Source organism: Thalia democratica, chromosome 7 (assembly GCF_965202585.1).
Source record: "Thalia democratica chromosome 7, ktThaDemo2.hap1.1, whole genome shotgun sequence".
NCBI classification, from domain to species: Eukaryota; Metazoa; Chordata; class Thaliacea; order Salpida; family Salpidae; genus Thalia; species Thalia democratica.
Genome location: NC_139171.1, coordinates 7,977,084 through 8,049,172, shown reverse-complemented (window position 1 = coordinate 8,049,172; position 72,089 = coordinate 7,977,084). Strand labels below are relative to the sequence as shown.

General features: G+C 23.8%; 2 protein-coding genes across 3 annotated transcripts; one reads left to right on the top strand and one right to left on the bottom strand.

Annotated features, from left to right (window-relative positions):
* Positions 1–7,314: 7,314 nt before the first annotated feature.
* Positions 7,315–17,150, bottom strand: LOC145841067 (protein lin-7 homolog C-like). The gene is made up of 6 exons (XM_082948433.1): positions 17,038–17,150; positions 14,867–15,019; positions 10,889–11,049; positions 10,413–10,461; positions 9,977–10,053; positions 7,315–8,222 (listed from the first exon to the last, which is right to left on the bottom strand). The coding sequence occupies exons 1-6, from the start codon at positions 17,122–17,124 to the stop codon at positions 8,138–8,140; spliced, it is 612 nt and encodes a 203-aa protein (XP_082804559.1). The 5' UTR covers positions 17,125–17,150; the 3' UTR covers positions 7,315–8,137.
* Positions 17,151–26,623: 9,473 nt separating this feature from the next.
* Positions 26,624–55,670, top strand: LOC145841758 (WD repeat-containing protein 82-like). 2 transcript variants are annotated; one of them, XM_082949112.1, is made up of 9 exons: positions 26,624–26,760; positions 27,864–28,053; positions 28,522–28,646; positions 31,318–31,434; positions 50,306–50,407; positions 50,722–50,844; positions 52,423–52,519; positions 52,816–52,887; positions 55,184–55,670. In XM_082949112.1, the coding sequence occupies exons 1-9, from the start codon at positions 26,646–26,648 to the stop codon at positions 55,200–55,202; spliced, it is 960 nt and encodes a 319-aa protein (XP_082805238.1). In that variant the 5' UTR covers positions 26,624–26,645; the 3' UTR covers positions 55,203–55,670. The 2 variants fall into 2 exon arrangements, with proteins under 2 accessions (XP_082805238.1, XP_082805239.1); XM_082949113.1 differs by having other exon boundaries at positions 52,816–52,892.
* The last annotated feature ends 16,419 nt before the right edge of the window (positions 55,671–72,089 follow it).

The following is a 72,089-nucleotide window of genomic DNA, read 5'->3' as shown; positions in this document are numbered from 1 at the left end:
ACCATCAAGTTAGTTTAAAACTGCTGCTTAACTTGGCAAAAAGTACAACATAAAACATTTTAACTTTGATCTTTTTAAACTGTAGACCTTGTCAAGTAGATGGAACGTTTTTATATCAAACTAATCAGACATAAAAAAGAAAAGTTTATTATTTATTTGTCATGGTAATTAACACTCTACATCTACTTTTAATGCCATTATAAATAGAAGCTGGTTAATTAATTGTAAATATCAATTAGTAATGCAATTTATGTATTACATAATTTAATTTTATGCAGAAACCTGACATTTACAATTTTTACTTAAATGAAGAACAATTAATTATAATTTAATAATTAATAATATTTGGATGGTTTGAATGCCTATTATAACCTAATCATTGTGTAAATTTAACTAAATTAAATTTTTTATTTTAATTTTAGATAGAAGTTTTCAAAACTAAGGCATAAGTTATTTAACTCATTTAAAACTTTAAAAAGTTTTTAGTTCATTAATAACATATGCTGTTGTTTTCAGTAACTTCTTAAAATATTAACATATTAAACGAAGTTGACCACCTGCAGTAATAAATCAAACATTTGCCATTAAATTAATAATAATTAATTAGTTAGAAAAATGTTAGTTTATCAAATTCCTAAAGATAATATAAAAATAAACGTATAGAACAAATATAAAAACAAATCACAACTAGTAATTAATTATTTACCAACTAATCAATTACTATGACAGAATTTTTAATTACAATCATAACAATTAATCAAGTAGTTGAACATTTCTCACAAAACCAAAATAAAAGCAAAAGTTTAATTTCCAGTGCAAAGGTGCAGTTTAATTGCTTCACAGCAAATTCCACTTGGCAAGAGAGGAATTCTCTTTCGAGCGCAGCCAATTTATACTGGCGTCACACCTCGATGGATAAGCCAATCAGCGACTAGTGTTTCTCACTGATGTAATTTTGCATGAGCTGTTTTCTCCTCTCACTAAAGTGCTACTTTTTTCCGTTACATAACAAGTTAAATTTTTGTACCAGGGAGTAATTTTCAATGTTAAGTTTTATCAGTATGTTAAAATATTGTTCTGATAAAAACAGATGCTTGCTTAAGGTTTAAAGTAATTTCGAAAAACTTTAATGAATTTCAATTACTTTTAAATGTTATGACTTTTTTTGTTATATAACTAAAATCGTAACTTTGCGAATTTTTTAGTTTATAAACAAGATAAATATAATTAAAGAAAAAAAAATTAAACAATTTTAAATTAAATTATGTAAGTTGCATTTACTTGTAATTTTTCGATGCTTTTAACTTATTCTCGTTTGATAGCAACATTCACAACTATTTTGGACTATCTTATTAATTAAAAAGATAGGATAGCTAAAAAAATTAATTGAATTTGTTTCTTTATAAAATAGAAACTTAATTTAATTGATACTAAAGCAAAATAAGCTATTGTTACTTCAATTTTATTAATGATAAAACAAAATCATTTGACTTTATAAATCCCAAAAGCTAATAAAAACAAAAAAATATATGTAACAAACATAACAAACTTCTAGGGTTATTTAATAATAATTTTTTATTAAAGTTACTAGTTTTTAAACAGTTTAAATTTAAAATTAGTATAACTATTTTAATTAATTATAAGCAGTATTTATTACCACAAAAATGAACTTTTACGTTAATATTTTATAAACATAGTTACAAAATCAGTAGTAAACTATTCTTTTTAAAGTTTAGTAAGTTTAAGTTTATTAAACAAAACCACAAAAAGTTTTTAAAGTTGCTTAAAAGTTTTTAGTCTAGAGACATGAGTATACAAAAAGACCTCTTGGACATTTAAATAATTTAATTGTTTACAAAATAGGAATTTTGCATTAAGCTTGAAAAAAACCTTATAAGTGCTGTTTGTGAGTTTTTTAACCTAAATTCAGTTATACCAACGGTTGTATATTGTATGGACTGGTTCGTTCACTTGTAAGTCAACTTGAGCACCTTTAAAATTCCAAGTATTTGTTAGCAAAAGTTTTCTTTTATTCTTGCTTTAGTGAAGATACTCTATCAATAAAAGAAACACATCGTTATCAAGTAGACGAAAACTTTATCATATGAAATAATGTTTTGGTTGAAACTTATATTTCTCCACTATAGAAAAGACTTAAATATTGACTTTATTTTTACACAAAAAGTGTCTGTTTACTTATAATAAACACTGTTTGTTTTGAGAAAGTTGTATAAACAGTTGTATGGTACTTATTTTTTTCAGAAAATTCATAAAACCAAACAAAAATAATCTACAGTTGTTATAGTTAGTAACATAAAGGTTTGATCAAGCGACTTTGACCAATAGGTCAAACTAGAGACTGAGCCACTTCGGTAGACCGAGATATTACAAAACTAATATTACTTTTTGTACTATAAAAGCCATAGTAAGTCATAAACATGGATTGCAGTAAATTTTCACTGGCAGTCAAGTAATTATATTAAAAATATTTCCTACTTGAATGACAAAAATTTATTTTATATTATTTTAAATTATATAATTATATATTATATAATTATTATGTCAAAATATCCTGGAAACAGTTTGACATGTTTAGTTGGTAACGAACGCTTTTTCTAAATAAGTCGGTCTTTTTATTTGCAACTTTAATCGCTTTTATAGGTATCCATCGTATATAAAATTAAATGGATCTCGTTTTAAATTTTTAAAACATTCAGTGTTATGTTTAGAACTAAGAATTTTTTTACTCTTTTTAGAATATCTTGAGTATGATTTCATAGTTCATATCTTTAAAGTTTTACAAAAAAAACAAAAACATTTACAGATTATTTGTCCTAGACAAGACGTTAAAATAACCAAAAGGTTTTTTCATGCACCAGGTCCTATAACCAAACATTTTAAGCGTTTTTAATTATCGTTCAATACACTATATTGTACTTAACTTGATGATTAAAAGTTGATGTAATATTTTTACTCTGTTTTAGCTTAAAAGCGATATATTCAGTGACTTTCATAGAAATGATCCTTTTATATATAATAATATCAACAATTATACAATACAATACTGAGTTAAAAACGATTGATTTAACATAAACATCTTTAAGCAGCTAAAAATGCTACAATCACAAAAGTTAGTTATAATTTAAATTTTGTCGTTTTAAGTAGTTTTTAAGAAAAAAACTTAAATTTTTATAATCAGTTCATTTTAACTTGTTTTTTTTTTTTGTTTTTTTAGAACAATTTAAATTTTGTTTAAAACCAAGTTTATTAGTCAAGCTATTGCATCTTTAATATTACGAATTACAGACATTTCAATGCATTAAAGTATAAGTAAAACTTTTCAAACTCAATGCATTTATTCACATCAAATAAATGTGCTCATTTACTAAATATTTTTTAGTAAATCTAAAAGTTACATTTTTTTAGAATTTAATCATCGTTAGGTCTAAATTATATTCTATTGTTTTTTATTGGGGGCACAACTGTCAAAGGTGCAATTTTTGTTACACAAAATGTTCAAATTGTGAAGTTACAGCTAAAAAATTTTAAACCAGGTGTTTTTTAAGTCTTTAACTTTTGTAGATGTATCACGGTTTTTACTTAAAATAGACAACAAAGCTCTGTTTGTTCTTTAATTTTTATAAATCATTTAGTCTAATTTAAAGAAATTATTTTTTACACTTATAGTATTTATTTTAAATAAATCCTTTTTTCATTTTTACCAAAAAACTCTAAAACTTTAATACATTCCCTAAAAAACGTTGATACAGTTTGAATGTTTTTATTAGTCCTACAATTATTGCTAGTTAAATTATTAAAGCTAAATATACAAAACAGCACGAAACTTTGTTTTATTAACAAGTATCATGTTAAAAAAACAGATTACTAGGTAAAAACTGAGTTTAACAACAGTAGGCAAAAACGCTTAATTTTGTAAACAGTAAGCCTACTTTGAACATTGCTTGAAAAAGACTTGTTCTATCGACTAAAAATGCTTATCATAACTCTTTATGGGTATATTTTAGTGTGAGATTTAAAACGTCAGAGTTTATACAATAATAAGTTTTATCCAAAAGAATTTGTCACTTACAAAACAAAATGTTTTTCAAAGAACTTAATACACTCATAGGATTGAAGTATTTAGTAAATTTAACTTGATCTAGTATTAGAGATTTGATGAAAAGTTTTGGTTGGTTAGTTGGTCTAGTCCAGTGGATTTAACATTTTATTGAGAGCTTTGAACAAAATAGATCGAAAAAAACCAGTTCACAATTTAGTTTAGTACGGGTATGGTCTGACATTCTGCAAAGTATTTTTCAATTATAAACCAATAACTTTGTATTAGGGAAATTAATTAGAAACAGAATCCTAAACAAAGTGTAAAAAACAGTAAAATTTTTGAAAGTATTATTAAAGAAAATTGTAAACTCGAAACTAGAAATGTTTGTAAATCCTAATCTTTGGTGGAAAGTATTGTAGATAAAAAGTTCCAGATAAATAAAAACTTAGCATTTACAACATTTATATTTTTTCATTGGTGTAAACTAGTAATTTGAAGCTTTCATTTCAATAAAAACTTAATAACTGTACTTATCTTAATAATTAAAAAAATAAAAACTAGGTTTCCTTAAATTGTCTTACTCTTTTCGCAGATGTTCACTCAGGATTTTATAGACTATACAAGATTAGCTCTAGCTAAAATCTTTATCACAGACTAAAAGTACTATTATAAAAAATCTAAATGTTCTGAATTTATTTAACATTTCTGGTAACAGTGCTGACAGGCTCGTCAAGTAGGTCCTGGTAAAGGATCTAGAATTACACTTAAAATATTTAAATAGTCCATTTTTGTTTTAATTATCTGTTTTAGTTTTTATGATTAATTTGATTAGTTTTATATTGATTGTTTCTTAGGTTTACTTGTATTTCGTTTGATAAACTAATTTTTGTGAGTATTTATATTGTTTTTAAAAGGAAGTTAGTTAAATTTTGAAAGCATTGCTTAATTAAACTGTATAAATTAAAAAGAATATATATTAGCAATAAATTGAAAGAATTAAGTTTTCTAAACTTATTTTTAATTCTATTTGGTAAGAAAATTAGTCTGAATTTACTTATTTATGTTTCAATTTTTTTTATCAAAAACAAACTGTACAGAGGTTATTAGTCTCGGTTGTATACAAAACAAAAGTTGTTTAACAGAATAAATAATATTTAGTTTATCTACAAATTGAAAATGGAAATTAGACAAGTAAAAAGATGAAAGAAAACAACACTCTACTGAAGATATTTTTTAAAACTTTAGTTTCTTTTATTTTGCAGAATCAAATCTAATTTTGTCCGTTTGGTCTTCAAACTAACGTGTATGGAAATTATTTCACTGTGCACAGATTTCTTTTAAAGGTGAAACTGATATTTCTATTTGATGTTTTGGCTGTTTATTTTTATTAAAAGCTAATTACACAATTGATTACCGGTTCTCGAAACATTATATAAACCACTGAAAACAAAAAATTTGTTTTCTTTCAAAATAAATTTTTATATTCTATAACCTGTACACATATCTTTTTCCAGTAACTTAGTGTGTTGAGCTTTTGAAAAGATTGAAATCTACTGTTCTAGTGCTTTGTTCTTTTAATAGCCAAGCCTAGTTAAAACTACCCACAATATTAATTAATAGTTTGGCAAATTAGAAGAGTCAAGACAAATATTATTTGAAGTTTTAGCAAATACTGTTTTGTTTAAAAATATTTATTGAAACTCAACACTTTTTTTTTGTATTAATTTATATCTACAAATTTTACCAGCTTCAACTACTGGATAACCGAAAGGTTTTTCCAAGATCCTTAGACTAACTTTTAGAGCGCTTTTGTCGTTCAAGTAACAATATTAAGTACCTACTTATTTTACTTCAAGTTAAAACTGATTAAGATATATTAACATAACACTAAAGTATATGCTGTATTAACTGGTAAAATTTTATGACTTGTTTAAAACTAAAAATGCATATATCAGAAAGCATTTCAATAAATTTACCCTTCTTTGCTGTCGACTTAACATTTAAAGTTTTGTGCAATTTTGAATAAATACTACACTTAAAATAATTTCTATGAATTTAACTGTGTCCCAAAAAGTGTGCACTCGCGCATAGTAGTGTGCACAGAAATATTTTTATTCTACTTACAAATTTGACAAATACGTGCAATAAATTGATACTTTTGCGTTTTCTTAATTCGTTTTCAAAAGTTCCATTTTAACAGTTGTGAAAAAACAATTAAATTATTTTTACATGTAAAAAAACTTGATACCTGTTTCAATAGTAAAATGTTTAGTAGGCAAAAACCTTTTTTATCAAAATAATGTTCACAAATTAAAAAAATACTATCATTAGTTTTGTTGGCAAAAATAAAAGGTCGAATTTGTAAAACTACCAGTACCAATTGCAGGTTTCACAGTTTTAGACTGACATGCTTAACTTAACACTGAAATTTTTCTTGCCCTTGTTTATCAATACCCAATTGGGATAATAATCAGGTAGAAATATGTTCTCTACTTGTTTGGTAGTAATTTTGTAGCATATTAACAATAGAACTTTTTTTAAATTTTAATTTTTTATCATGCTATCAAATATGGCTCTAAGAAAGGATAATAATTTAATTTACCTGAACTAAAAGTGTCATGTAAGACAACATTTAACATTCTACTTTTAGAGAGTACTTGGCTACAAAAACTAAATGCCTTTCTAGAATAAAAATCACAAGTAAATAGTCCACTCATGTTAAAACAAACTAGTTCTAAAATTTGTTTTTGTAAAAATCCTGACATTTTGCCAACTTTGCCTGTATTTTAGTATAAATAAAGTTACAAAACAAAATTGTATTAAGTAAAGAGCTCTTCACTAAATAATCTAGTCAAAATAATAAAAAATATATTAAAAAAGAACAATTTTTTTCAAAAATTTTTCAATTGTCAAAAACTTACATTTTGCAAATACTGCCAAATAAACTGATTTAGCCTGACACATATGAAGCCTATTAATGGTTTTTTTTCATATTTTTTGTAATAACAAACTTTATGCTAATATTCTACTGCTAAACAAAAACAAACTATGGTAGTTAAAAAAACTTTTATTGGCAAAAAAATAATTTTGTTATACATAAATGTTATCAAAATGTACAATTTTTTTTATCAAACACTTGGTCCATTCACTTGAGTTACTTATTTTATTTAAAATGACCAGTTAATTTTCGAAAATGTACCAAAAATAAATATAAAAATACATTAAAAAAGCACCAAACATAAAAAAGTGGTTAGAAAAGCGATTAAAAATCAGTGGTATGTGATAATTAAAAAGTTCAATAGAGAATTTAATAGTGGTTCAACATAATTATTAACTAAAGAAAATATTAAATTGAAGCAGAGACATGTTTAATAAAAAGCTTTTTAGTGAAATATTATAAAACAAAGATTAATATCTGGTATTAAAACTTTTTAAATTTGAATTTTTTTTTTTATTAAGTCAAATTTGAGAAAAATGTGTTCTTAAGTTTTAATGTGTTGAAAAAAGTGACAATATTTAATTTTTTTTCAGAACATAAACAAAATGAAAACCATAAATTTATAATTAAGAACTTAACAGATAATACCAATCTAGATTCTCGTTAAAAAAGCTAACCTGATTTCAATTATAATAATCAAACTTTTTTTTTTGTTTTCTTAGCAACATATACTAAATATAAAATGTTTGTTTTCTTTGGGTGAAAACAAATTTGGAAAATAAAAACAACTTGTTATAAAAATTAAAATAATTCAAACCATTAAAAGAAATAGATAAAACTGGTAGAAGATAAAAGTATTTACAAAAAAAACACTGTCTATTTTTTAATTAACATTATGACTACCCTTTTCTAATAATGTTTTTTATATTAAAAATGTTATGTTAGTGAACAAAAGTTTGATAAACGTGGAATTTTAAACAACTTCAAACAGAAGTTAGATAATAAACATCTTGTTTAACCCCTCATGTTTTTAATTACCATTATTACTCCTAATTTTTACTATTTTTAAATTAACATTATTACCCTTCATATTTTAATTATTTTTAATTACCATATTAACCCCCTAATTTTATTTTTTTTTAATTCCCATTATTACCACCCCTCCTGCTGACTCTAATTCTTTCAAATCTCGATTCCATTTCCTCCAACACCCGAGGCGTGTATCTGTATTTTATAAGTATTAAACAACAATGTTAAATATATTATTAATAATTACTATAAATATGTTATTGTTTCAAATAAAATAAATACAATAAAAAATAACTTCATATATCTACTATCAATAAGTGTGCACTTCTATAAGAATTATGATGTAGAAAGAAACAAACTAATATCTAAGTATTAATTACTTTAATATCAATAAATATCAATTATTTTTAATGCAACTTGTAATCATAGTCACGTCATGGTACATGTACGTAACTGTATCAACAATTTAGTACGAGCGAGGTGTGTATCTCGTTAAAATAAATATACATGTAATACTTACTTTAAATACCCACTAACAATAACTGTGCAGATATATAAAACACCATCATTTTAGCAATAATAACAATTAAAATATTATTAAGTTTGTATACTAAGTTTCAATAGCCCAATACACAATGTGTGTACCTAAATAAAATATTAGGTTACAATCTTAATTATACACTAACAAAATGTGTGTATACTAACAATATGCAACACAAAAGCACATAAAAAAAAACTTTCATTGTACTAATTTCTACGTGCAGGGTTGCCCTTTACCAAGATAAACGTAGCAGTATAATACAGACAGGGTTGCAAATTTTTTTTGTCAAATTTTCTTCAGGTCTTCAATATTTTCCCCAGGTTTTTTAAAGTACGTATTTTTGGTTATATTTTTAGTTTAAAGTTAAGTAAAAGGTAAAAAACAGTGTTATATAGTATGACAACATTGAAAAGATACTGTAAAGCCACTTAAATGTGTTTTCTAATAAAAAGAGTTTTGACGACGACAAACAAAGTTTATCTGAATGATAAATTTTTAGAGTCAAATCGAAATTTTACTAATTATTAAACTAAAATTGTAAAAAATTCCAGGTTTTTTTTCTTCAAAATTTTTCAAATTCCAGCTTATTCCATCTTTTTTGGCACCCATCTACGTAATAAGAAATAAAACATTATTATACATTATTAAACTTTTATTTTACATCAAACTTCTTGATTTAAACATGCACTATTTGATGTTAATGTAGCTTCAAAACTGACATGAAATACATAATCATTTCTTGTAACCTCGTACCCACTTGAAATTATTGGCTATTTTATTTAATGTAATTTTAAACACATTAGATGCAAAATATTACTTAAGTCATAACTCATGTACCTTTAAATACTAAACATCATCATTCAACAATTTTCAATAAATTAAGGGCTGCCACTGATTTTTGGAACATTTTCTCCAGGTTTTTAAAAATACACGTTTTTGGGTCTATTTTTTAAAGCTCATTTTAAGGGTAAAACCTGTGTTAATTAGTATAACAACATTAAAAAGGTACCGTAAAGCCACTTTACATCTGTTTTTTAATTGAAAATATTTGTGATAATGACAAAAAAAAAATATATCTATATGGCAGATTTTTGTATCAAATAGAAGTTATATTAACTAAAATGTAAAAACTATTTAAATTTTAGGTTTTTCCATTATTTTTTTTCAAAATTTCTCAAAATGAAGATTTTTCAGATTTTTTAGCCTAAAGTGTCAAATTCCAGGTTTTTTTGCATCCGTGTAAATTATAATAAATATTTTTTACCTAGTCTTTAAAGAAATATTAAGCATTCAAAACAATTTTTTACAACTGTCACAACTGATATACAAAAAAGTAAAAAAAACTTCCCTTATAGCCTTAAGTATACCCTGTCCCCAAATAAATTCAATATAAACCATTTTTTTTTACCTGACAACTAGTTTGACTTCATCTTCCGAACACTTTAGAAGTTCAACGGCTCTCTCGTGGCATTCGTCTTCAACTGACTGTTGTGACGTAATAATCAATTTGTTGTAATGTAATAACGATATTAATTTTGCATTACACCATATGCAAAGTGATGGGATTTTATCACACAAACTTTTTCATGAACACAAAGTAACAAATACATAATGCATTGTTAACTTAGATTTTTCATATCATTTATTTTAACAGAAACTGTCTTTATTTTATTTTAGCTCAAAATTTTTAAACTGTTATAATACTTCAATTTTAATTGTATGGAAATATAAGCTACCAAAAAATTTTAAGTGATGATTGAAAACTAATGAAGCATTTATACAGCTAACAATAAACTTTAGCTTATATAATTTAATTTAGATAATATTGAAAATAAAAATCTTACAATTCCATTGACACTCAAAAGTTGATCTCCTCTTTTAAGAGTCTTGCACCTGTTTGATATAAATAAAATTTAAAAAGTATTATAAATGTTAAGAAATTTATCTAAAATTTTTAAGGCCACTTATTATGTAAACTAAAACTATTTTATTAAACCTAATCAAATTACAAAAGCATTTTATTAAATTGATTAAAATTAAGCAATTGTAATGAGGCCATGCCTAATGATGCTTAATATAATTATAACCAGCTCCAAACACACACTAAATATGTCAACTAGAACAGTTTACAATTAAAGCAAAAAATAACAATTAAATTCAAATAAATACAATAATTATTATAACACTACATTTAGAAAAGTTAATAACAATAATCAGATTAAATTATATACGAACATCTTTTAATTAAATACAACAGTTTACTAAAAATTTATTTCAATTAAAACAGTTTATTTTTACTTTCAATTATAAAATTTCCAACCTGTCGGCGACACCTTGCGGAATCACCCTGCTAATGTAAATGGGACTGTTCTGTTCCCTTCCCCCCATCACGTTGAAACCCAATCCCTCGTCGGTCTTGGGCAAGATGACCACTCTGGGGTGAGAATGCCCCTCGCTTGCCGCAAAAGCTGCTACAGTTGCCTGTTAGGGGAAGTTTTTAATATGTAATTTTTGAAGAAACATATTTTTCTACAAATTAAATATATATTAACTATAAATATATATTAGAAATAAACATATATAAGAAATATATTTATGGTTGCTTTTTAAGGACCTTTTGGTCTGAAGCCACCACTTTCGTCTGTTAAAGGATCTTTTTTGATTTTACTACATATTGATTCGCATATATTTTATAACGAGTTACTTTTAAATACCTTGCTGAAGTCTTGATCAGAAATTGAAAAATTTGAACAGATCCAGATTTAAATCTAAATTAAGAGCCCACTGGAACCATACTCAAGTCTATTCTAAAATCAACAACTGGCCAAATTTAGAAGTTGGGTCCAGTTCACCACTAGCTTTTGGGAAGACTTTCAGTTTAACCAATGTTGCCACTGTTGCATGTTTAAAGATATAATAAAGATTTCAAAATGAATATATAAATGAGTTAAGTTTTTCGTACTTTTTGCTTTTTTAAATGCAGTGCTCTTGCTTACTGGAGGGCAAAAATTGTTCGATAATGATCTTATATCATTATCAAGAGCTATTATCAACAGTTTTGAAGACTTTTAAATGTATTGCAGTTAAAGGCAAAGGGGAGGTCTAATTTTTTGTTTTGTACAAAAACTAATACTTGCTCCTATATCAGAGCTTACAGTAATACCATAAGATGTTTTTTATACAACAAAAAAATTTAAATAACTATTGAGATGTAATAAGTTTTGAAAAATTCCAATACAACCTTATGAAATCGTAAGTTTCCAAGGTCAATTTTCTTTGAATTTAAAAAGATTTGCTAGAAATATATCTCCTCTTTTATTTTTAAAGCAATTTCAATCAAACTTTCAGGAAATATTTTTTTCAATATTACAAACAACTTGTAGGAAGCATATTTTTGATAAAAAGCCATAAAATATTTATGACAAAAACTTTTAAAAAAATCCATTTTATTTGTTTATTTATATAACTTTTGTATATATAAAAAGCAACTTATTTAATTATTAAATTACTTAAATTAAAAAATAATTATTTTATCTCCTTCACACCCTTAAATTACAAAAGAAAGTAATACAGCTTGTACCTTCAGAGAAAAAAAATTATAAATCGATTAACTAAATTGTATTCAAACTTTTTGATAATAAAGTTTGTGCAGTTAAAATATGGATATGTAAAGTTATTTTTTTTACTTTATTCATTACTGAACGGTTTTGTTTAAAGTAAATAATGTGGTATTATATCTAACTTTCTGTCATAAATAGCATAACAGTAATGTTAAATTGACACTGGGATCTACCTTTTATTTTACTGTTTTAACGTTTGTATGTTTTCATTACAATTATAAATTACATTTCTTCCTCTAATTATGAACATTAAAACCTACTTATTTAAATTTAATGGCTTTTAAAACAAAACAGAAAAGCTTAACTGCAGATATTTTTAGCCATAAAATTACTTCAAGTAATAAATGATTTCCTTAAAAGTTATTGCTATTAAACTGAGATCGACTAAACCATAAACTGAGTTTTTGTTCTTTATAGCAGTTTTTTGAAAATTATTTAACTTTCAGTTTTTGTTTGCAAATATAATAAAATTGAAATTAAACTCAGTGTTAAAAAATTGCACAGATACAAGCAATGATAATTGAAAAAGAACTATTGTAAAGTATTTAATGTAACAAACTTTCTTCAGTTTTTAAACTGTTTATAACATAATAATGAAAAATTACATTATTTTTTGAATTAAAACATCTTTTTTTTATAAAATTAGTATCAAGTACACTATACGTTTAGTTTCACCTCTTTAAAAAACAAACAAAAATGCACATCGAACTAACTTATTTATAATAAAGAATAAAAAATACTTTGCAACAGTTTTAATTTTACTTCAACTGGCTAATCACAAATCTATGTTTAAACACCGATAAAAACAACATAAAAGTTGACAAATCTGTAATTACAAATTAAAACTAACCAGAATTATTTTTACCACCAGACCTTATTTCATGTAAAAGCTATCAAAAATGTTTTCAAAATTTAAATTTGTGACATTGAAAAAACTAAATAAAATTATTAGTTTTATCTTTAATATTTTTCTCGTTTTTACATACAAAGACTGTAAAAGTTATATGACAAATCTAAAAGTCTATGTGAATTTGAAAACATAATGCACAAACAGCATGAGTTGTAAGGCTGAGATACTAAAACATTTTTTGTGCAAAACTGCAAATAAGCTCAGCAGCAATTAAAAAAACAATACACAAGTTTGGCTGTGCATAAATATTTTCATGTGTTAATTGTCAACCCTTTTTAAACCGCAATTTAACCTTTTTTCAATAAAGAATTGCTACTAGGTTAGCTATTGTTATCATTCATATCAAGAGGGTTGCCAAAGGTTTCTTGAAACAAAGTTTAAGGTTTTCTAAATTTCTTCCAGGCTTATAAAATTACAACTTTTTAGTTGAAATTAAGTTAAAGGTCAAAAAGTATTGAAAAGGATAATATGATGCTACTTTTTTGTGTTTTGTAATTAAAAAAACAAAGAACAATACAAAGTAATTTTATTGTATATTATAGATTTTTTATATCTAGTCTAAGTATTGTTATTTTATATGTAAAACTGTTAACATGTCCAGGTTTTCCTGGCATATTGGTGATTTTGTTTAAAATTCCAGATTTTTGCAGGTTTCCAGATTTTTTGGCATACCTGTATTAAGGTTTTTAAATCTAATCAAGTTTTTATTTATTAATCTAAAACTTTGTTCCAATTACAAAACAAATTATTTGCTTTACATTTGAAACTCATCATTCATTTGTTATCACAAGCTTAGTTGCTACACATAAACAACACAATCTTAACTTTGTTTTGTAAATATGAAAAGTTTAGCAGGCTAATAAATTTAATTTCATAATGGGACCATGTATTCTTTGTAATAAATCATAGTAGCAAGAATAAACTATGAACACAAGCAATTTGTTTGATCAAATTATGTTGTTCTTCTAACCTTTATTTGTTAAAAACTAGCACCCACAAACTTTTTTGTAATGATTTTAAGTAAATTTAAAATAAAGTCATAAATTATGCTTTTACTAAAGCAGTAGCACTACAACAGCTTTAAGGGATTTATTTGTATAGTAGCATAGTTATTAGAAAAAAAAAATTAAAATGTCCTCTAATAATACTCAACTTTGGCAATCACTTATATAAACTAAACTAATACTAAAAATAAGTCTCATAAACTACTAAGAATAATTAAGATTATAACACTATGGTGCACAAAATATAATAATACATACAATTTAGCAGTAGCAACTAGTATTACACTTAATATGTATATATCTAAAAATGTGTATAAAATTGCATATATATAAATTAATTAGCTTAGCAGTAGCATTACTTCTTATGAACTACTAATATAAACTGTATTATTTACAAAAACTATACATTTAAATTAAGTATTTTAGCTTAACCATTAGCATCTAGTAAAACATTATATCAACATAATTATGCAAAAAATAATAGATTTATCTTAACTACCTCAGCAGTAGCATCTAACAAAATACTTATACGGTCCAAATTGTGTACAAATAATAATAAGAAATATAAATAACAAGCAGCAGCTTGTATCAACTGAATTATGGACAAAATAATAAATTTAAAGTTTAATAATTTCAAATAATATAATAAAGTTTTTTACAATGTTCTTTAGACAACTACTATAGTAAATTAATATTTTATTTATTATTTATATCTATATCAACTGATCTTACATAATTTTATATGAATTGAATATTAAAATTACTTTAGCAGTGGCATTAGCAGCAGCTTCTGGTGATCCACTTATATCAACTGAATTGTGAACATGTTCATACACTTGTCTCACTGCGTTGAAGAACTCGCTTTCAAAAACTGCCTTCAATTGGTCCAACTTCTGTGTTGGCACTTGTCTGCTCTCCTAAAGATTTTTTTATTTTTACTTAAAACTTTTATTTCTTATATATTTTGTTTAGTATTGACATTTTTATATATCTCAGTTAAAAGTCTTATTCTTGTTTGCTTTCCTAAAGTTTAATTTCTATCCTTTTATACTTTTATATCCTTTTTTATTTTTATGAATCTATTTATTACAATAAAATATATTTATATTTCACTTGAAATTATACAAAGTGCTCTATAATTCATTGGCAAAAATACTTTTTAATACTTGCATGCTTTCTTTTTTTTATTAAATACTTAATCTTAGACTTTTTATTTCTTAACAATTTTTTAGCTTTGACATTTTTATATATGTTTGTTATAAATTTTAACTTGATTGTATTTCTATGCATTCTTAAACATATTTTTTAGAATTTTTTCTAAATTATATAACTAAAGTTCTTTTTATTTATTCTTTAAAGATTTTTATGAAAAAAATTGTAATAGAAGAAAAACTTTCAATTAACTTATATCATTTTCTAGTGTGTATATAGGGGTAGGGAGTACTTGGGTGATGTTTGCTGGACTTATGAGTCATTATTATTTGTATATTTTTTTTCTTTATTAAAAAGAATCTGAAAAGAAAAAAATTTTTAAGTATGCTTGCAGCCCAAAACTAATTTCAACCCAAAAATCACATAATTTTTGATTTTTTGACATGTATAAGTGATTTTATTACTACTTGAGTCAAAAAATGAAAAAGTATGTGATTTTTAAGGTTGAAATTAGTTTTTTGGGCTGCAAGCATACTATCAGGGTTGCCACTCGTTTTTTCAAATTTTTTTCCAGGTTTTCCAAATTTCTTTCAGGTTTTTAAAAGTACACATTTTTGGGTCTATTTTTAGTTTCAAGTTAATTTCTATTTAAGAAACTGTGTTAAGGCCATAGGGGGGGGGGAGAGTAAACCATGTTTTTTACAAGTTGATCTTATTTTATAGAGTTTTTTCTAAGCTTCAAAATGCTTTTTATCGTTTTAAAAAATTTTAATTATTTTTTGAGATATGACCAGTCAAAGTCGGGCCGCATAATAAGTTCCCTAAGGGAAGGGAAAACTAAAACAGCAAAAAAAGACTATTTCATTTAAAATCTATCTCCTCCTACATTTTTAAAGCAATCTTCTTCAAACTTTCACATACTAATCTTTATACAATAATAAAAAATTTTACTTTGGTATTAAAAAAAAAAATTGTAAAAATATTTTTTATTTGAAAAAAAAACACTTTTTTTTTAATTTTTGTGATAATTTATTTTTTAATTATTAAAATTCTAAATTAACGTTTTTTCCTTTATCACAAAGAATGTTTCCTGAAAATTTGAAGAAGATTGCTTGAAAAATGAAGGAGGAGATAGATTTTTAGTGAATTTTAAAATTTCTGAGAAAATTGACCACAAAAAAATTTGCGGTCCATACGTTTATATTGGAAAGTTTTTACAAAAAATTATATATCTCAAAAGTTAAATGATATTTTAGAATTCTATAAAAACTAGCTTGTAGTTTGTACTTAAAGCTTTCATATAAAAGCCTAAGTTAATTTTTGTAAAAAAAAATGTTTGACCCCCCCCATGGCCTTAAATAGTATAAAAATATTGAATAGATACTGTAAAGTTACTTCAAATGTGTTTTTTAATAAAAAAAAATTTGATGATGACAAAATCTTAATTATATGATAAATTTTTTGTGTCAAATCAAAATTTTACAACTGAAAACGTTAAAATTATTAAAAATTTTAGGTTTTTTTGATCAAAATTCCAGGTTATTTTAGCCTAAATTGTCAAATTCCAGGTAAAGTGACAACCCTGATACTATTTTTATTGAACTTATTTTTAGATCCTTATTAATGAAGCAAAAACACATCCAAATCATATGGACTTGAATGAATATTACAATATGACCAAAAAAAGTGCTGTACTTCCTACCCTTAATGTATACAAGTGATTATTTTGATTGTGCACTTTTTTTGAAATTTTAATAGTAAGTAGCAAAAAATTATAAATTACCTTTAGTTGGTTGATTAATTCAACAGCTCTCTTGACATCAGCTTCTAAAGATAATCCAGACGAATTCATATCTTCAGGTATTTTCATTATAATATAAATTACCTTAATATAAAAATTACTTCTAAGTTCAATAAACAAAGCTTTGCTTATCTTGTTTTTTATTTTACATTTATATTTTATAGCCTTTATAACAACATTGATTTCAAAACTAAATAAACTTTTTATAGGTGTTTTCATCATTATTAATTAGCTTGACATTTGTAAAATGTACATTGCTCAATTTTATATACAAAATAAAAAATATTGTTAGCGTTACAACAACTTGTAATATAACTTAAGATATATGAGTTTAACTTTAAATTCATATTGTTTGGGATAAAAAAGAGTTAATAATAAAACATCATTTATTATTTCTTGTTTTTAAGATAAATTTGGCTATTTAATACTTTTTTTTATTTAGTTGTTTTTTTACTGGATAAATTTAGACTAGACAAAGCACTTTAACACAAAAAATTATTATTTATAAAAACAGCTCAAAATTTGCAAAAATGTTGTTCATTCATGATTCTGTTTGTTTTTTACTGTTCCAACTGAAATATCAAAATCTTTACAACTGTCTGAACTTTACCTTAAATAAACTACCGATATGTGTCTATTTTGGTTTATCCTGTGAAAAAATGATTCTTTTGTTGTGTATAGTACTTATTTTTGTCTAATCAAAAACTATAAGTTTTTAAAAAATGTAGTTCAAAATTTAACATTTTTACAAAGGTATCAAACTTAAAGTTTCTCAGATTTTATTTTACTTTAATTTTCAAGTGTAAGGATTTTCCAGGCTTCTATGTAAAATGGCCATGATGTATAGAATTACCTATAGATTGTTTTCTTTGTTGATTAGGTCAAAACAACTACAGAAAAATATGAATTGAAAAAAAACAGACTTTTTTTTACACGTGTTGACCACTGAATTTGGATTTTGAAACATTAGGGTTTTAGAATTTTCAAAACCATTAGACCACAAAACTTTATCCATAAAACATCTTTATTGTAGAGGTAAGAATATGACATTGGTGATACTTTACTTTCACAAAAAATCATTAAACAAAGTAAAATTAAGTAAGAAAACATTGGTAGACTGTTGCTACAGGGTTGCCACTATTTAAAAACAAAAAAGGCATCAAAAACTAGTTGAAGTTTACATAACTATATCAAAATAGTTAAGTTGGATTGAGCAGGGTTGCCAGAGATCAAGATAAGAAAAATTTTCTGACTTTTCCTGACTTTTTACCAAAATTTTCTTAACTTTTCTAAATCAAACTCTTAATTTAAACTTATTCTAAAAAACATAATCAAACACTTGAAACTATCTAATGCTTTCAATCTTATTTTCATACAGGTTGAAACAACAGTTTTTTGCTGAATTCAATTATCTATTTTCCATTACATCACTTAAACCATCTGTGTACGATTGATGTATTTTTAATAAATAGCTCTATTAGCAAAACACATTCAAACTTAACATACATTGTAAGCATATGTATGTATTTGAATTTTACAATATGACCAAAAAAATGTGCTATACTCCCTACATTTTACAGACACATTTTGCACATATAGGGTAATTATGATTTCATAATACTTGAAAAGCAGTTAATATGTCTTTAAATATATGTCAATAAGTATAAGCTTCCAAATAAGACATAAATTATAAGTTTAGGACATGTATAAGTGTTTTTATTACTGTTTAAGTCAAAAAATCAAAAAGTTTGTGATTTTTGAGGTTGAAATAAGTTTTTTGGGCAGCAGTTGCTTTTTGTTTTTAATTTTTTTTTAGATTCTTCTTAATGAAGCAAAAACACATCCAAATCATAATAACTTGAATGAGTATTACAATATGACCAAAAAATGTGCTGTACTCCCTACCCCTACTTGAAGATTCTATAAATGTGTTTTTTAGTAAAAAAAATGTTTGATGATGACAAAAAAAATTATTAATATGATAGATTTTTTGAGTTAAATCGAACTTTTACTACTTAACAAATGTTAAAATTGTTAAAAATTCCAGGTTTTTCTAGGTTTTAAGGTTTTTTGGCAATCCTGCACAGATCATCACTACTAAAAAGCATACAAAAACTGCTTGTTTAAGTAGGGTAGCTTTTGAATACTTTAATAAAAAAATGTTGCAGTTTTATAAAGGGTATTTTACTAATTTATACTAGATGAAGTCATTGGAAATTAAGTAATTTTGTTAACTTGTGGGAAAATTTTGCAATTCTGACATAAGAATTTTTTATTCATTTTTAACATTTGAAGATTAAAAAAAATAATGAATTTTGTAAGGTTGAACTGCCAATATCTACTTTTTCTTAAATTTTGTTTATTTTCTTTACTTTTCCTGACCTTTTTTCAAAAAGCCCCATTTTTTCCTGACTTTTGTCATTTTTTTAAAGCATAGTTTTAACTTATTTAAACAATATTTTTTGTTATTTATAAATACTGAAATGATTAATTTGAAATTTGGATAATGTTAAATAAAGATTATGAAAAATGCATATACAAATTTTATAACTTTATGCACAGTAGCTTGGGAAATAAGCAGGTACTTAGCTCAGAGCTAAAACATCATATTTACCAAGTTTAGAAATTTCAAATTTTTTGAATTGTCAAGAGCTTCCTGGGTGTGGCAACCAAAGTTTAATCTAAATTTCATTGTTTAGAGGAAAAAAATAATAATTTTTATTTGAATTTCCCTAACTTTTTACTATTTTCTAATTTCAATACAGTTATTTTTTCCAAACTGTCAAATTCCAGGTTTTTAGGCAACCTTGATAGTAGGTGTATGAATTTTTTATTGTTGTAAGAGCAGTAATTTTGTTTAAAAAAAGCTTTCTTTTGATTAAAACTCTACCTCCATCATAAGTTTTTTTGTCAACCACTGGGTTTAATGAACATTCATTTCAGATAGTTTTCAATGCTGTTATCAGGACCTCTACACCATAGGCCTTAAGATTTGCAAAAATAAAATAACAAATAAGCTTGATTTTTAATTGAAGTTTCAAAGTATTCTGAGTAACCTCATTTGTTTATAAAAATTATGGCAACTTATTTAAAAATCTTTGCAAACTTCTAAAATCAAATAATTTTGCTTGTTTTTTAAGTTAAAAATTTCTACTGTTTAATAAAAGGTTTTTTGGAATTTTTTTCCAGGTTTTATAAATTTCAACCAGGTTTTTGAAAGTACAAGTTTATTAGTCCATTTTCATGAGCATATGAAAGATTTTATTTTGTTACACAGTCTTAAATGTAATAAAATAATTAAAACAAACCTACTTAATATGTATTCTGTAATAAATATATAGTTAAAGAGTACATTAAAAAATAAATATGATATATTTTTGAATTCAATCAAAACTTCATTGCTTTAAATGTAAAATTACTTAAAATTACAGTATTTTTTAAGTCTTTAAAAGATTTCTGTTTAAATTCAAGGTTTTTTTTTCAAAATTTCTAAAATTCCAGGTTTTTTCATCTTAAGTGTTAAATTAAATGTATTTCAAGGTTTTTTGGCAACCCTGTTGAATTCATCGTAGTATTAAAAATTATTTTATAAACTAATAAAATAAAGGTCTTTTTAAGGTTCATGTGCATACTTTTTTTAAAGTAGAAATTGCAGAAACTGCATAGTATGTGATTCAAATTTGTTGTCTGGAAAAGATTATAATTTCATAGACTTGGGTTAATAAAAGACAGCTTAACTATGAATAAAATTTGTTCACATTATATGAGCTAACCCTTTTTAAATGAGAGGATCTATTGGTATGATTTAATTTAGATAGCTTGGTACAACCCAAATTTTATTAATAGAAAATAAGAAAATTCCCCTGGACAAAACTGAGCAACTAAAACTAAAATATTTTAAACAAAATATTTTGAAAATTTTTGTCTAACTACATACTACCTATTTTCTTAAATAATTATACATAAATTCAATATTTTAAAAGTTTAAGAATTTATTGATATTATTATGAATAGCTAAACAAAAATACTAGTAAACTTTTAAATTTTTTTAAACAAATGCATTATGTACATTTTTTTAATTAAACTATTTTAAAAACAAATTAAGGTTTTCTAAAGATTGCAGCAAGTATAAATTTTATTTTCATTGGAAAATTTTGACAGAAAGTTGATATCACAACATAAACTAAGAAAAACTATAGGACTTGGAAAACTTAGTAACTTAAAAAACTACTGCTGTCACTGCAATAATACAATAAAATATGGTTCAAAACGTTTAAAAACTCTACAAAATAGAGTACAGGCAGAGACAGACTACAAAAACAGATTATATTTGAATGTGTTGTTTTAAAAATGTCTTAATTATTCTGTCAGACTTTGCGTCCTTTTACACAAATTTATCAAAATATTTATAAATAAGACTATGAGTAATTAAATCATAGCCAATACGAGATCAGTATATATATTGTTTATTCAACGTCAAAAAATTCTTAAAATGTATGGTCCAAATCCAAAGACATGGTGCTTGGGAAAACTTTTCAGTTATCGAGTCACCAGAACAGTTTAACGTCATGTCCAGAATAATTTGTATATATTTATATTTAGTTTTAAAAGTAGTTTTTGTGCACGTTTGAGTTTTGATTAAGTAATATTCTCTAACTTTACAACTTAATCTTTACATTGATTCTTTCGTTTTTAATAACATTTGCGTATTGTTCTTCTGTTTAATTCGAGACCTCATTTTAAACTAAAATAAAAATCACTAGTAATGTTTAGTGAAAAATATTTTTATTACCCATTAAAACGCAAAAGATCAATTAAGTAAATTAACATTTTAAAAATAGTAGATTAATTAAAGACATAGATACTACATAAATTTTTGAATTCTTAAACTTGAAGGGTCAAATTACCCTTATTCGGTATCTTTTAAGGTCATAGTTTTTTAGAATTTAATTTAGTTAATATTTTTTACTCAAATCTTATAATAGGCTTGTTACAACTTTCTTTTATAAAAGACTAAAAAAATTGTATACTTAATTTCATAAACTTGTTTTTAATATTTATGTACTTAATTATATTAATAAAATATATTAACATAAGTAGGAATATATTCTAAAAACTTCTACAAGTAGACAAGAAACCAAGACGTTTTATACTTGCTTTTCTTAGAAATTTTTCTTTTTAATCTAATTTTTTAGAATGTGAGTAACATGATGTTACTAAATACAAATATTGTACTGTGTGTTAAGTTTTTAATAGTTTGCTGTTAGACAATTATAAATAAAAAACATTTTTTTAATCTGTTTAGAGTAGAGTTTAACAAAAGCTTTAATAAATTCAAAAATTGCAAAAAACTTTTTAATAAAATTAGATGCAATTTAAGCACATACATAGTAAAAAACAAAATAATCAAAATTAGTTTACATGTAAATTTATTTCTATCCACAAAACTTTTTACCAAAGCACAAAACTTGCAATTTAAGTCTACATCAGTAAAAAAAACATTAGCTAGATAATTTTAGGTACTTTAACTTTATAACTAAAGTTAAAGTACCTAAAAGTAATATTATACTTTTAGGTATAATATTTATACCTCTAACTTTATAACTAAAGTTAAAGTTTAAAAGTTTAGGAACTATTTCTGTTAAATTGATTAAAACATAAACTTTACTAATATTAATAACTTCACACTTCACAGTATTACAAAGATTACTGATTACCATTACAGTGCTTTTATCTCCTTACCTCTCAAATGCTTGTTGTACATGAGTTTTTAAAACGTTTCGTTGGCAGTTTAAAAAAATTCTAAAAAAAATTAATCATTAGTTTTATGTTTGTGTCTGTCACTTAAATCTTCGGAGTGAACAGTTTTTTTCATCATAAAAATAACTCATAGCTTATTAAAATTATAGGTTATAAGTACGAGATTTTAAATATTTTATTCCAAAATGCGTAATCATGTTAATTGAATGGTTAAATGATAATTCAAACGTCGACAAGTCAATTAAAAAAATTAAAATGGCTAGAGCTGAAAACTAATATATATTTGAAAAAAAAAAAAACGATTGTAAGTATTATGAATAAAACTATGATAATAAAAAAAAAACAAATTATTAAAAGAGAAATTAAAAAAATACTCAAAATTTATTTATAATTAAAATCATTAACCATTTAAAAAAATATATAGAAAACGTTTAAAAAATTAAAAGTTCTCTTGTATTTAATGAATAAAGTTCAAAAGTATAAAAAGTAGTTAAAAAAATGTTTATTAGAACCATTTTTCTCAATTTTAAAATTTAATAAGTTTTAGAGTTCACTCAAATTAAAAACTTTCTGAAATAATTTTGTTAAATGATGCTCTTTTTAATAATTTTTTACAATTTATTAACATACCTCATATTTTATTGTGTCATACATTGGTCGCAGTGCAGTGCAGCTAATGCTTTTAGCATACAAACTTTTATAAGTTTTTGAATTGGGAATTAAGAATTTGCAGCAACACAAAACTTGAACAATTCAATTGATGCTTCCACTAAATAAAAATAAAATATACAAAATTAGATTAATCTAGAATCCATTCCTGTGTTACATCTGTTTGACCACATATTTGATAAAACATACACATCACAAAAATCTTTTAAAACATAGTAAATACATACTTTTAGCATGTAATATTTAAAAAAAAAAACAGTAGTAGAAAGGGGGTTAGATTTGCTATATACTTTAATAAATTGAAGCCACTAATAAAAATTTGTAATAATACTTCAAAGTTTATTTCATTAGTTTTAAGTATAATAGTACTATTTATAAATTTTGAAAAGCTATTTAAAAAAAGTCTTAAATAATATTTATTAAAAAATAATACAATAAATTATGAAAATTTTTTGATGGTCAATGAACTTATATGGAGAATTGAGGATCATCAAGCTACACTCCATTTACTTTTAAACATTGTTTTGAGTTTTAATATTTTCACAATTTGATATTATTCCATAAACTTTTTACTAAGCTAAAATATACTTTTTACAGATTGTAAAAAGTCAAAAAAAATTTTGACACATAGCCTGTCAAAGTTGGAAGCAATAATAGGTTCCTTTAGGGGGGCACAAACTAAACCAGCAAAGATAGACTATTTCTCTAAAAATCTATCTTCTCCTACGTTTTTGGAGATAACTGCCTCAAAGTGTTCCTTCATATATTTTAAAAATTCTGTTGGAAAGAACTTAAAAAATAAAAATTTTAAATAAAAAATAAACAAAAAACAGTTTTTTTTTGTTGTTTTGTTGTAAAATTTTTATTTTTTAAAATTTTGTTCCAACTGAATTTTCTAAATATTGCAAGGAACATTTCCTGAAAATTTGAGGTAGTTATCTCAAAAAATGTAGGAGGAGTTAGATTTTTAGTGGTTTCTAGTTTATGCTTTTTTAGTTTGCGCCTCCTATAAGGATCTATTGTTGCACCTGACTTTGACCAGCATTATCTCAAAAATTATTTAAAAATTTCAAAGTCTGTAAAAAGCAACTTGTAGCTCAGTAAAAACTATATAAAGTAAGATCAAATTGTGAAAAAGGTGTTTAACCCCGCTATGCCCTTAATGTCTTGTCCAGGACTATGAATTGCATATTTTTTAAACTGTAAAAATTGATAAATTGTTTAAAAAAACCATCTAACAGATCATCAGCAATTGCCGAACACTTATTAAACAATTCAAATTGTGCAAAGAACTATAGTGATAATAATTTTTCTATTATAATTAAAGCTTGTAATGATTACCACCTAAGTGTTTTATAAAATTTTTATTTATAAAAACTTGCAAATCTAATTTGTGTAAGCAACAATAAGTTTATAATTCTAATCTTTATAAGTTGTTAAAGATTAAATTAAAGGAAATTTTTAAAGAATTTTTTTTTAATTTGTTTATTTTTATTTGAACTTAAGCGCTTATTTTATTGTTTGTTTTGTTATTGTTGCTTATTGTAGTTAAATTACTGATCAACTGTTTTAAATATGTATTTATGAATTGTGAATGTCTAATAAATTTTTGCTCAATTATGCTAATTAGTGTTAATTGATTTTTTCTGATGTAACCTCGAACTATTTATTTACTCAAAATTTAATCTTAAAATTAGTTGCTAAAAAAGTAGTTGAAAAGCGTTAGCTGAAATCAATTTTTTTTGTTGTTTGCTTTAGTAAAAAATGTTTTTGTATGAATCCTGCCTTAGATTTTTGTTTAACATATGTAGTATTAAAAAGATATATCATAAAATTTAGCATATGTGTTCATAACTAACTAAATACTTAAAGTTTTTTATTACTTGCCTCATTTTTTATTGATATTTAAGGACATAAGGGAATATAAATTTTTCTAAACAAAAATTAACATTGGCTCTTATATGAAAGCTTTAAGTACTAACAAGCCAGTTTTTATAAAATTACAAAATCTTATCTAACATTTTATGTGATTTAATTTTTGTAAAAAGTTTCCAATACAAACAAAAATTTTTGAGGTCAATTTTTTCAGAAATTTAAAAAATCATGAAAATCTATCTTTTTATTCATACTTAAATCTAGAGACCTCAAACTTTCAGGAAATGTTCCTTTTATAATTTAAAATACTTTGAATGTTTAACATAAGTGTTTTTTTTTAGTTTTAGTAAAAAAAAGTCTTAAGAAAATAGTTTTTGAGATATAGCCGGTCAAAGTCAGATGCAACAATAGGTTCCTTATAAGAGGCATAAACTAAAACAGCAATTAACTAAAAATCACTAAAAATTTACTCCTCTTACGTTTTTTGAGATAACTATCTCAAATTTTAAGGAAATAGTTCCTTGCAATATTTAAAAAATTCTGTTAAAACTAAATTTTTTAAAGTTAAAAAATAAAAATTGTATAACAAAATAACAAAAAAAAACTGTTTTTTTGTTTAAATGTTATATTGTATTTTAATTTTTTGATTTTTTAAAACTTTGTTCTAACAGAATTTTCTAAATATATTAAAGGAACACTTCCTGAAATTTTGAGGCAGTTATCTCAAAAATGTTGGAGAAGATATATTTTTAGTGATTTCTAGTTATTTGCTGTTTTAGTTTGTGCCTCCAATATGGAACCTATTGTTGATTCCGACTTTGACCAGCTATATCTCAAAAAATATTTCAAATTTTTAAAATCTGTTAAAAGCATCTTGTAGCTTAGTAAAAACATAAGATCAAATTGTGAAAAAGGTTTTAATCCGCCTATGCCTTTAGATATAACTCAGGCCAGGATAACTCAGTCATAAAAACTTGGATATGTAAGATTTTTAGTAAAAGTCCACCTTTTATAGATCTCAAATGAGAATTAGTTGTTTCTGTTTCAATATTTTGATACTGACATTATAACCAATATTGTTTAAAATTTTATTGATTTGTACAAGTTTAAAGTTTTTTTTAGAGTTAAAATTATTTTCAACTTAAGATTACTCAGGAAAGTTTTTTCACTCAAATAGTTGCAATCTTTGTATATAGACAATTTCAAGTTTTTTCTAACATGCCATTTAAATATTTTCAAAACAAATACTTAATTTTACAGCTGACTAAATAACAAGAGTATAACAAATGGAGCTAACTCAAAACTTGCTGAAAAATTTTAGATTGGCTAAAAACTTTGGCCAGAACAGTGACGTTGTCAACTCAATTGATTATCACTCAAATGGTGAAAGCTTGATTACAGGTTTGTTGTTTGTATAAATTTCACAAAATCCAACTCAATTTTCAGTTTGTACAATAACTTAATTGACTATTACATAGATTTAATCAACAACTTCTACAAATTTAAAAATGTTTATAATTTTTTTTATATTTGTTATTTAATTGTTTTATAACATAACTGAATAACCAATTCAGCAGTGAAACTTATTAACTTCTGATTTTTTTTATAATAATTTTTCAATATAAAAATCTCACCTTTAATTAACTGCTTTGTTCATTCTGTTTTAACCACAGCGTAAATTAGTACATTCTTGAACTTAAAAAAAAAATGATACACAATAAATATAGACTATAAAAAAAAAAGCAAATATTAAATGATGATAGCTTTATAACACACATCCAGCCTACTCAGGACAAGTCAGGCTATTTTGATTTTTTGAAAAACTTATGTTGACTCAGGCTTGTTTTAATTTTTTATTTAAAACTCAGGCAATTTTTGATACTTTTAATATTTTCAGGCTAGTTTTTTGACTAATACTTTTAAGTTATGTTAAAAAAAAACTGTTTGTTATTTTTAGGTATTTAAAGCATGATTTTAACTTTATCATTTTTTAGTTTTTTGCCTATTTTTTTTTTCAGTTTTCTTGTAAACTCAGGCTGACTCAGGATAGCTTGCTGTAACTCAGGCTGGTATTTTTTTCTTCAAACAAGGGTGTACCTGGCAATTGTTATCAGAAGACTTTTTAATATACAATAAAAATCTTAAAAAAAACAGTTTTGCCAAATACTCAGAAAACTCAAGATAACTTATAGTAATTTTTTTAACTTATGATAGTTTTACAATATTAAAAAGGTCTTGGAAAATGTTATTTTCTAGATTTTGGGTGAGTTTTTGTTAATTAAGTTTCAATACTTTGTTTTTTAACATAAACAATTTTGTTGAAGAACTTGAATTTTGTAAATTTTGATGAGTTTCCAGTTTTTTTCAGGGATATTAAAAAACTCAAGATGACTCTTCAACAGTTTAAAGTCAATCAGGACAGTTTTTGACCTAAAGAGTGGCAACCCTGAAATAAATAAAAATTGAAAAAAACATAACTGAAATTAAACAAAAACCATTTCAAGGATCAAACGATGACAGCATCATAATATACGATTGTGCTGCTGAGGGCAAACCAAAGAGAACTTTGTACAGCAAGAAGTACGGAGTGGCCAACATAAAGTACACTCATTCAGGAACCACTGTTGTTTATTCGAGCAGGAAAGTTAATAATGACATCAGGTATCAGAGCCTCCACGACAACAAGTACATCAGGTAACATTTGTATATATTGTATTTTGTCTCATTTAAATTATACTGAAATGTTTAATAATTTAGTTGTTTTAATTTTGTGAGCTTGGCTTGGTATAAAGGTATTTCTTGAAATTAGTATGTAAGTACATGAGTCAAGCATTTTATTTTTGACATTTTAAACCATGTTGTGTTTAATATTTTTGATGGTAAGCTCAACTGTTTTCTATAATATACACTTAAATAAAAGCCACAGTAGGCTAAAAGTATGTTATGGTGTTTTACTCAGACTTCATTATGTTGTTCAATATTTTACAAAGTTACTAATTACTACTCATTAAAATAAATATAATTTGAAAAAAATACGTATGTTTGATACTACTTAGGCGACAAAGACATGGTAACCTCACTAATAATGTAAAAGTAAAATATTTTTTAAAAACATAAATATATAATATTAATACCATAAACAAAGTTTAACAATTTTTTTAGATATTACGCTGGCCACAAAGACATGGTCACCTCTCTAACAATGTCCCCAACCGAAGATCATTTCCTCAGTGCCAGCATGGATCAAACTGTGAGATTGTGGGATTTGAGGACACCTAACTGTCAAGGTAAAATAAACAATTTTTATCACGTTTTATTTCAAACTAAGTTATTATTTTTGTATTTGATCAAACTGGTTGTGGGACTTAATAACACCCAATTATCAAAGTTTTTATAAATAGTAGTTCATTAAGTTTTATTTTTAAAATAAGTTATTAATTTTGTATTTGATCAAACTGGTTGTGGGATTTAACAACACCCAATTATCAAGGTTTTTATAAATAGTAAATCATTAAGTTTTGTTTTTAAATCTAACTAGAGAGTATAAGTTTTTATTTATTGGTTTTTGATCAAAAATATGTTAGACTTTGGTATTGCTAAGTGCCATTGTAAATCTAACAGTCTATTTTATTATTCACAAAACTTTTAAATGGTGGGACTCATTAATTCTTAACTGCTAAGGTGTTTGGTAGTATTTAAGTTTTATAGTTAAATTAAATTATTAATTTTGTATTTGATCAAATGTAAGATTGTTGAATCCAAGAACTCCTAACACTGTCAAAGTTATTAGATATCTTATTATGTCAGTTTATTATATTTAAATCAACCAGATTGTTAGTTTATTGGGTTTGAGAGTTCCTAGTTGTCAAGTTGAAAATAATGGTTATTAATTTAATAATTTTTTGTTCACTAAACTGTTACTAAACTTTTGTTCACTAAACTGTTACATTGTTTGTCTCTAATTGTTTTGGTAAAAGTAAGAATATGTAGTATCTTGTTGAAACATTTAATACGCGAAAAAGATAGAATTTATATAGTTGGTATTTTATTAGATAATAAATATTTTCACATATGCTATACAGTAGTTAAAAATCTTTAGTACATTTATAATGAATTATTTATATATACTATTTTTTATTTGTAAAGTATCAAAATTGTATATAATAAATAGTAATTAGCTATATACTTTTAAATTAATTTAACACTTTTACCTTGTAAATTATGTTATTCATTTAATATTCCAAACTTTTTTCAACCTTAAGCTTTATGAATTATAGATTTTTTCTAACATTATACTCTTATTTTGCTATTTTTAATATTTTTTTTGTCTTCAGAACTTCCAATTATTATATAAATTATTTTTTTTTTTTATGTTTAGTGTCCACGTTGTATAATTATTATAATTATAGTTAACTAGTTTAAAAAAATATAGTTTTATTTTTAATTTTTAGTTATAAGCTGCTTTAATATTAGGTAGTAAATTGCATTAATCTGAAGATTTTGCCAAGTCAATATTAACACTATTATTAACATTTAAATACTATTTTTTTCTTTATACATTTTATTTATAATTTTTAAAGCCAATTACAGATCTGGTAACATGCAGATTCTGCAACTTTAAAAATTGTAAAAAATTTCAATATGCAACATTTTAAATATTAGCTTGATAATGTTTTAAGGTTTTTAGAGTATCTGTATTTACCCAGTCTCTAAAATTTAATGCATTTTGGTTATTAATACTTATGTGAAAAAATTGCTCACATAATTTTCAATACTTTGTAGTTTCAATACAGGCCAAAAACGTTTAAAGTTTTAGAAAAATAAGGTTTAATTTGTTTAAAGTTTTTTAAATTACCAAATTTCTAACATTATAAATTTTTCTTGTTTATTGGCAAACATACAGGTTACATGAAATATTACCATGTGGAAAAACCTTAAAAAAATTTGTTTGACCGAGAATTAGGAGTTCATAGTTAATAATTTATACTTTTTATTTTAATAGTTTTCAACAGTTTTTATAGTTAATGGTTTTTAATATTGTTTCAAATGTAAACCACTTGCAAATTATGGGCAGGATAGTTTTTTAACATAATATAAAAGTTGTTATATTTATAATATAAAAAAACAACTAGTTTTCAAATCGTTTACTTAGTTTCGATGCTTTATGCATCTCCTCAGAAGGATAATAAAGAACAAAGTAAGATTTTTAAAGAATAAAACAAAAAAACACATTGTGACGTTTCAACTAAAATTTAATAATTTTAAATTTTAAAACAATTTTAAACAATTAAAAAATTTAAAACAATTTTAAAACAACTATTTTAAAAACAACTTATGTACAAGTTAACTTATCTTTGCTTTGTTCTTTGTTATAAAAGTTGTTATATATACTTAAATTTTTACATTAAATATTTTTTAATAACGTTTTAAATGCAAAGCTCGTGCTACACAAATGAATGATGAACATAAATGTCATTTCAATAAGCTTTACAAATATTTATGTATACATATGTTTTATAGCATAATTTAATTATTATTTACTTAAAACATTTAAAATATCCCAATAAACTAAAACATTAATTTTAATAATCTATGATCAAAAAAGGCCATATGCAAATGGTGGGCTAGTAACTTATAGCAATATTAATAATGCAAATATAGTATAAATAGTTATAATATTTCAATTAATCTTTTAAAAATTTTATTTATTTTTTTAAACAGGATTTTTTTAAACATAGGTTCATACATTTTTTTATAAAAATAATATTAGAAATAAAAATTAATTGTTATATTTTAAATATATTAACCGAATTTTTAATGAATTATTTAAATAAAGTCAATGTGCAAATGATATGCAGACCAATTATTTCTTTCTAATATTTTTTATGACATAAAAAGTTTTAATAAAAAATTACTTAGTGTACTTATAACTTAATTGATATCTTTGATAAAACTCAGGCCACATGCAGATGATGGGAAGACCAGTTATTTCTTTTGACCCCGAAGGACTCATTTTTGCTGTTGGAATCAATTCTGAAATTATCAAGTTGTACGATTTGAAGAGTTTCGATAAAGGTACATTTTGTGATATTTTATTTAGAAAATGATTTAATTAATTCGGAAATTTAAAGTTGTATGATTAGAAGAACTTTGATAAAGTTAGTTCTTTTTTACTGTTTTTAAATACTTTTTATAATTTCGAAATTATCAAGTTGTTTGATCTCAAGAGTTATGATAAAGGTAAATAAGTATTGTAGAAATATTTTAAGGTATGTTGAAAATTATCAAGCTCTACAATTTAAAGAGCTTTGACGAAGGTTTGAATATTTTATTTTACTTTTAAAACATTGTTAACTTATTCTGAAATGATCAACTTGTTGATCTAAAGAGCTTTGATAAAAGTTTTTTTTATAGTTTATTTTGTAATATTTTGTTAATTAGTTCGGAAATTTTAAGTTGTATGATTTGAAGAGTTTTGATAAAGATTTATTGTTGTGTGTTAATATTAATGTAAAAAAATAATTAAGTTTTGAGAATTTTTCATAAAAAGCTCGGTCATTGCCATAGTACTGTATTGAAATTTTTTCATTAAATTTATGCTAATGTTTAGTCAGTACAGTAACATTTAAACTCATTAACCAATTTTACCCAAAATTTAATATTTAAACTTAACAAAACATATAACAAATAAAAACGCATTTGCTTATTAAAACTCAAATCAAACAAAACTAAAACTCTAGCCAATTAAATTTTGTTGCAGTTGGCAGCAAATAAATTGCATTTGTGATATCTTGTGACGTAACAATAAAAAGTATACACTTTTTACATTTTTTTCTGAAGTTTTATTGAAAAGCTTTTTTTGAACTTGCGTTATTGACATTATGTAATTAAATTATCTAAAATTTTGAACGAGTGGCTAGCTCGATTTATTTTTGTATTAGTATTTGTAAACTATTAAGTTGTACGACATAAAATAGTTTTGGTAAAGGTTTGTTGTTGTGTATTTCAAGTTTTTAGAAAGAAAAATTTTTGTTAGATAATTTTGAAAATATAAAGTTTAATAATCTGAAGAGATTTAAAGGTTATAGCGTTGCCAAAAAACCTTGAATTCTTAAAAAAAAAACTGAAATTTAGAATTTTTGAAAAAAACCTAGAGTTTTGAACAAAAATAACTAAAAAACCTGGAATTTAGAACAATTTTTACATGTTAAGTAGGAAAGTTTTGATTTGACCCGAAAAGTCAATTATATTGATGAAGTTTTTTTGTTATCATCAAATTTTTTTTATTGAAAAACACATTTAAAGTAGCTTTACAGTATCTTTTTAATTTTATTTTACTACTTAGCACGGTTTTTAACCTTAAACATAGCTTTAAACTAAAAGTATACCCAAAAACGTGTACTTTTAAAAACCTGAAAGATATTCAGAAAACCGATAGAAGTTTCAAAAAAATTTGCAACCCTGAGGTTTTTTCTTTTAATTATTATTATTTTTTTGATTATTCTGAAATATCAATTTGTAAGATTTGAAGAGTTTCGATAAAGGTTAATTTTTATTTATTTAAATATTTTTAACTAACTCCTAAATTATTAAATTGTTTTATATCTAAGGTTTTGATATAGGTGTCTTATTTTTCATTAACTTTTTTGTAAAAATAGATTTATTTTTTGCGAGTTTTTCTATAAAAAGGTGGGTCATTGCCATAATGCTGTATTGAAATTTTTTCATTAAATTTATGTAATCGATATAAAAATGTTTATCAATGTTACACCAGTACAATAGTAACATTTAAACTCCGTAACCAATTTTACCCAAAATTTGAAATTTGAACTTAACAAAACATATAACAAATAAAAACGCATTTATTAATTAAAATTTAAAACATAATTAAAACTCTAGCCAATTAAATTTTGTTACAGTTGGCAGCAAAAAGTTGCATTTGTGATATTTTGTGACGTAACAATCAAAAATATACACTTTTTGCATTTTATTCTAAAATTTATTGCATAGAATTTTTGTGAAGTTGCGTTATTAATGTTATGCAATGAAATTTAATTTTCAACGAGTTTTTAGCTCGATTTATTTTTCTATTTTTACTTGTTGTATTTGTTTCACTTTTTGTTTTACAAAAATTAATTATCTTATGTTGTACATAATTATGTTATTTACTTGGATTCGATCCATTTTAAAGATTTAAAAAATCAAAAAAAAAAAAGAAAGTACTCAGTAAAAGACGGTAGTCTGTAATAAATTATTTAAATGTTATACTATACTTTATATATTCTATTGGAATCTTTTTTTTTTAAACGTTCTTAAAATAGTCAATGTCTTTATTATGTTTTATTTATGTTGAACTATAAAAGATTTTCAAATGTACTACTTTAAGTTTCAATCACTTGTACAGCTACAATTTTTTTTTCAAAATAAAGCTGAGTCCAGACTACAGAATTATATGATTAATTTTCTTACTTAACTAAGAAATATACAAAAATTTATTTTAAATAAAAAGTTTTAGTATATAACTTCCCTATAGAACAAAAGGTACATTTTTAAGTATATTTCAAGTAGTAAAGCTTTTATTTGTTCCTTTTTCATTAAATTCTTAAGTATAGTTATATGTCGATTAAGTAGTTAAACTCAAATATTTAATATTAGTTGAAACCTAAGTCATGCAGGGTTGCCAAAAAACAGAAAACCTGGAAAAACATGGAATTTAAATAAAATTGAAAAAAAAATGTTGAAAAACCTGGAATTTTGAATAAAAGTTACAAAAAAAACCTTGAAGAACCTGGAATTTTCAACAATTTTAACATTTTAAGTCGTTAAATTTCGATTTGACACAAAAATCTATCGTAGATGAATTCAATAAGATTAGTATATATATGAAGATTTTTTCATCATCATTAAAAGTTTTTTTATTAAAAAAACACATTTAAAGTAGCTTTACAGTATCCTTTTAAAGTTTTTAGACTATTAAACACAGTTTCTTACCTTAAACTAAACTTTAAACTAAAAATAAACACAAAGTTGTGTACTTTTAAAAACCTGGAGGAAATTTTGAAAGTTTAATAAAATTTTCTGAAAACATTTGGCAACCCTAGTCATGTAGTTTTAAATGAAATACAGAATTCAGAATACAGAATATCGACTTTAGTGAGTATTGAAGCAATGTATTAAAAAATCATCTTGAAAAGTTATCGAATAGTATATTAAGTATACAGGGTTGCCAAAAAACCTGAAATCCTGGAAAGACCTGGAATTCGACAACATAGGCAAAAAAAAACCTTAAATTTGAGAAGTTTTGAAAAAAACCTGAAATTTTGAACAAAAATCACTAAATATGAACAACTTTTACATGTTTAGTAGTATAATTTGTATAAGTATTTCGTTGCTATAATACTGTATTATACTTTTTTATTCATTGATTTTATGCAATTGATTTACCAATATTTATTAATGTTACAGCAGTACAATGATAACACTTAAGCTTCCTAACCAATTTCACCCAAAACTTAAAATTTATACCTTACCAAAACATGTAACAAATAAAAACGCATTTGTTTATTAAAACTCAAATCAAACGAAATAAAACTCTAGCCAATTAAATTTTATTTCAGCTGCCAGCAAAAAGTTTCATTTGTGATATCTTGTGACGTAACAATAAGAAATATATACTTTTTGCACTTTATTCTAAATTTTAATTGCATTTTTTTTTTGAAGTTGCGTTATTGATATTTTGCAATAAAATATAATTTTAAACGAGTTGCTAGATCGACTTTTTTTTTTGTATTTTTACTTGTTGTAATCATTTTACTTTTTGTTGTATAAAAAAACATTATGATGTTTTTAAATGAATTCGATTCATTAAAAATTTCTAAAGCTTTAAAAAAATTGTACACAGCAAAAAACAGTAATCTGTAATTAGTTATAAAAATATTATACATATTCTATATATTTTCTCTATATAATATTATTCTATCTGAAATATTTTTTTTAAACTTCCTTAAAGTAGTCAATATCTATATTATATATTATTTATGTTAATTTATCAAAGATTTTCAAATGTACTACTTCTAAAAATTTTCTAAAAGTTTAATCAGTTATACAACTATAATTTAATTTTTCAAAATTAAACTTAGTCCAGACCACAGAATTATTTGATTGGTTTTCTGAATTAACCCAGAAATATACAAAACTTTGTTTTCAATTTAAAAAAGTTTGGAATTTTTAAAAAGTTACTGTATAGAATAAATTCATACAAAAGTATAGTTTTATGTTTTTATAAATATATGTCATTTTAAAACCTAAACATAAAATTTTGAAATTATATGAAAAAACCTTGTAAATATAAATGAAATTACAAGGTTGTCGAGTTCTTTAAATTTCACAAAAAATCGATTTCAGTGAGTATTGAAGAAACAAGTTAAAATTTGACTTTAAAAATGTTAAAAAAATTATAAATTTTCGCATGCATTTGCAGTTAGATGTGACGTAAATTTAATAGTTGCTTTTTCATTGTGCACCACAAAGTATTTAATGCTAGCTAATTTTAAAATTGTATAATCTTGTATTTTTAAATTTTGTAGAAATTTCGGACGGCTATGCTCGTTTTTTAAATATTTTTTTTATAAATAAATCAATGTCTTTATTTTTGTTATAACAAAATTTAGTTGGCTGTAATTAAGTTTTTCATAGTTTTTTTTAAATGTTGGTTAATTGTTTCGTAAGTAGGATTCTATTTAAAAGTAATTAATATATATGAAAATCCAATTTTCGATACAAGTATTAAAGTTTAACCAATAAATCTTATGTAAAAAACATTTGTAAAGAGTTAATTAAATTACTTCAGTTGTGTAAAATCTTGTTTCCAGTTTATATATTGATTTGTATTATATTCCAACTTTAAATATTTTTTTGGGTGAATTGTTTAAGTATCGGTAACAGACAAGCTGTAAATATTTATAAAAGATTGGTTAAAAAATGAAATAAAAACATATTTTTATTAATTTTTTTTTTACGTTTCAAGTTTAAGCATTCCAAAAGAAACTTATAGAACTCACCGACTTTGATCGCTCATATTTTTATATATACTTTAAAATCTTGATAAGCTGTAAAAAGCGTCTGATAACAAATCACTTAAAAAAATAAAACTATTCGAAATAACATCAGTTTGTAAAAAACAAGGTTGACTCCCTATGACCTTATTGTAGTTTTGTTCGTATCGTTTTACTACCATTAGAATTATTCATGTGTGTAATAGTTTAGACTATGAAAGTCAATAAATTATAGTAAAGGCGCCTCCTTTAAAATTTTGTATTTTATATATTATAAATTTTTTTCAGTTGATAAAAGTTGCAGTATTGTTTTTGTTTTGTGATTGAATTGTTGTTATAAATTAGTAAGTTATCTAAACAAGTGAACTACTCTAGTATAAACAGGTTTATGGTCAAAATAAATAGAAGTTATCAATTTAAAAAAGTTTAGCTCTTGCTTTGACTTTTTTATTTAGAAAAAGGCAAAGCTACCTAATTAAAATTTATTTTACCATTGCAATAAAAGTAAAAGTAAGTTATATTCAGTTGATACTGTAGTACAAAGTAGTAACTATCAAAGAACAAAAAGTTGAATAAATTAATATTATTAGCAAAATGATAAGGTTACAAAGTTTAGTTTTTAGTAAAGTTTTATAAAACTAATATATTGATTTGAGTATAAATTGAACACAACAAACTTAAAATACTTAAAACATTATTGTGACATTCCTCATAAAATGAAAAAAAAGTTTTCTTATCGACAAAAAGTTTTCGATAACTGCAATCAAAGTCGGTCTATATATAACAATTCAACGCGGTATAGTTTAAAATTCAAGTTTGCATTTGCTTGATAAAGTGACGTAACGATAAAGTATTTCGTTTTTGCAGTATGTGCTTAAAAGTATCAATTTGGTATAGTTTTATATGAATCGAATTGTAGAATCTAAGGATGTTTGTACGGTTTAATTTTTAAACGAGTTGATGCTCGTATCTATTTGTGAACTGATTAAATTTTTAATGCTTTATTTATAAATAAAAAGTGAACTACGTATATATGAAAGTATGTTTTATATTATAGTTGGACTGTATGTAAAATGAATTTTATTTTTTAATCAAATTAACGATGTGTAATATGTTTTAAATTTTTGTAATGAATAATGTTTTATAACATATGAAACAGCTGTGAATGAATATCATATTTAAGTGAACACTTATGTGCTCTTAATATATTAAAATACAAAAAATTGCTTTTTATTTTTAGTATCACTGTTTTAAAATATTATAAAACTTCAAAGTTTTATAATATGTATCTAATAGTTATTGACATATTCCTAAGACCAACTTATATTTAAAACAAATATTTTATGAATATAATATTATTGCGTAAAAACAGCAATTAACATCCTTTCTATGCACTAAAAAACTATTTAAAAACATCAGCAATACAATATACAAAAAGCAAATTTATTATATATTCAATAGCGACATATTACCTAATCGTATAGTGAAATGTATAAGTGAGCTAGGTAAACATTTTAAAGGTTTACTATTGAATACAAGTTGTAAGGTAATGAAAATTAGACTAAATTAGTTCAATTTATTAGTTTTTGCGTTTGTAGAAATGAGTTCAATTAAGTGCGTAATAAAAGTTCCTTCTTGCGTTTGCTTGATAAAGTGACGTATCAATAAGATATTTCTTATTTTAAACTTGTGCTATAAAGTATTTATTCAATAATACTTTACGGAGTTTATTTAAACTGTTGTGACAATTACAGCAATTAATTTATTGAATACTTTCCTGGTATTTGTTAATAATACCAGTACAGACTAAATAGTTATAAACTATTATTGTATGAAAAGAGAGTTCAAAAAATTAAAACTTTAGATGTTAATGTACTGGTTAATACTTTACTTCATGTTGAGAAGTGTTTTTAACTTTATGAACTTTGCATGATATACTCTAGTTGTGTACTTTAATAACTTTTTTGTTGTATAAAATACTTCCAGTAGTCAATAAAATAACATTTTGTTTGTTAAGTATTACTGTTATAAAACATTAAATTAGAAATGTATAAAACTGTTCCATCTGTATCATATACTTGTTAAACAGAGTTTAAATATTTTTCAAAATATAAATTGCATTTGTAACAAGCGCTGACGTAACAACAAAATACTCACGTTCAAAATAGTTATCAAATTATACAATAATAAGTTGATTTTCAATTGCTTATTCATTTAAGAGATTTTTTCTCATGCATTTTTTTGTACAAGTAAAACGCTTGTAGATAACAAATAAGTTTTCGTATGATAACAAATAATATCCGTCATTATGGCTCGTTAACTCTTAAAGATCCAGTTCAGGTGATTAAAAAAATAAAACAAAAATTAATAATCCATTTCTATATGTTCCTATATGGTTGTATAAAAAGATAATTTTAATTTTTATAGTCTGTAAAAAGTGGGTAGCTGTCAAATTTAAACAAGTGCACAAAATTGCACGAAGGGTCACTTTTGCATGAGCAGACAATTGTGCACGGAGACATATTTGCACGAATTAGTTTTTTTTTTCTTTTTTATAGTTTTTTATTAATTCTAATTTAAAAAAAAAAAATTTTTTTTTTCTATTTATACTATCACTTTTACCCCAAACTCTTACCCTCGGTCCGTAGTTCTTATATTTATTAATATATTTTTTTTATTCATTTTTTTAGCAATAATTTTTATTAGTAATTTTTCAATTTTTATTTTTACTATCACTGTTATCCCTAACTCTGACCTTCGGTCAGTAATTTTTTTTTGTTTTTATTAATTTATCTTTTTTTTTTCTTCTTATTTTTTTATATATTTTATTTTCTTTATTTTACTTTTGTGCAAAAATGACCCTCCGTGCAAAATTGACCTTTGGTGCAAAATTATCTTCGTGCAATTTTGTCCCCTCGTGCAAAACTATCTTCGTGCAAATTTCCAGCAAAAAAGTATATAGTAGTAAATAAATATAAACCTTTATATAAAAGTAAATAAATTTTGGTGGTAGTCAAAATAGCACGGCGACACTTTAGCACGGTGCGTTACTTTAGCATGGAGGGTCACTTTTGCACGGCGTTACTTTAGTACGGTGTGTCACTACAGCACAGTGGGAAAATTTTCCACGGAGGCTTATTTTTGCAAGAATTTAAAAGCTTTTCAATAAGAGGATTTATGAAACTTTTAATTTAACTTCTGCAAAATAAATGTTAGTCCTCTAAACTTTAAGGATTTTTAAGCTTGAATTAAAACAATTTTTTTTTCTAATTTGTATATTAATTTTTTAAGGAAAACTTAGTTTTATATTTTTTAGTACTTTGTAGATGTAATAGTATTTAAAATTTTTTTAAATCAATTTGAAAAAAAAGCTTTTGCTATAACACTTGGCTTTTTTGTCTCGAAACAGGCAAAGCTACTTAATTAAAGTTAATGTTATTTACAATAAGATACACAAGACACACACTTTCAAAAACACTAAATGTGTTTCAAGCAATTCTCTACAATAGAGTACAATGCTAACAAAAAATAAGATTTTACACACTTATATAATAACCAAGTAATCATAAAGTAATCAAGAGATAAATAAATGACAAAAGAAATTAGTAAAAGTTAAAACCAAGTAAGTCCATTTTCGTTATAATTAATCTACAGTAAAACTAAACATAAATAAAATGAACAATTCTTATAAAATGTTACGAAAATTTGTTATTATTATAAAAAAATAAAAGTAACTTATCTTCAGTTGATACTGTAGTACAAAGTAGTAACTATCAAAGAACATGAAGTTGAATAAATTAATATTATTAGTAGAATGATATTGTTACAAAGTTTAGTTTTTAGTAAAGTTTTATAAAACTAATATATTGATTTGAGTATAAATTGAACAGAAAAAACTTAAAATGCTTTTTAAAACATTAGTGTGACACTCTTTATAAAATGAAAATAAAATAAAAGTTTTGTTATCGACAAAAAGTTTTCAATAAGTGCAGTGCAAAGTCAGTATATATAACAATTCAACGCAGCATTGTTTAAAATTCAAGTTTGCATTTGCTTGATAAAGTGACGTAACGATAAAGTATTTCGTTTTTGCAGTATGTGCTTAAAAGTATGAATTTGGTATAGTTTTATATGAATCGAATTGTAGAATCTAAGGATGTTTGTATGGTTTAATTTTTAACGAGTTGATGCTCGTATGTATTTGTGAACTGATTAAATTTTTAAGTGTTTTATTTTTAAATAAAAGTGAACTACGTATATATGAAAGTATGTTTTGTATTATAGTTTGAATGTATGTAAACTAAATTTTATGTTTTGAAATAGAATTAATTGCAAATGTGGAATATATTTTAGTTTTTTCTGATGAATAATGTTTTATAATATATAAAACAACTGTGAACGATTATAAATATATAAGTAAATACTTTTCTTAATGTATAAACTACAAAAAAAAGATTTTTTTCTTATATTTTAAATACTTTAAAAGTTCAAAGTTTTAAAATATATATTACAATAGTTATTAACATAATAGTTAAAAGTATAATCTGAAATATTTTTACCTGTTGTGTTATATTTTTAAATAGGTTGTAAATGTTTTTTAATTGAGGAAAATAAGTGGGTTTTTGTTTAAAACTTGTTATACTTTGCATAAAAAATTATGTATTATTGTTAAAGTGTTAATTTTTTTAAGTGTTAAAAATAAAAGAATAATGTATGTAGTAATCACTTTTAATTTTTTGAAAATAAAAATTAGTTTTGAATAGCACTTACGCTTTATAAAGACGTAACAAAGCAATCTTAATATTTCTACAACTAGAAAATTCTGTTTTTAAAATCCTTTGTATTACTAATATTATTTTTCAAAACATTTGTGTTTAATTTATAATTTTTTAACGAGTATTAGCTCGTATATATACAACTAATGTTTAAATTTATCTAATTGGAAAATTTTACTTTTATTTCTGCCTGTGATAAATCTCATTATCTATTAGATCATTGAAAATAAGTCATTTTAAAAAGAATAAAATTATGTTCGTTTTAATGATCACATATTTGTTTAAACAGAAACTTAAAATGCTCTTTAAAACATTAGTGTGACATTTCCTTATAAAATGAAAAGAAAATAAAAGTTTTGTTATGGACTAAACGTTTCCAATAACTGCAATGCGAAGTCGGTACATATATAACAATTCAACGCGATATAATTTAAAATCTTGCATTTGCTCGATAAAGTGACGTAACAATGAAACATTTCATATTTGCAACATGTGCTTTAAAGTATGAATTTGGTATAGCTTTGTTTGAATTGAGTAGAAGTATCTTAGGATATTTATGTTGTCAAATTTTTAAACGAGTTAATGCTCGTATGCATTTGTGAACTGATTAATATTCTAATGCTTTATTTATAAATAAAAAGTAATGTGAACTACGTTTTTATAACAATTTTTTTATATTATAAGTGGACTTTATGTAAACTGAATTTTACAACTTCAAATAGAACTTATTGACAGTGTGTAATATTTTTTAGTTTTTGTAATAGTGTTTTATAACATATGAAACAGCTGTGAATGATTATTAATAAGTGAACACTTATGAGTTTCTGTTAATGTATTAAACTTTATATTTCACTGTTATCACTGTTTTAAAGTATTTTAAAATTACAAATTTTAAAATATATTCTATAATAGTTATTAACATAATATGTAAAAATGAATTTTAATTTGAAATATTTTTTACCTGTTATATTAATAAATAGATTGTAAATGTATTTTAATTGAGGAAGATAAATGTATTTTTGTACAAAACTTGTTATATTTTTGCAAAAAAGTTGTTAATTGTTGTCGAAGTATTGATTTTTAAAAGTGGTAAAAATAAGAGATAATGTTTATGCTAGCAACCGTTATGTTACCTTTTAATTTTTTGAAAATTAAAAGTTTTAAGGCGGTTCTTAACTTTTTTTTACATTTTACTCTTCTTTGGAAGGATTTTTCTAATTTTACCCCCAATCTACAAGGTAGTTTTTAATTTTGAGGAAAAAACTAGAATTTTTGAACTTAGAGTTTATTAAAATAAAAAAATTAGAAATTTAGTGTAACTAAAATTTTTTTTCTTTAACTTATAAATTATTTTTTATTGAACGACAAAAAAAAACGCTCAAAAGGTTTAGTCAAAGGACCTGGTGTGCAAAAAACCTTTCGGTTATCGAGTCGTACACCAGAACAGTTTAACGTCATGCCCAGGACAGTTAAATAAAAAAACTATCAACATGATCAATTTACACAGTTTGTAACGACGAAAGTTATCCCCTATTGTGCTAGCAACCGCCACTAAGCTTTTAATTTTTTGAAGAGAATAATTAACTTTTTAATAGCACTTATGCTTTATAGTGACGTAACAAAGCAATTTTTATATTTCTACAACTAGTAAATTTTGTTTTTATGACTATTTGTATTACTTATATTATTTTACAATACATTTGTGTTTAATTTATAATCTAAAACGAGTTTTAGCTTGTACATATACAACTAATGATTTTATTTATATAAGTTGAAGATTTTACTATTATGGCAGTCTTAGATAATAATATACAATTTTATTAGAAAAACATTGTTAAATTTAGATTATAAACGAGTCTCATGCTCGAACGTATGCTTGTATTTTTGAAAATTTATGTTTTTATTTTAAATTACTCAATGTGAAAATATGTTTTGATGTATAAACACTGTACAGGGTTGCCAAAAAACCTAGAATATGACATTTTAGGCTAAGAAAAAAACCTGGAATTTGATAAATTATAAATAAAACCTGGAGTTTTGGACAAAATACATTAAAAAACCTGGAATTTTAAACAATTTTCAAGTGTAAAATAACTAAATTTCGACTTGACACAAAAAATCTATCATCAAGATAAAAAAGTCTGTTATCATTAAATTTTTTTTGATAATTTTTACAGTATCATTTGAGTGTTGACGTACTATTTAAGACATTTTATTAACTTAGACTTGATTTAATACTAAAAAAAGACCCGAAAACGTGTACTTTCTAAAACCTGAAAAAAAACTAGAAAATCAGAAAGAAATTTCTAAAAATTATTTGGCCACCCAGTATAAAGTTTCAAGGAAAAATTTTAAAAGTAAAAGTTCTATGTTTCAAAATCATTTTTAACTAATAAAGAATTATGGAGCATTCAAGTAGCTGTTGATATAAAATATATGATTGTTATTAATTGAGTTGTGTTAAAAATTTGGTATAAAAATTAATGAAACTAAACGATAACATAGCAAAATGTATGAACTAAAATGTGTATCATTAGTTGTTAATAAAAAAGCTTAACTTTATAGTTTTATCGTTTTACAAATTAGTTTAAAAATTACAAATTTTTTTTCGATCATTTCAACAACCACAAACGTTCAATTACAAAGATATAAATATTAACAAACACATATTACAGTTGATAAGTTCTTTAAAACTTATATCTTCTGTTCTGTGAACCTAGTTTAAACCTAGGTTATTTACACGTGAATAAGATTTTATTACTGTGTATGTTAAGGTGCCGTTTATTTGTAGATATTTAAATGAATGAAGTTATACATATCTGATGTATTTATATAAAAAATTACAAATGCTTTATTTTTATGATAACACTTAGTAGTATAAACAGTATTATATATGTTTATTAAAAAATAATATCTAAAATATTACAAATTAGTTTTATCAAATATTTACACATTTGTCAAAAACTTTGTGAAGTACTAATTTTGATTGCTTTTAAAATATTGAGTTAAGTGTGTTTAGTAACTCTTACACGAAATCTAAAACATTTGAAATTTAAACAATTAAAAAACGCGTTTGCAAGACGAAATGATAAAACAACGAGCAATTTCACTTTAAAACTGTTTTAAATTAATTAATTAATGAGTGAAATTTTATCATGATCGAAGTTGTACTTTTTTCGACAAGCTAATTCTTGTATTTATATCTTAATATTTATATCTTGTCTAGCTTATTGTAAATGTTGAAAATTGTTGTAGTGAAATAGATAATAAAATATTTTTGAGAAAAACAATTACTCAGTTTCACCGCAGAGCCGATTTTCAATTTGTAGATTCGTAATAAAATTATAATGGTAAAAATTACAAATAATTAAAAATTGGTTGAATTAAGTTTTTTTACAAAGTTGAAATTAAAAAATAATATAATAAATTAAGAATTGTATTGATGCTTAACAACCTTTAATTTAAAAACTATTAAATTATAGTCCATAAACAAATACAAATTGAACCATTGTATACAGTGGGGTATTGATATCTAATGGATTTATAAAACAAAACTTTATAGAGTTAGAAGTTGTGGAGTAGTAGATACATATTATTAAGCACATAATAATAAATTAATAATGTAATAATGTTTAAAATAAAACCAGGGAGTAAACATTAAAAAGTTTTTATGAAAGCATTGTTGTTGTTAACACAGTTATATTATAATCACATAGAATAAAATGGCTATTTGTAAAAAATATTTGTAAAGCGAAAGATATTTTATTTTAAACACTATTACATTATTAATTAATTAAAGGAACAATATTAATTTACAACTCTATAATTTCTAACTCTCTAAAGTTTTGTTTAAAAAATCCATTAGATATCAATACCCCACTGTATACCATGGCTCAATTGTATTTGTTTATGGACTATAATTTGATAGTTTTTAAATTAAAGGTTGTTTAGCATCAACATAAATCTTGATTTATTATCTTATTTTTTTAATTTTAATTTTGTAAAAAAACTTAATTTCAACCAATTTTTAATTATTTGTAATTTTTACCATTATTATTTTACTACAGATCTACAATTTGAAAATTTGCTCTGCGGTGAAACTGAGTATTTGTTTTTCTCAAAAATAATAAATTAATTGTTATCAATCTCCCTTGTGGATAGATTTCTGTCTGTTATTTTTTTGTTTTGAACTTAATAGTGAAATAGATTATAACCAAATAACATTAAATTTTTTGGAAATATATATTAATATTATTTTTATCAGGACTGTCGAAAATCTAGAAAACCTAGAAATTAAGCTAATTGAACAAAAATTACTAAAAAACTAGGAAAAACCTAAAATTATAAACATTTTTTACATGCAAAATTATGAAATATTGATAAATTATAAAAAATTTTTAGTATAAAATATTTGTTTTGAAACACTTAGAATTTTATACGTTATAAAACACAATTAAAGTTTATAAACTGCGTTATAATATATTTTAGTTTTTTAAACTGTTTAAGACAGTTATTTACTTTAAACTTAATTTTATGCTAAATACAGACAACATACTTTTACTTTCAAAACCTGGAAAAAATGTTCGAAACACTTTTGGCAATTCTGATTTATTCTGATCTCCTAATTACTTTAATGCAAAGTTAAATGACTGTATAATAAAAAATAACACTAATTTTTGTATTCAATTAAAGTAATCTTAAAGTACATTTATTAACCTTTCTAAAAAAGGTCAATGTTAATTTATAGTTAAAAAAAAAGTTGTACTTTTGTTTAATACCGCTCGAAGTATGTGATATATACTAAGACGAAAAACAAAAATTTTAATTGTTATCTACGTTTAAAGTTATTATTCAGAGAGGGCTTTTTTACAACATTTTTAAATATGAATTTGTTATATATTTTTAAACAAGTTTTTTGCTCGTTTTCATTCTTATTATTGCACGGTTTTCAAGCTTGAATTTGATATTTTTTAATATTTACTTTCACTGTTGTAAAAAGGTTTTACCCTATAAAAATAGTTTATCGGTCGATTGTGTTTACATATAGCATTTAATTTCTACAATTGTCAAACTCATATAAAACACATTCGTATTAAACGCAGAAACAGCTGTCCAAAGCAAAATTTTATTTTGTGTATTTTATTTCTATATATATATATATATATATATATATATATAATTACTTTAATTAAATTATTTTTTTAGTACTTTGCACCAGTACTTTTGTACTTTCCTCACGCTACGCCCCTGCTTTCAACTAAAAGTTTGCCCAAAATGCGTCACTAAGATTAATTATTGTTTTGATGATTAATTATAAAAAAGATTTGCAAACTGATTTTAAGTTGTTTTTTTATTTAGTATATATTCAGTTTTAATTAATTAGTTGCTTTATTCGTCGTATTTATATATTGTTACCAAACTTGTTTTGCATATATGGTTTTGTTTTCAACTATTTTCAGTTGTGTAATTAGTCTATAAGTCTGTCTATTAGATAATTGAAAATGAATTATTCTAAAAAAGGTTGAAATTATGTACATTTTAATGTTCACATTTTTGTTTAAAGTTTAGAAGAAAGTTACCACGTATTAGGTTTTGATAAGTAATAGTTTTTTATTTAACAGCTATTAAACAAAGGTTTTTTTTTTCAAAATATAAAATTGCGTTTGTAGCATGCGCTGACGTAACAACAAAATATGTAGTTTAAAATTTATTACGAAATAATAAATTTTTTATGTTGAACTAAAGAGTTATTTTCGAAGTGCATTTATTCTTTAATGATTTTTTTTTGAACAAGCTGAATCCTTGTTTTTAAGCTACTTGTTTAATTTGAAATGAAGACTTTATTATTTTTTCCAAAAATGATTAAAGACAAACTTTATGGCTTCATCCGCAATTTGAAGCGCTTGCATTTATTCAGTAAAATACTTGTTTAATTTGAAGATTAAATTAAAAGATTTTGTAACAAAAATAATTAAAAACCTACTAAATGGCTTCATCCGTACTTAAATTCAGTTCTAACTTTCAGGTGGTGAGTATAAAAGAGTATATTTTATTATTATAATCATTTTATTTCTGCATGTTTTTAATTGCTTTGATGATCTTATGACAAAAAACTATTTAAATTTACGTATTCTGTAAAAAGTGTCTAGTAGTAAATAGTATTAACCTTTCTATAAGGGTCAATGATTTTTTTGTTTTAAAAAACGTTGTACTTAAAGTAACTAAAAAAGTCTGTTGTCAGCATAATATGTTTATAAGTTTATATATTTTTTGAAATATGCTAAGAAATAAGATAATTTTCGCATTATATATTTTTTCTCCAATACCAGTAAATAAAATTTAAGTTACAATTTATTTATCAAAAAAAAAAAGCTTGATAAATGATAACCTAACTAATTCAACTTTTCAAACTAACTAAGCAGATACTTTTAAATATAAAATTCCAGTTGCGGCTAAGATGTATAGTGACGTAACAATAAAATATTTTACTTTTACATTTTTCACTGAAAAGTATTGTTTGCAGAAAAATTTGTAACTTTTTAATGTTGAGACAACAACAAAAACAATTACAACAAGAATATATTTGTTTGAGCTAATTGCTCGTTATCGTGAAATGGCTAAATCAGCACTTTTGTATTATCAATTAATTTGTATTTCGATTGTGTAAATTTTTAAAGATAATTTTAATTAAACTGTTTAGTCACTGGTATGAACCATTTCTTAAATTCGTTTGCATGCATATAGAAAGTTGTTGTTTGTATCATTTTTATTTATATTGTAGTCAGTAAACTTTTATGTAAAATGAAATGTTAGTTTGAAAATGTTGGTATAAAATTAGTTATATACTTATTCGTTATTATATATATTTAGTTATTATACTTAATACTTAGCCATTTTTATTCAATAAAAAGTTTTATTTGTGTTGTGTAGTTTTAGTTGAAATACAGGGAGTCCATTTAATCTGGAATTATAAAAAAAAACACAGGATAAACCTGGAATTTTGAACGATAATCATGTTTATTTGGTTTTATTTTTATATGTTATCAGAAGTAAAAATTATTAATGATAATTCATATTGGAAAACTTAAAAGTTGCTTTTAATTAAAAATTTAAGTATTTTATAAAAAATAAAATAATTACTAATTAAACTTTAATTCTAATAAAACTAGATAGAAAACCATGTATATTAAGTAACTCTTATACAAAATATTAAGTTTATAAAAATTTAAAACTGCGCTTGTAAATTAAAAAAAAAAGTATATATATAAAAAAAAGGACTTTTTATAAATAATATAAATATTGTTTATAATAAATTTTTATCAATCCAAAAATCTGCATTTAACTTACTCATGAAGAAAACTTTTTCTATGTAAAACTAAAACAACATAGTCTCTAACTCTTTCATCTTTAAAAATTGTATTTAAATTATTTAAACATGTTTGAAAAGTGTTAAAAAGTATAAAGATGTGCGTTAAAAATTCTAAAAGAATTACTGTATTAACCTTGTATGCACAAAGTTTTTAAGGTAATATTTCATTGCTTGTTATAATCGCAGTGACGTAACAATGAAAAATCTTTATAGTTGAAAGATTTTGATAAACTATTAAAACTATTAGTATATAATATTATATTTTTTGTGCGGACCTAATGCTCGTTTTTGTACATTGGTTACCTAACAAAGTTCATTGCTGGTTTTTAATTTGTTTGATATGCATTTTAAAATATTGGTTGTTTATATATTTAAAAGATTTTTGAACATAGTTATTAATTATGAAATTATTATTAAAAAAAAATTATTGGATAGTCTTATTTTAGAGTTTGATATTTTTCAAGACTTAAAAATTGCAAACTACTATACTTACAATAATTTGAATGTAAAGTATTTGTTTCAAAATTTTCATTGAAATTTACTTTTTTGCTCATCTATTTATACAGATTGCCGCTTTGAGAAAAAACTGTTTTTTTATTATAAGAATTAAAAAAAAACTTTTGAATATTTCTTATATAAATATTTTTTCAATGTTAAAATATAACAAAACTTTTATTAAACACGTTTTAAAAACTTTGTAAACTATTAGTGTAGTATTAGGCTATATTTGAAAACTTCTTTTTTAATTATAGTCACAAAGTATTTTGATAACTAAAGCAAAGCTATAGAATATAAACAAAAGATAAAAAATTAGTTGGATTTCTGACTAACAATGACGAAATATCAACAAAACATTTTACTTTTTAAATTTTCAATTATGGTATTGAAAGCTGAAAAGTTGTAAAATTTTAAGTTATTAAGACCATAATTATATTTTTTTCTACTCGAGTTTTATGCTCGCTTTTTTTACATTGGTTATCTTATTACTAGTAAAGAATGATTGTATTTTTAACAAGTATTTTATTTGATATGTCAGTAAACATTTTACGTTGTAGTAGTACTAAAATTAGAATTAAAATCGTCGACACTTTCATGGGTCTAATTTAAAGTTGGTTTGTATCGATTAAAATTAAAATAGTTAAATAATTTTGTTTATACTTATTTAATTTAAGTAGTTAGTGAGATCTTGTAATAAAAATTTTTACGTAAAGTTTAATTTTGAAATTTGCTAAAAAATTAAAACAAAAAAAGTTTGCTGTTTTTCGTAGTGGTAGTTTAAAAGCTATATGGTTCTGTTACTCTGTTTGATTAGAAAGTTAAAAAAAAATCAAATTAAATCTATGTTTAACCTGTTTAAATTAGTCTAAATATTTTTTAATGTAATATAGTAGGCACTTCATGATTGACTATACAAATGGATAACTTGTTATTTATATATTAAAAATTTTATACATTGGAGCTTGAAATCACTCTTTGTATGTTTTTTTTGTTGTCTTAAGTTTATTGTGAAAATTTTAGGCCAATTTTTAATGTTTAAGCAAGCTAGTTGGGCGAAAGTTAAATGTGTAATTTTTATAATGAACAGCGCAATTAACTAGTAAAACAGTGCATTTAGACATATCTTATGTATTATGAATGTTTGTTTAAAAAACTATTTTCAACATTTAAATTAACCAAAGGTAGCAAGTGTTAAATAACTAATTGATATAATGACCATTGTAACTAATATAATTATTAATTATTTTCAGGTCCATTTTCCACATTCAAATTAGCCAAACAACCTGGTGTCGAGTGGAGGGATTTGAAATTTAGTGGAGACGGAAAAATGATTCTTATTTCTACTAATACTGGTTACTTTATTTTTATTATTTGCCCATACCAATAATTGTTTGACATTTTATAGTTTTACTAATACCGGTTATTAGTTTATCATTTTTTAAATAAATTATTTGTATTATTATCTTATCTCTAATAGTACTAGTTGTAAATATTGTTTGTAATAACAGTTATTGTGTATTCTCAGTTCTACTAATACTTGTTATCATTATATTAATTATTTATATATAAAGTATTTTTGATATACCTAATATTAATTTTTTGTAGGAAAAGTTTATATTTTAACAAACTGTATATTATAGATTTTAAATTAATACATATAACACAGATGCAATTCAGATGATAGACGCTTTCAACGGAATGCCCATATTAAGTTTTTTTGGAAGACAAAACTTAAAAAAAATTGACATTGAAGCCAGTTTCACTCCTGATGGAAAATTTGTTATTTCAGGTTGGATTAATTGTAATTATATATATATAAATAATGGTTCTTTCAAAATCATACTATTTCAGGGTGGACTTTTAAAAAATCAAAAAAACTTAGTTACTACATATAATTTAGTTATTTCAGGATTGATAATTTTTTTTAATGCATACAACTAAAATGGCTAGTTGAGCTATAAGTTTAAAACGTAGTAACTTTATATCTGAAAGTTTTGTTAGATTTATATATTTCAGTTAAGATTAGATAATTAATTTATACAAAATTTTAATTTCATACCCAATCACATACTACAAAATAGCTTAGAATGTATGAATTTCTGCCAAGATAAGAACTTCACAAACGAAAAAAATTTGTTATTTCAGGTTGGGTTTAAATACTTATTTAAAAAAAAAATTTAAGAAACCCAAAATGTTAATCTGATGTCAGATGATATTTTTATATAATTTTTATACATGATAATTGTAGATAAAAAATGTATTGTTATATAATAACTAAAATAGGTAAAGTTCTAAACCTAACTCCTTAAATGATATCAATAAACAATAAAGTTGCAAAGGGTCTTTATAATAATGAAAAAAAATAAAAGTACTTGAAAAAATAGTGGTAAAAGTTTTATTTCATATTAAGTACTTGTTTAAGAATCTTATTAATATCTAAACACTTTGTAATACTTATTAAATGCTTATATTTAACTTAGTTGTCTATTTAGTATTTTATAATACAAAAAGTAGAGTTTATAAAACTTATTTATTTATGAATTCTAATTAACTGTTCAAAATATAGTTTTAATTGTTTGCTAACAAAAGATCTTAGTGAAGTAACTTCACTGGAATAAAATAAAAACAAATTATACAGTAATCTTCCTTTATTCTACCAACATATGTTTCTGTGTGTCAACGAATCAACACACTTCAACTGGGTTGTTAATAGGAAAGATAACTTATTGAGTTATCTTTCCTATTAACAACCCAGTTGAAGTGTGTTGATTCGTTGACACACAGAAACATATGTTGGTAGAATAAAGGAAGATTACTGTATAATTTGTTTTTATTTGAATTCTAATTATGTAGCTAGCTTGTTTTTATAGGTAAACTTAATGACTTAATTAACTAAAAAGTAAGAAATTGCTTATTTATGTTGTTAAAATACTTTTTGCCAAACTTATAATTTAATTAGAAAAAATATTATTTTCTATTGCTGCTTATATCACTGAAAAATATGTTTTGTTTTGAATAACACTTTCTTTAAATAATAAAACTTCGAAATTTGAAAGCACATAAACTTCAGAATAAAAACTTCCAGAAAAAAAAACACTGACTAATATTTATTCAAATCATTAAAATCAACATACTGTCTGATATTTAAAAGACCACAAAGTTTATATCTTATTCTGGTGGCAAATTGCAATTTAAAACTCTTAAATTTTATTGTTTATTTTAAATATTTAAATAGTATTTATTGATAGGCTTAGAAGACGACAAGATACTAGCGTGGGTCGTTTTTAACAAATAATAAAAGTTTATAATAATAAAATAAAATACTTTTGTTATTATTACTAGTATTAATTCTATTTATTCCTTACAGGTTCTGAAGACGGCAAGGTATTAGCTTGGGATGCTTCAACCGGCCTTCTTGTAAATGAATGGGAAGGAAAACACGTTGGACCAGTCACTTGCTGCAGGTTAGAAATAATTATTTTATTGTTTATATCAAACTATTACCTATTTTATTGTAAATGTTAGATCCGTTACATGCTGGAGTTTGATAAAAAATTATAAAAAAATAATTAAAACATTAGGTTAGCATGCAATTAAATGATTTTATTTAAACAAACATATGTATAATATAAACAAGATGTTACTTGATGTAGGTTCAATCCAAAGTTTTCCAAATACAAAATTTTATAATATTTTTACAAGTTCAATTTATTATTGTTCTGCATTAATAAAAAATACTGATTTATTAATAATATTGCAGGTTCAATCCAAAATACATGATGTTCACTAGTTGCTGTAAACAAGTTAAATTCTGGCTACCTACAACTGACATGTAAGGTTTGTTTATTATTTAATATAATTAATTATTTATTTTTTTTGTTTATTTATCTTTTAAAATGTATTAAATGTTCATATGATCTTCAATTATTTAACTTATTATATAGTTTCTAGTTATTGAGTAAAAATTTGTAGTAGTTACTTAAGTAATTAGCTATTGATTTATATATATATATATATTATTCATTTCAGATATTATTTATTCATTATTACTATAAGGTTTAAATATATTTTTAGATGTTGTTTATTTAACTATGTTTGACATAATTTTAGTTGTTTTGTTATATTCAGGGTTGCCACTCGGTCAGGAAATCAGGAAAAGTCAGGAAAAATTTCAAAAAATGACAAAAGTCAGGAAAAAATGGGGGGTTTTGAAAAAAAGTCAGAAAAAGTCAGGAAATTTGATTAAAAAAAAATCAGATTTTGTCAGTTGAAACTTACAAAATTCCTTGTTTTCCAAAGCCTTCAAATGGTAAAAGTTAATTAAAAGTCATTTAAAGTCAGAAAAATGTTCGAAAATTTTCCTAGAAAATTTTAAAAAATGTTTAATTTTATTTCCGATGCCTTCATCTGGTATAAATTAGTAAAATATCTTTTTTAAAAATGCAATAACTTTCTATTAATATATTGAACAAGTACCCTACTTGAACTAGCAGATTTTGTAAGCTTTTTAGTATTGACGATTTGTAGCAAGGACACTTCCACAGTGAAACTGTGATATATACACAAAAGTTTATCTAGCATAATTTTAGAATCAAAGTTTTTTTTTTAAGTAAATAATTGAGTTCTTTATAACTAAGCAGTTAGTTTAGTATTTTATGTAACAAGTTAATGTGTACACTTTACCTCTTTATATTTTTTTCAAAGTTGTTTAAATTTATAAAATAAGTTATAAGAGAGGTATATGCCAAGATTAAGTTTACTTATTATTTGTATTTTTTGTAGAGTAACTTAAGTTTTTAAAGTAAATAAGAGTATATTTATTTGTTACAAATTATATACCAAATGATAAGAGGAAATATTTTATACAACAGATATATAGTTTACTTTTTTATGTCTTTTTTTTACAGTTACTTAAGTATATTCTTTTTTAATTGATTTTTAATTTAAGTATTCTAAATTAAATAGTTTGGGTAGTATTTTATTAAACTAAGTATACAATTTATATAAGTAAAACATATTTTAAGTAAATACTTTTTATTACTAGATATTTTAAACTTCTAGGTTGTTTTACAACTTATATGCTAAGTCTGACTAAAGTTTACTTTTTTAGTTAGATAAATAGCATATTACTGGTAAAGAGTAAATTTATTTTCGTATTAAGGTGTTAGATTAGAATTATTTGTACAGAAAACTATTACTTTATGTATTGGGTTTTCAAACTCCGACTAATCATTGTTTTATTTTTCAGATCAGTATTTAGTTGTTTTTTTTATATTTTTATTATGCCAAAGTTTACATATTCTAAAAATTTGTGTTCTTTTTTGTTTTTAGGTTCAACTGTAAAAGTTTGTTATTGTTTTAAGATTTTAGTTGTGAAAGTTCGTTATTAATTCAAGGTTTTATTTGTAAAAGTTCCTTACATGTTGTTAGTATATCTAGATACATTTATGCTAGGAAATGCTAAAAAAATGTGTCTTTTTTCAGACAAGCTGTGTTTATAAGGTAATAATACAAGTATTTTGCTGATAGAGCTGTTTATTACAAACATCAATCATAAACAGGTGGTTTAATAAGTGATGTAATGGAAGTTTGATGATTGAATTCAACAAAAAAAACTGTTGTTTTAACCTGTATCAAAAATAGATTGAAAGCTATATATAGTTTCAAGTGTTAGATTATGTATTTTAGAACAAGTTTAATTAAAGAGTTTGATTTAGAAAAGTCAGGAAAATTTTTGTAAAAAGTCAGGAAATTTATCTGAGCTTGATCAGTGGCAACCATGTATATTAATGTATGTATAAAAATTAAATTAGTTATATTTTGATAATACGTAAGCAGCACATAACTACATATCTAACTTTGAGTATTTTTGTCAATCTAAAATAAGTTTTGTACTTCATAACACTATAAATTTTTAAAACTTTTACTAAGATAAACATTAATCAAAAGTTTTATGTTATTTTAATGCTGATAATTTGTAAATTTAAGTTATTGCTATTTAAGGGTGTTTTGTATTGAAGTAGCACTTCAAGCATGGAATAAAGTTTGAAATAGAATTATAATTTTTTCAATACAACATTTACTGTAGATTGTTTTAATAAATTTTAAGATTCCTATTTTTTTTTCAGACCACTTTGGGAAGATTGATTGCAAACTTTCACTGTAAGTCTGTTCAGTGCACCCTAAAAAAACATTAATTGAGTGGATTTTCCAATTTAGAGCTTGTACTAGTTTTCAACATTTTTATATAAATATGCATTTTTGTGGTATTTTAAATGTGCATATTATTGAATTTGTTAAAATTTTTGTTGTAGTATTTATTGACATATGTTCGTTTTTTTTTTTTTTTGTGTTTTAAAACTAGTTTTATCTTTAAATATAAATGTTATAAGTTAAAAATTAACAAAATACAGACAAAGTGTAAAAAAATTAAGGAGTTGTTATATAAAACTTCTTGACTTGATAACTTATGACGACATATACAGTCGTTTTATTAAATAGTTTTAAGTAAATTGTTGAACAAAAGTATTATGACCAGCAATTTTAATTTTACTATTTCTTCTTATTCCTTAGTTGAATTTCTTTTACTTTTTTGTGTTAGAAAATAAAAATAATAAAAAATAAAACTCTTTTGCTTAAACATTAACTATAAAGTGTAGTATATAACTTTTTTTTAATAGAATTTAATACTGATTAATGTGGTTGTAGAAAATTTTATCATGAGTTTGTTGATTACTGAAATTTAATTGGTTTTTGTTGACTGTTTAAGCCACAAACTTTAAACGAAGGGTAATGAATTTAAATTGGTTTATATAAACTTATTTTATCTTAGTTTATCTATACTTAAGTATCTAATTTCCAATTTTTAGGATTTTCAACATATTACAGGTAAGTTTCAAGTTTAAATATTTAAAGTAGTAGTTATCTTCAAAATTTAAAACTTGGCCATACAGTTATTTTGTATGTAATTTACATTAAGCTTTATAACTTTTACTAAGGTGCACGACTATTCGAATTCGGACAATTCAAATTTTTAAAAAAATTTAAAGAGCCACAACTAAAAAAGTAATGTATTTTTGTGAAATTAAAAAAATTACAAAATACATACGTAGGTCCTATTATCATCTACAAGCCATTTATTTTTCTTTTTGCATAACATCAAATATTTTTTGATAAATGGCTTAAATAAAGTAAAATAAACAGTATTTTAAAATATTTTAAAAAATATCTAATATTTTCCAAAAAAGAAAAACCAGCTTGTAGATATTTATAAGGTATACATTTATTTTTTTTCAAAATTGTATTACTCTTTGAGATATAGTATTTTAGATATTTTTTAAGAATTTGAATTGCCAGAATTCAAGTTATTTGAATTGTCATGTAACCCTTTAACTATAACTACTAACTATTGTATATTTTGGCAATTTGTTAGTTTAAAAAAATACATTTATTGGTAAAATTACAATAGCCAAATTTTGTATTTATATTTGCAAAATAAATAATTACTCTTTTTGAAAGTAGGTAACACTCAAAAAGAAAATAAAGCATCACTAATTAGACAATACACACCAAAATATTTTATTATGCTTACATGCTTTTAGATTTCTTTAGTTAAGTGTAAAGTTTTAAAGCAATAAGTTTTTGAAGGCTTTATTTATAATGACTTTGTTTTGAAAACAACATTAGGCATCTATTTTACAAAGGTAAGTTTAAATCAGGGTTTCCCAAACTCATTTACTAAATCGCCCCCTTTTTGAAAATTTGAAAAATAATCGCCCCCCACGATTTTACAAAGTAGTTTTTCTCTTGAATACAAACTTTTGAGCCAAGAAATTTGTGTTTGAAATGTAATTTAGTCTTGTATTTCTTATGCACGCACTTTTGGGCTGTGTTCAAAGTAGTTTATAGGGCTTGAGAAAATAAGTTACAGTTGTTTTTTTATAAGCCCGGTAAAGTGTATTAAAATACTTAAATATTAAAAAGCCATGTGTAATCAGTAATCAATCCTGATTAAATATGAACTGTTTTGAAACTAATGAAACTTTTAGGGTAAAGGTGGACAAATTTTGTAGTCAGCAATTCATATTTACTAAAAAAAAATTTCTAGTTTCAACTCGTTAAAAAAATGTAATTGCGGGCTGCATAATTTAATAAAATAACACATAAGAAAATCAAAAAACTCGAGCATAATTGTAGTAAAATGATTTAGTATTATTGTGAGCTAGAAAATACTATTGTGAACTGAAATCCAAGTTGAAAGTGTATTTCAAAATATTAAGTAACAAAAAACTAAATTTGTTTATTTTCCACAGTTGTTTTCAAGTTATTTAACGAGTCAAAATTTAACTGGATTTTAACCGTACGTTACCCACCTGAAATCTTAACTGAAACAGAAAATCTTAACCTGACATTATAATAACCTCTTATATAACGAATTTCGGACATTTAGAAGTTAATACTAAGTAACTTATTTAATCCGTTAGTTATTAGCCTATAATAATTTACCAGAAGAAAATAGTGAAAAACTAAAAGCTAGTGTTTAACTATTAAAATAAACAAAACATTCTAATTGCTAATATATTAAAAATTAAGATAAAACAAAAAACTGTTGAATTAATAGTTTAAAACTGCTTAATGTATAGATTTTTTAACAATAATAAATCAATAGTTATATCAATAATAAATTAATAATGTAATAGTTAGAAAATAAAATTGAGTTTAAGAATCTTTTGAATGAAAAATTTGAAGTCATTTCAAATAGAGACTTCAAATTTATACTCTATTAAAACCAAAAAAAAAATTAAATAAAAACTTTAATGATTATCAAGATTTTTTTTATTTATACAGATTAAACAAGTAATAACAAAAAAATTCAAATAAATTTCTTTCAAACAAATACTTTAATCACTACGCTATAAAAACTTTTAGTGTAATGTAAAACGACAAATATAAACTACAAAATTAACTAGGTCAAAATAAAACTATTAACAGATTTAAAACAAACCATTTAATAAATACAGTAGACTTCCGCTTGAAATCGCACTTTGAACAAAATCAAAAAGTGCAAACTCAAAAATTATTTTCATTTTTTTTACAAAATGATTAATTTAAATATTTTATATGCAATAACATCATGAATAAACATGAAACCAACTAAAACATAAAACAAACATTCATTAAAAAAAAGTAGATCTATATAAGATATTAAATATTATGTATGTTTTTTTATTAATACTTAGTTAGTGATAGACTTTATTTAAGTTAAATTCAAGAAAACATAAATTTGCACTTTTTTTTGGGTAAAATGTGCGAACTTAAGAGGAAGTCCACCGTAATTGATATTTAATTGGAATTATGCAAACCTGTTGTAGAATAAATAACTTTAAAAAAAAGTTGTTATAAAAAGACTACTTAAATACAATAAAAACCAGGTTAAATAAGAAGTATTTTAAAAGACTAAATAATATAAAATAAACTTTCATAAAATAATGTCTGCTACTGAAGTCTTTTATAATGTGAAGGATGAGGTTCATGACTGCTTGCAAGTTTTTCCAATTTGATTCTTAATCAGTAAAATAAAACCTCCTTTACAAATATCTAGATTATATCTTTTGCTCAAGATGTTGATAATGAATTTAAAGATTTCTCAACAACATAGCTAGAAGGATAAACTATAAACAACAATCTCAATTCCTCTCAAATGATTGGATACTTATTCCTTATTTTTGTTGAGTCCAAAAGCTTTCATATCGTTCTTTGAAAAAATTTACTTTAAGCTCAAGGTCAGTTTGTAAGTTTGAGAAGGTTTCCTGTAAGTCGTTTACTTTAAAAAGATCTGCCTCGAAAGGATTTATATTTTTATGATAGCTTTTTTGTGTCAAATTAAAATTTTACTACTTAATATGTTAAAATTTTAGAATTCAAAATTCAAGTTTTTTTTCTTGCCTAAATTGTCAATTTCCAGGTTTTTCCAGGTTTCTAGGTAAATTTGCAACACTGTATAGTTTTATTTCTTAGTCTAACTTAATGACTTTTCAAAAATCATGTGAAAATATCATAAGGTGATAGTTGATAATAGGTAAAATAAATTTTTACAAACCATTTATGATTCCAAATAACATGTATGTCAGGTTATAAAATGGTGAGAGGGATTCCGATCGTCTATGATCTAAGTAATTGTCAAATAAGAAAACATATAAATGAAAACATGTAATTTACTTGAAAGTACGAGTCATAAGTACTTGATTTTTTCTCTGTATTATACCTAAACAAAACAAACTTTTTTATTTAAGTTTTACCTCAGGGTCAAATATTTAATAGCAAGCTAAAATTAGTAACATAGCAGTATAAAAAGTAAAAATTTTATGACAGCCCAAAATTTTGAAATCGCCCCCTTTTCGCCCCCTTACTAGTTATCGCCCACCCTTTCGCCCCCTTACTAATTATCGCCCCCCGACTTACTAAAATCGCCCCCAGGGGGGCGATATCGCCCACTTTGGGAAACCCTGGTTTAAATAGTAACATTTAAAATCATGTTAAAAGAAGTTTACAAAAAGTTTTAGTTTGTTACAAACAAGTGGTTACAAAATATAACTAAAAGAGGGTTCAGAAATTTACTATAACTTGAAGAAAACATTTATTTTCGGCTAATTTATAATCGATGTATTAGTTACTGATATACATAAAAACAAACAAAAAATTTACTTAATGTTTCTGTTGAGTTTTTCTACAAAAATGTTTAAAAATTTTACTTAATTTTTATTTAATCAAAAATACTCTATTTTATTTTGGTAAATATTACTTAAATTCATAACTTCTTAAAACAAAAATAACTTTTTGTTAGCCTCTTTAACAACTCTGGTTTTTATAACTTATTAACCATTAAAATACTTGGCGTAAAAATTTTAGTCATTAAACTATGTGTAATTTGAACAGTATTAAAAAAAAAAGGTTATAAAATCAAAAGTAAATACTAGCGACTGCTCTTGATATTTTTCTCAAGACCATCTGATAATTGAAATTGAATTGACTAAAACAATGTTTTTATCATTAAACTACTTTAAAAGTACTCATTTATTTTAAATCATTAGAACAGTCTATACAAAGTACATATTCTACCAAAAACTAAATGATTTGAGACTTTCCCAAATGGGCATTAAAAATCAATTATAACTTGAACATATGTTTAGATATTATTTTTATTGACCGATAAAATAAGCGCTCAAAAAGTTTGGTCTAAGTACCTGGTGTGAAAAGGAACCTCTCGGTTATCGAGTCGCACACCACGTAGGATATAAACCAATGTTTGATCATATTCCCCTCAACCAATTTGCATTTCAAATACTAAGATGTTGTAAATTTAGTTTTTTCATTAACTACATTTTCATTGACTATGTTAAACTTTGGTTGTCATGGGAACGGGTCTAAATTCACGAGGGGACTAAATTGCACGAGAACAAAGTTGCACGAAGACAATTTTGCACCAAGGGTCATTTTTGCACGTGTGTAAAAAAAAAAGAAAAGAAAATTAAAAAAAAAACATAAAAAAAACTTAAAAATAAATAATTTAATATAAAAAAAAAGTTACTTACCGAGGGTAAGGTTTAGGGGTAACAGTGCTAGTAAAAAAAGAATAATAATAAGAATTATAATAAAAAAATCTAGTTAAAAAAAAGCTACCGACCTAGGGTAAGGGTTAAGGGTAACAGTGAAAGTAAAAAAAATAAATAAAAAATTAAAAACATTAATAAGATAATAAAAGAATTAAATAAAAAAAAGTAACCCGTGCAAAATTGTCTCCGTGCAAAAGTGTCTTCGCGCAAGAGTGACTCTTCGGGCAAAAATATCTTCGTGCAACTTTATCTTCGTGCACTTTTGTCCCCTTGTGCAATTTTGTACGCTCGTGCAATTTAGACAGCTACCCAACTTTGATACATCAAGACGGTGTACAGATTAAATATGTTTAGATCTATAATTATTTCAAATCAAGTTTGTTTACTGTTTTTTAAAAAAAGTGTCTATGACTTTTAATCTATGTTATGAGAAGTAGGAGATATTTTATCAGTCCTAAGCAATGAAAGTTAAAGCTTGATACAAATTCTTGCATTTTTTGATACAAATATAAAGCTTTATTAAAAGCACACAGACTTTTTATTTTATTCTCAAAAATTTATCAATTATTTTATTTATTTCGACAAAATAGTAGCTTAATGTGATATTTTTTTACTACAAATACTGTAAGTTTCATATCTCTTATAAATTTTACCTAAGAATTTTTTGCATTTTGTTTCAAATCTGAAATTTCAGGGTCCTTTACAGTTTGCATTGGCGTAGTTTTCAAAAAATCAAATTCTCACAACGTAAAGTTTTTTCAAATTGTATAATATTTTGCAGCGGGTTTTATTGTAGTATTTGTCAAGTGTAAAATAAGAATCTAGTTAAAAACTTAAAGTTTGCCGTATTTACAAGCACCTTTGTGTATACTATTTATGAAATGCATTTAAAAATCTGAAAAAAAAAAAAACATTTAAAATAAAGAAAATTAGGCTTTAAATATTTAAACAGTCTTAATTTAGTTTTTAGGTAACATAACTATACTAATACATGTTTCAAAACATTATTGCTAATAGTTTCAAGCTAAAAAAAGCATTTTTGACAACAACAAACACTTCTAATTAATAAACATTTTGAAATTTTTATTTTATGATTACTAATATTAAAAAAAATCAAGTAGTTTTAACTTACATGTTTAGTCAACAAAACTTATGAAAATTTTTATAGATCACTAGTATATTAGTTACTAAAATGGTAAAAGCCAAATTTTTTAGCATGTTAAGTTTAACTGATTTTTTTATTAATTAACAATTTGATAAGTTTTTGGAATCTTATTATGCTGAGCAAATTTTCCATTAGTTTCCCAATATTTATTTAATTTATATTTATTTAATATAGTTTGTAACGAATTTATAACTTAAGTAAAAACGAAAAATATCTGTATATCATTTGAAGCCAATATAAGTTATATAAATATATTTTTACTTTAGTTTTTAATTTTTTAAATATAGGCTTTTAATCATTAACCTCAAATCAGACTTTTATATGCTAGTAATTTTGTTTTTATGTATATTAGTTTTTTTTTCCAAAGTTAAAACTGTATATATTGCAGAACTTAAGTTGTTAAACAGTTATTTTAAACACATTCTGCTAAAAAACGTCCGAACATGCGTCACATTAGTGCAGAACAAGCCACAGAACGCTTCAAGAAGCTGCTTGAAAAACGATTTGATAATAGAAAGGATGCTGTTGAGGTTTTGAAGTTTGCTAACAGGTACATGAAGTATTCCAAAGAAATAACTGATGCGATTCGTGATTACTTGCACCAGGTTGTGAGTTGGGATATTTCACATGTAATGTTTTAATTGTTTTAATTTTTTATGTTTGTGTAAAATTTTGTTTTGGTTGCTTTTTTTTATAAATTAAACAAATGAAACGTTTAAATGATAAGTTAGTTTAAAATGAGCTTTTAACAGAACTTTACAAAATTTTATTTTTTATAAACTTGAATAATTTACTGTTAATGATGTTTTGTATTATTTACCTTTACATACAAAAGTACTAATACTTACTAATGTGTGTAAGAGTTCTAAAACATGATATTTTAAATTCATGCTATTAAACTTCAACCGGTTAATATTTACATTTAGTATAAAGTCGGCTATATTTTGTTTGCATCAATTCTTTCGATATAAACTTCCTTTTTTATTTAAGTAAACTCAACAAAACAGGCAAACAACAATGTGGACCTGAAGGCAATATACTTGATGGATATCATTGCGAAAGGAGTCGGCGAAACTTACATTGATCAATTCAGCAAAAATTTGATTGGGAACTTTTCCTATGTGTTTAATAGAGTAAGTTTTTGACTTAAACTTCAAATAGTTTTGATTTTCATGATCACTTTATTGTATTTTTTAAGTTTTTTCTTTAATTTTTAGCATGTTTACTTGTACAACACAGTAATGAAACACCATCATACTTTTAGTTTTTACGTTTTTATTCTTAAATAAAATATTTAATTTTGTGTTTATTCTAGTTTATAACATTACAGTAAGTAAGCGACCTTAAATCCTGTTTAAAGTAATAATTTATTTTTTTTATATAGGCAAGTTATACTGATAGAAAAGTACTGTATAACTTCCGAACGTCTTGGAAAAACTTATACCCTGACAACTTGCTGTTGTATCTTGACAAAGCAATAAACAAGCTCGACAGAAACTGGCCTGTTTCTCAAAGAAAGGATAAAAAAATTGTAATGTTATCTAACTATTATTTTTAACTATTATTTGTTAACTATTATCTTATTATTCTAAATTTTCTCTAATTTCCTCAAAAACCTACACAGCAGTTAGTTGCTTTAGCATTTTAAAATCATTAAGCCTACGAATTTATTATTAGTTTATATATTTTTTAGTTATCATTAAGCTTTTTTGAAAGAAAGAAAAAAATGTGAACGCTAACAACTACGGTCAATTGAATGGTGTGGAGAAAGACCTTTCGGTCATCGAGCCTCACACCATGCATTTTATAACTTTAGATCCAGTACCAAATCCAAACTATTGAGAAATGTATAAACTATTTAAAAAAAACTTTAACTTTAATCATGTTAGAAACGTCAGCAGTTGAACGTGAATACGGAGGAAACACTAAATTCAGACGAGCAAGAACCAAGATCACCTTTATTAATTTCTCCTGAGAGTGACTTATGTAATATGAAGGTAGTTAGGTAACAAATTATTAAGCAAAAGCAATAAGATCTATTAATTTTTAATATTAAGAGAAAATAAGTAAGTCTATAGACTTAAAATGATGTAAAATATCTATTAATTTTTACTATTAACAACAATATTTTAATATTACAAGTACATATTTTTTAACTAGTTCCATAAAGTATTTAAAGTATTAAGATCTTGTTTTTATCAAATATTTATAAGATATCCAATAAGACATTTATTTGAATATGTGATTGAAAGCTTGATAGTGTTCGAAAGAAAACTAAATGATTAAAAATTCTAAAAACTGTCTTTTGTAACTGCAGAAAAACCAAAGGTCAAACATAATAAAAAAAGGAAAATTTCAGTCAGAGAAAGCAAGACCAACCCTGCTTGGTACGCTGAAAAATTTAGGTCAACCAGAAGGAAAAGCAAGTAAACGTAGATTTGCAGATAGTTCAGAGGATCACATACGCACCGAAAAGTGAGTAGATGATTTGTACGGATTTCGATCATGTATTAATCTCACTTTAAAGTTTTATTAACTATTCTACAAATTAGAACCAACTATTTTTATTTGTTTATCTATAAATTTAGAGTTTTGATCATGCTAATTATTTATTTTATTAAACTTAAATTATTATAAAATTAAAAACCGATAAATTTAATCAAAAACACTTATTATATTTTTTTAACGTATTATTACCTTATTGATTTTAGTATACTACTTTACTTTCAAACTAAGATTTAGACTTAACTTGAAGTTTGTTGATTTAGTTAAACACCTTGATTTAATTACTTTTTGATAAGTTGTACAAACTTGGTTATTTAAACTCGTTCATGCCTCCTAAACAATTATTAATAGCGAACCGAAAATAGAATAAACTCTACAAAACTTTCTTTTCTCATAGCTTGTAAACGAATTACAACATGACTATTATAAGCAAAGCTATATCAATAAAAAAAAAAAATTTGCAATATCACTATAGATTTATTTGCAGAAAAATTTCTTCTACATCGGAGACGTTAGGAAAAAAGATGCCTAATTTTGAAAATAAAAGCACCTCAATTAAATCTGTAGCTGAAGGTGATAACCTTGGGCAACAAATGAAGAAAAGAAAAGTGGAAAATCTTAAAAGTGATCTTCCTCTTTTGAGTCCAGAGTTACACGGACATTATGAAGAATCTGTGGATAAAAAGCCGAATACAGAGGTCAATTTAAAAGTATATGATAAAAGTAAGACACTTCAAGCTTTAACAGAATCAACGTCTGTTTTCACTCAAAGCCCAAGACATGACAACGTAAATGCTGAAAACACGAATCCTGTGAGCCAACCGGAAGCTACCGACGTTTGGCATCCCGATTTGCATGAAGACTTAGAAGAACATCAACGGATCAACTGTTCTTCAAACTCGAACCTTGGATCAGTTGTTGGTGGTTCATCAGCACCTGCCAAATCATCACCCGCTAGTTCATCAAGCCCTCAAGCAGAAAATATCACCACAACAGGCGTACGAGAGTTAAGCGACGGTGGAACCAGCAGTGCATGACGACCCAGTTGCCACTTCATTACCCAGCTCTGCACCTTTCAGTCAACAGTCTCAAACAACTTCGCTGCCATTTCACGACAACCAAGATTTTTAGTTGTTGTGTTTTTTTTTTAATTTCTATAGTTTAGTTTGTTTAAAAAATTGAAATTTTTTAGTGTTTTAATGCAGGGTAGAGTTTCCTAGTCATTTTCTTAAAACGAAAACACATTTTTATGAATTAAATGTGTAAACGTAACAAATCTTAATCTGATATTTTTTCATTATAAATTCAGTACTGCTGTTTAACTTGTTTTATGTTTGCAGCTCCTTAAACAACAAAAGAAGCTGAAATGATAAAAGCTTTTAGTCCTTTCGAATAATTCAGGAGCCATATCAAAAAAAATTATTATTAATTCAGTATCAGCAGTCATTTAATATTGAATTCACAATGTAGCTTTGTTATTTTCAAGTTTTATAATACACCGTATATAAATAGTAAATCTATATATTTTTCTCTTAATTCATTAACCAAGTAGCTTGACTTTATAAGCTTATACATTTTTTACCACCGCTATACTTTGAAAACTGCAAATTATTGAAGTTATGCATTATAGACGATTATTTTTCAAAAAATTACGTTTAATAAACATTTTAGATTAATCGAACTCTATTGTTGTTCTTTTTTTTTTGAAAACTTAATTTAAACACGAATTTAGCAAAAATTGTTTTAATTAACCTTTTTGAAATATATTATATTTGTATAATAAAAACTAAAAAAAAAGTTATAAGTAAGTGATGTATTTCGTAACTTTTATCGTTTATAAAACAAATTTTTGCTGGTTTTTATTTCGTGAATTTTTGAGGTAGTATATATCTTTATTAAGATTGCACTTTAAATATTTAATAAATTAATAAACTTATTAATACGAGTACAACTGTTTAAAATAGATTCGGTTTATAAAAATAGTATATTTCATTTTTACTTTTTGTTTATTATTATTATTTTATCATGCTAAACTAAGTATAGTACAAAAGTAATTAAGCTAAAAACTGACTTAACTATAGCAACATGTGCTTTTAAAACACAAAAGCTATAACAATTAATGGTAATATATAAAATATTTTGTAGCTTTTTTGTACCAAGCTAAAAACAAAATAGTTTAAATGTTTTAAAATATATTAAAAGCTTGTCAGCTTAATTTTTTGTTAATTATATTGTTTACTTAAATAATGGATTATTCAAAAGCAAGTTGTTAATCTTTTCTTTGATAAATTGCTGTAATAGCATTAAGAAAATGCACAAAGTCCGAATTAGTTGTAGATAAATTGTTTTGTTTTGTAAAAAAGACGTAAAACATTTATATCACAGATGAAAGTTTTATAATATCAAGCAGTTTTATTTTTCTGGCACCAGTACAAGTATTTTCATTTAAAAAAAATTAAATAGTAAACTAAAATATTTGAAAGAAAATAAAGTCAACCAAAACTTAAACTTAAACTTTACTGTGAACTGCCGTATAAAAATATTTTGCAAAAATTATAAAAAGGTTAAAGATTAAAAGGTCATCCAAAATAAAGTAATGTATTTATACTCAGCTTTTATAAACTGATCGTACATTACTAAAGACATTTCACAAACAAAAGTCTATAATCTTTTTGCGTTTTCAGCTAAATTGTTGCACAATAAATGGCTTGTATTATGTTAATAAAAAATCTTTTGTTCTTATATTTAAAATAATGTTCAGAAACTTGTAATATGATGAACTACGTAACAATTGAACAATATACTTGGTTTTAAATTTAATTTGAAAAATTAAAACCGTAAGGTTTAAAGACTTATCTAACTAAATATAAAACAAAATAGCACATAGAAAAATAAACTTTACCATTCACTTTAGCTATAAAAAAAACTAAAAGACAATGTTTCAAATAGTTAAAAAGAAATTTAAACTAAATTTGTCGCACAAACTACTTGTATGTTATTATATTTAAAGCTTAGTTTTAAAGTTTAAACTGTAGCTTCTTATTATTATTATTTTTTGAAAAATGAACATAATTTTTAGTTCAAGTACGTCCGATTGAAACTTTAAGATGCTTTTTCTAATATTTGTTGAGTCATCAAATTTTTTTAAAGCTTTTTTTTCTCCTATACCCTTAAATCCCAAACCAACTTTGCCCTAACATATAGAATATTAATCTAATATTAAAATTATGTTAACTAAGATAGAACATAACATGACTTTTTTTTCTTACTCAATTATACTGCTTTTGTTATTTATTTTTGTCCTAATTTTAGTTATATTTTTAGTGTTGTTTGTATATGTTGCTTTTTACACAGTTAAATTTTAATTTTGTTTAAAAAAAAAAAAGAATTAAATAATATTTGTATTAAACTTAAAAACTTTCAAAGATTAGAGTGTTTAACATGTGTGTTATAAATACTTACATTAATATAAGAATTATATTTTTTCTTAAAACCGTTTAATATAAAAAAAATCTATTGCATTACTTTGCTAGGGTCATTAAAAAGAAACTTATAAACAGTACATTGTAAAAGTGTATTTAAATTTTAGGTCATATGATTTGAGGAAATACACTAATTACATGCTTATGTGACATTAATCACTTGTATGCTAAGTATAGTAAACAAAAAGTTATCAACTTAAGTAATGAATGCTTCATTTTTAAATAACAGCTGTTGCCTTACTCTTTTTCTCCCTTTCAAATAATCCATGTAAAACTGACTTTTAATAACTATAACAATGTTTTTTTTTTCCAATATTTGTGCTAACAATTTGTGAAAAGGGGTCATTTTCATTCATTTGAAGTTATTTTCAGATTATTATCGACTTTGATACCTGAATTTTTAAATTGTCAAAATTTTGGACCTGGTGTTTTTGTAAAAATTCCCATATACAAAACTATTTCAAGCCCAAAATTCAAATCTTAATCTCTTACAAAAATTTTCATTGATAAAATTAAATGTAAAACTAATTGATTATTATTTTAATTAAAGGTTTTATATTAAGAAATACTAAAAATAAGCACTTTTATAGAACTGGGCATTAATCTCTACATCAAAATATACTTTGCTTCTACTAAAACTTTAACCTTTAGAAATTGTGTTATTGAAAGGTTACATTTAGAGTTTGAAATATTTGTTTCTGAGATTTAAACAGAGTTAACAATAAATTTAATTTTGTATACTTTGTTTTGATTTCAAAGTATCAGTTTTTATAGCTTATTTCGCAAATTATTTGTATGATACACAATAAATTTTTTTTTTCATGTTGTAGAAAAAATTAAGTGTTGCAAGTGGTAAAGTTTGAACTGGTGTTTTATACCACAAATAAATGTGTAAAAAAGGATATAACATTAAATATTATAATAAAATTTGAAAGACATAGTAGTAGATTTAAAAAATTGTACAATATGTTTTATATTCAGTTATAGTAATAATACCTACCTTTTTTACAAGAATACTTGAAAATAAAAAACACTTGGTTTAAGTTACTTTATCTAGTTCCATAAAGTTCAAAACCCAAATACTAATACTTATCAAGTTTTTTATCTTTGGAGGTTTTTTCTTGTTGTAGTTCATTTGTATTTGATACAAAAACCTATAGAAATATTTTTTTTGGGAATTGTATTTTTAATTAAAATGTCAAAGTTGTTGATTCAAACTGCAGAGATAAATACTAATATAAGAAAAACAACTATTAGTCAAAAAAGTTTTATTTTTGCTCTGAAGGTATAATTTAAAAATTGAAACAGTTGTAATAAATTTGTAAAGTAGTTGTTTTTCATATAAATATAAATATTGTACATGTGCTTAGCCTACTCATAGTTTTACATTTTGCAATGTATGACTCAGAGAGGTTTTGAAGCTGTCATTAAACTCTTACATTAGCAGGCCTAATCTAAATATGCACAAATATAACTACAGCCTACAAAATTTATAAATATAAAACTAATTAAATTTGTTTAACCAGCTTAATACCTGTCTTTTTTTACATTATTAGTATGTATAAGTTAAGTTAAAAAAAGTTTTTGATACTTAATTTAAATGTTACAAATCTAGTTTCATGGTTATTAAGTAAAAAATGTAAAAAATTGGTTAGTATTTTAACAATCTAATATAGTATGAAGATTTAATTTGAGGATAAATGATGATTCCATTACTGTATGGCTTAAACAAGCCAAAGCTGGCCAATTCATTATGTTAGACTGATCTTTTTTATTTCCTACAACTTGGTAGGTACATGGTTTACCAGAAGAAATGATTTTTTTTTACAGATAAATCAGGCTTTTAAAACTCTCTTTCCATACATTAAAAAACATAAGTTGTCTAATTCCAAACAAAAAGGGTTACTATAGCTATGGTCCTCTCAAACAAAATTTCCCAAAAAACTACCTACAAAAACACCTAAGATCTTATTTTTTGCTCTACATCATCAACTCTAGAATATCTAGTATAAGTTTGAAGTTAAGGCCTTGTTTCTCCCCTTTTTACAGCTTGTGGCCCCTTAAGCTTCCTATTTTTTGATAATATCTAGTATAAGTATTAATACTGCTATTAAAATTGCATCAAATATTTTTTTACCCTTCACCACCAGCTCAAGAATATCTAGCTTAAATTTTAAATGACTGCTTCATGGCCCCCAATGGAGCAATTTGGCCCTTTTTTGGAAACCCTTGTTTAGATATAATTGCTGTTTATTCTCTATTTCTTTTTTATGTTACTAAAGTTTTGTAACCAGAAACAATGAATAGTTTTTAAAATAAACAATAAAACAAAATGGAAAAAGATTGCACAAAATGATGAGAATTTTAGTCATCCAGACTTGGTAGTTGATGGAATTTTTATCAGAAGCATTCTGGTACAAGGAAAATTGCATCTTTTTGAAACAATAACAAACAGTAAGTTAAAAACTGAGTTTTAGATAACTTAATAAACAGCTGCATGAAATTTGAAATTAAGCAATTTGAATTTTAAACATAAGTTATAGGGTCACATCTCTAAATAAAAACTATATTTAAAAAGTATATACAAGCTAGAGTAGGTCTAAATGAGATAATTTTATTAGTTAAAAAACTTGAAAGAAAATGTTTACACAAACAAGAATTTGATATTTATTAAAAATTACAATTATGTTGTATATTTATTTATTTATTTATCTATTTCTTATAAAGTTTTTAAAGTTTTTATAAAAAGGAAAATTTATAAAAATAAATAAATGTTATTTATAAAAGTTTACAAAAAGATAAGTAAAAATAACTCAGAGCTTACAAAATTTGAATTGTCAGAGATTGAAAAGTTGTGCACAGAATTAGCTAGTTGTTTAAAAATAAAGTTTTACAGTTTTATCAAGTTTTATTATGAACTTTTAAGTAAAACTTTACTATTTTTACATATTGTTACCATTTAGCTAAAAGTTGATACACCTAAAAATTTGATTATATTTTAAAATATTTTAATTAGAGTTAATTTTCATTAATTGCACATATCAATTATGTTTCTTTGTAAAATTTTTATACAAGTAATTTTTGTTTAAACTTTGTGTTTTAACATACTTATATATATATATATATATATATATAAGTATGTTAAAACACAAAGTTTAAGGTATATAACGTATTTTATAAGTATTATTTTAAATTTTTAAGGTATTTTATAGGTATATAACGTAAACTTGTAACAAAAAGATGATAAACTTTTATTTCAATTATTTGTTTTAAGACTACTAGTTCTGAAGAATGTGTGCAAAAAAAAAAAAAACAAGCTAGTAAATAGAGTATATTTAAAATAATTAAGCTAAAATAAAATTTGCTTTTCTAAACATTTTTTTACGAATTTGTTTATAATAAGTAATTTTTAAAAACTTGGGCAAAAAATAGAAGTATATATTTAAAAAGTATGTTTTTAATGATATTTAATGATAACATTGTCTTTACTTGTGCTAGATTAGCAGAATTTACACAACTTAAGATTTAAAAAGTTGGCAAAAGTTACTGTTAAGAAACATTATTATACTTACATATAATTTATGTAAAAACAAAACAATATAAACTATGTAATTAAAAAAAAATATTTTAATATAAGTACATAACATTTTTAGTTTTAGTATAATAACATAGTAAATTTTTTTATAAAATAGTATTTCAAATTTTTATTACATAATTTCTAGCATTGTATTTTTCTTGTTTATTTCCAACACATGAAATGGTCACATGAAATGTTTTTAAATGTAAAAATCTTATAAAATTTTGTTTGACCAAGAATTAGGAGTTCATAGTTGATATTTTTCTTCATATTTTATTAGTTTTGAACACTATTTTTTGTTGCAAGTTTTTAACATTGTTTCAAATGTAGGTCAATTGCAAATTATGTGCAGGACAGATTTTCAACATAATATAAATAGGTATATACACCTAGTTTTTTACATTAGTATTTTTAAATATTGTTTAAAATGTAGGTTCCATGCAAACAATGAACATAATTTTCATTTCAATATATTTGAAAATATTTATGTATATCTATGTTTTATAATATAATTTTATTATCATTAACTTTATCAACTTAAAATAATTTAGTTGATTTTTAAAACATAAACATCTAGTAACATATTAATAAAAAAACGACAAGTAGATAATATATTGTAATGTGATAGTTATTTACATTAAATAATGAATAACAATAAATTTAAACCAAAAACAAGAACCAACAAAGCAATAA

What these genes read in the sequence shown, in the direction of transcription:
- LOC145841758 (XM_082949112.1), top strand. Translation starts at nt 26,646, where the DNA reads ATGGAGCTAACTCAAAACTTGCTGAAAAATTTTAGATTGGCTAAAAAC. An exon ending in TGGTGAAAGCTTGATTACAG is followed by an intron (nt 26,761 to 27,863) that starts GTTTGTTGTTTG and finishes AACCATTTCAAG; the next exon opens with GATCAAACGATGACAGCATC. An exon ending in GAGGACACCTAACTGTCAAG is followed by an intron (nt 28,647 to 31,317) that starts GTAAAATAAACA and finishes GATAAAACTCAG; the next exon opens with GCCACATGCAGATGATGGGA.
- LOC145841067 (XM_082948433.1), bottom strand. Translation starts at nt 17,124, where the DNA reads ATGAAAATACCTGAAGATATGAATTCGTCTGGATTATCTTTAGAAGCT. An exon ending in AATTAATCAACCAACTAAAG is followed by an intron (nt 15,020 to 17,037) that starts GTAATTTATAAT and finishes AAAAATCTTTAG; the next exon opens with GAGAGCAGACAAGTGCCAAC. An exon ending in TTTTGAGTGTCAATGGAATT is followed by an intron (nt 10,054 to 10,412) that starts GTAAGATTTTTA and finishes ACGTCACAACAG; the next exon opens with TCAGTTGAAGACGAATGCCA.